Source organism: Apus apus, chromosome Z, assembly GCF_020740795.1.
Source record: "Apus apus isolate bApuApu2 chromosome Z, bApuApu2.pri.cur, whole genome shotgun sequence".
In the NCBI taxonomy this organism is placed as follows: Eukaryota; Metazoa; Chordata; class Aves; order Apodiformes; family Apodidae; genus Apus; species Apus apus.
In genome coordinates, this window is record NC_067312.1 from 53,971,570 (window position 1) to 54,043,017 (window position 71,448).

The following is a 71,448-nucleotide window of genomic DNA, read 5'->3' on the forward strand; positions in this document are numbered from 1 at the left end:
CCCGTGGGAGGCTGAGTTAGACAGACAGCAAAATTGGCCAAAGATATTCCATTCCATATATCTACGTAAGCTCAGAGGAAGGACAGAGATCTTAGAAGACAGCTTCCTCCTTCTTCTCGCCTGCTCTCTTCCGTCCATGGCCGGCGTCCGGGGAGGACTCTGGCTCATCCATCACCGCCGACCCTTAGGCTCGAGCTCTCCTGACCCTCATAACTCTCCGCTTTCTCCAGCAGCGGCTCCGGGATTTCTCGGGACTCTTGCCAGTTCAGGGGAGTGCTGTGGGAGTTGCTGGGGGTGGGGGGAGGCGAGAGGCTTTTGCCCATATCTGAATATATCTGTATATAATTGTATATATTTTCTTGTGTGATTCATTAGTGTTTTAATTAAAGCTGTGTAGTTTAGTTTTCAATCCAGCCAAGTCTCTCTCCTTTTCTCTCTCTCCTTCCCTGACTGGGTGGGGGGGGGAGGGGATCGAGAGCATTGTTGTCGGACCTGAGTCAAACGGTGACAACAATATTAATTGGTAGCAGAGGATGGTTTCGATCCATCGACCTCTGGGTTATGGGCCCAGCACGCTTCCGCTGCCCGGCTAGCTCAGTCGGTAGAGCATGGGACTCTTAATCCCAGGGTCGTGGGTTCGGGCCCCACGTTGGGCGCCAATTAATATTGTTGTCACCGTTTGACTCAGGTCCGACAACAATACTCTCGATCCCCTCCCCCCCCCCACCCAGTCAGGGAAGGAGAGAGAGAAAAGGAGAGAGACTTGGCTGGATTGAAAACTAAACTACACAGCTTTAATTAAAACACTAATGAATCACACAAGAAAATATATACAATTATATACAGATATATTCAGATATGGGCAAAAGCCTCTCGCCTCCCCCCCACCCCCACAGCACTCCCCTGAACTGGCAAGAGTCCCGAGAAATCCCGGAGCCGCTGCTGGAGAAAGCGGAGAGTTATGAGGGTCAGGAGAGCTCGAGCCTAAGGGTCGGCGGTGATGGATGAGCAGAGTCCTCCCCGGACGCCGGCCATGGACGGAAGAGAGCAGGCGAGAAGAAGGAGGAAGCTGTCTTCTAAGATCTCTGTCCTTCCTCTGAGCTTACGTAGATATATGGAATGGAATATCTTTGGCCAATTTTGCTGTCTAACTCAGCCTCCCACGGGGGGGGGGGTCAGAGATCTCCCCATAGTGTCTGAGCCGGCAGAGTGAAGGTGTAACCTTGAAGCCTCAGTAGTTAGAAAAACATTCCACTGTCTTATCAGCCTAGCAGAACACACAGTTGCTAGCTAAAAGAAAGCTTACTGAAGGAAGAAAAAGTCAGTGAAAAGAAAAATTGGCTTAATCCTGGCTCAAACCAGGACATCCCTCTTTAAAAAGAGCCATCCTCCCAGAGCCAAGCAGTAACAACCATTTGATCTAAGCTCATGAGGCTGTGGATTAGGTGGGTCTACACTGCAAAGACTAAACAATTGATACTTAACCAAGCAAGCTTGAAATGAGCTTCTTTGGAGGCCATTAGCAAGCAGGTGAGGAGACACTGCAGGTTGCAGATGGCTCTCAGCTTCTGGGGAGGTGTGGGGGGTTTCTGCCCATCCTGAACCCTGTACTGCTGTGTGAGATGCAGGACAGACAGGACAAGCAGTGCTCTCATCCTCTTGCACCATGAGCTGAGTCTAGCCTGAAGGAGTGATGCTGTTTGTACAGCAGGGAAAAAGCATCTGGCCCGTCGCAGAAGGGTTGAGTTGTTGCTGCAGCAGCCCTGGGGTGAAGGAGGTTTTGGAACCCTAAAGGGGTGCTTCTGGCATAGCCAAAGGGGTGTTTATTATGCAAAGACAGTTGGAGAGGAAAGTTAAGGCATGCAAGAAGTGTAGGGAGGAACTTGGGAAGAGCACTGAGATGAACTGAAGACGGAGACTGGTGTGCTGAGGAAGCTGTGGCTCAAGCTTTCCTTCATGGTCTAGGTGGGAGTCACTGTCAGCATTTGAAAAATGACACAACAGTCCTGTGTCTTTCCTAAGGGGAACCAGATCCTCTCAGTGCTTTGTTGCACTAGAAAACAGGTGGGAGATCAGGCACTCTGCCAACTGAGTTTCTGAGAGTTGCGCTTGCTTGTGGAATTCCATGGCAAGGGTTCTCCTAGGTAAAATTAAAGTAGGTGTCTGAGACAATCACTTTAATCCTCACATCCCTTAGCTCTCAGATTGTCTGTACTTCCTCCGTAGCAATTGACACTTAAGCCACAAGTGCAAATTGCCACAGCATGTTTTCTTAGGTTTGATGGAATGAGGAAAGAGTTCAAATCACATTGATACCTCATCATTTTGCACTGCTAGTTAGCGGGAACCAACAAAATCAGGTACAGCCTTTCTATAGTAGATGTACAAGCAATCCATGAGATCAAAACCACTGACTTGATTTGTGTCAGGTTTTCATGATTAAGGCCATGTTTCTAGGACAAAAGGTGAACGCAGTCAAGCATCTTGGATGGCCCTCTGTTCTCTCCAGGCATTGCTGCAGTGTGAGATCTCTGACTGGTCCTGAAGGGAGTGGAGCTTGCTGGTTTGGAAAGGGTTGTGGTGTGTGGCGCTACCTTGGTGAGCTCCTTGTATTAGGCCACCGTTTCTCTGCAGATACAGTGCTGACAGAGGCAAAGTCCTGAAGAGTACGTGTGACCCTGAGGTAGGAGGTCTCCCTGCTCCAACTGCCCCGCTGCACAGTGGGCCTTAGGACACTGGATTTCACCCTTAGCCCTGTGTGTAGAGCAGGTGAGTATTCCTAGTGGAAGTTTTCTGGTTTACTGGGGCAGAGATTCCTTTCCACACTGCCAGGAGAGGGCTTAAAAGCACTCTTGAGTTCCCTGTTCAACATGTGTGAACAGTCATAACTTCTCTTTAAAATGCATAAAATGGAGCCTTAAATAAATCCTCATTCTATCCTGTGTGTTGCTAGGTGTAAACAAGCAGAACTCTCTCCCTAGGTATTGTGTGCCTCTAAAAAAGGGTGAAATAACCTGGAACACCTAGTTTAGGCTCTGTAGGACTCTGTCACTCAATGAGCTCTTTGCTGCAGAGCTCAGAAAAAATCTTCTAAAATTACATTAAAATAGCAGATGTTAAAAATATGCAGTCCAGGAGAAAGAAAGGTCCCCTGCCCCTTCCCAAAAGCACAGAATCATAGATAACATGAGTATATGACACCTGAGTCTGTGCCTTTGTGCAGTTGAACCTTTTATGTCACCTGGACTTAGTGGTGATAAAGAAACTAAACTGAATGTGGCTTGGAAGGTTTTGTCTGTATCTGCTTTCATTTTCAGTCTGAGGGAAGAAGAGCAGTGAGTGCTATAACAAAAGCACCAGGCACTACAGGTTGGATTTAGCCCTCATGTAACCTAGCAGGGATCCTCTAAAGTCAGAGGAGTTGCATGGTTGCATGCCTGCTGAAAGCATGTCCCATGTCTCTGGTATATGTAAATTAACAGCTAATCATGTTAATTGCATTCCCAGTTGAAGTACAGGATTGGATGATGCTGGTTGTAACTTGTTGAATATCAGCCAATTGAGACAGAGGAAATGTGCAGTATCTGTGAGACACGTGCAGAGATTCTTAGAGGATACTGTTAGATTGCTACTACTGGAAGCATCATGTTCTTTGCCTTGCAGAATTCCTTGCATGAGGAATGAGCTAATGCAGAGCTTACTGCAGGCTTGATGGCCAGGAACAGTAGGCATCAAGATACTAGCAGAGCTGCTGTGGTTTTTTATATATGTATGTAAATAATTCCTGTAACATGTGGTGCTTCACCAGGAAGTTGGGGTGACCTTGTAGCCTGTCTTGAAGCATAGTCATTAATCCACAAGAATTGAGCAGCCACAATTTCTCCTCTGTTTATACAAAACAGAAGAGGAGGACAAGGCAATCTCTTGGAAAGTACTATATAGAAGCTTGGCTTGGGTGAGAAGTGTGCCCTTGCCACCAAGAGGTATGGAACCCTGGGGTGCATTAGGAAGAATGTGGACAGTAGATTGAGAGAGGTCATTCTCCCCCTCTACTCTGCACTAATGAGGCCAGATCTGGAGAACTGGGTCCAGTTCTGGGCTCCCCAGTTCAAGAGAGACCCGGAACTACTAGAGAGAGTCCAGCAGAGGGCAATAAAGATGACTGGGGGATTGGAGCATCTCCCTTACAAGGAAAGGCTGAGAAAGCTGGAACTCTAACCTGCAGAAGAGAAGGCTGAGATGCACCATAAAGAACCAAGGGCTGAATTCTTCCTTCATCTACACTGGCACGACTGTACTGGCTCCAGTTGGACTGGACTGGCACCGCAAAAGCAATTTGTTCTTCCCTGTAGAATTTCCCTCAACAAAACAGCAATCAAGCTTCCTGTCAGAGTAGCTAACCTCAAAAAACCTTGCGTTTGTCTGGAGACATCAACATATATTTGTGGAGAAAACCTGAAGAGTGTTCAGGTTCCTCAGCACTACATGCTTCAAGCAATTCAACAGTGGGAAAAAAACCACATTTCTAAGTGAGTATTTTATAAGCATTATTTTCTGCAGCCATCTGTATCTTTTTTCCCTGCTGTAACCACACATACATGACTCATGCCTAAGACAGGAGCTTGGAATTCCCATGTCCCAAGCTACAACCTAAAACAGCATGTTATCCAGTTGCCACAGTCTCCCCTCCTGTTTTCAGTCCAGCATTTCACAGAATCAGGGAATTGTCAGAGCTGGAAGGGACCTCCAGAGATCATCCAGTCCAACTCCACCCCTAAAGCAGGATCCCCTAGAGCACATTACTCAGGGCTGCATCCAGGTGGGTATTGAATATTTCCAGAGAAGGAGACTCCACAACCTCTCTGGGCAGCCTGTCCCAGGGCCCTGTCACCCACCTAGTAAAGAAGTATTTCTTCATATTTAAATGGAACTTCCCATGTTCCAGCGGGTGCCTGTTGCCCCTCCTCCTGTCGCTGGGAACTACTGAACAGAGTCTGTCTCCATGCCTCTTGCACCCACCCTTCAGATACTAAACAGCTTTGACTATCGCAGCGTCTATGTGTGTAACATGCAGCAGATGAACACCGAGGATACCCACAACTCCAGTTTGTAAGGCCACATGTAGCAAGAGTTAACTATGGAAAAGTAATCTAAACACAGCAGGAAGTTCCAATCTGCTGTTACCAATAAATGTTTGATTCTTCTGTTTTATTGTGCATTTGATGGAATGAGAAGGGCACAGGTAACAGATGTTAGGTACGCCAGGTTTCCAGATACAATAAGATGGCTAAAGTAAAAGTTGTTGCACTCAGGTCTTATCAAAATATCTTCTAATTAGTACTGTGTGCAGGCTAAATTTCTGATGTTTTATTGCCAGTTCTTTATGCAGTAAGTAGGGCAAAAAGGTCTTAGGAAACTGTCACCACATCTGTTCTCTCTGTAGGCTTGCAGTCTTGTCTCTTTGCATTTTTCTTCCTTGCTCCTAGAAACTGGGGACATTTCAAGGCAGTCAGCACAAACTTTAGCAAGTGAACCCAGACTCCTCTAAGGAAAATTCCCACCCAGAGTTAGTCCAGCTGCACTTGCTTTAGAAACCCGTCAGGACACTTTTTCTTAGAAAGGCAGGACAGCATTGCCAAGGATACTTTCAATCCTTAAAAAAAAAGATTTACTGTGGCTTCAGTTTTTAAAACTGCTTTTAAAGAGATGAGGAAATTATAATTTAATTGGATGACTCGCAGAGCTGAAAAACTGGGTGCAGACCTGTATCCTTCTGGATTGCACTGCTAAACTGGGGATTTCTTTCCAGTGACTTCATTGCTAATTTACATCATTTCATTTGACAAACGTGTCAAGTGTGGTAGCTCCACATAGGCTGTAGCTGGTCTCGCATTATCTTGGAGCTGGAGGGGTCCGCTTGGGTGTCAATTCCTGACCTGATTCCTGAGGCTGCAAACATCATGCTTGCAAGCAGCAGTTGTAAAGGTGTTGGTGGCACAGACAACTTCTCATGAAGAGCTGAACTCAGATCACTGCCTTATTTCCCAAAGGTGTCAAAGAGTCATCACAAGACAAGTTCAAAGGTGATTTGAGAAGAGAATTAGAGCCCTATTGGGTGTTGGAACTTCCCATTTCATCCCAATCAAAGACTTGTTAGAATGAGACTCAAATCAGGGGGAGCAACTGTCAGTGCCCCCTTTCTCAGTAAGTAATAACTAAATATTCTGCTTTCCGTTTATTGTGGACAGTGTCTCAGCTTCAGTGAATGTCCAGAGAGTTGAGTACCTGATTGCACAACTGCAGAATTGCTTATTTTGGTTCTTATCTAAGCACCTAATGAAATGCCTGTAATGAGAACAAAGTGAGCTTTATGTAGGTTTATTGCAATAATTTTCTGTGTGGCTTTTGCCTGTTGCTTCGTCGGCAGAGGTGTTTATTTGGGGTTTCCTCTTTCTTTAAGATCTCTTGCCATTCTTCAGTAATGAAGCATATGCAAAGTAGAAAAGGCAAAACAACAACAAAAACCAAACCAAAAGAAAAAACAAACCACACAAATGCTCAGAGGCCCTAAGCATGACTCTTTAGGTTTGTAGTTGCCTGTAACCTGTGCTTGGTGGGCCTGGGTCATATTTGGTCATTGACACTGAGATACGAAAATCCAATTTTTAAGGTAGAGCTGGATTTTGATTTCTCACCCAGTGCCTTAGGATGAATCTTCATTCTTAACGGAGGAACTCGGTGTCTGCAGATGGTAATCCAATGGGAGATCAAATCAGGTCTGTCAACTTGCTGATATCTGAAAACTGAGTGGATGATGAAAACTTGAAGCTGTTTTTAGAGCAGATGAGCAGCACAGAAGCCCGAGTCATCTCTGTCATGTCAGGATGTTCTAGGGAAATTTCATAAAAACAGGCTTGGAGAGAAAACTGTTACCATAACAAATGGATGGTGACCAGTGATAGATTTGGTATCAATTGTACAAAGAGGATTGAGCAGGCAGGTTGCATGTAGATTCTTTAGCAGTGCATGATCCTAGTGTGTGAAGAAGTCACATGTCACAAAGTTTTGCCAGTTTTCTTTCTTGCTTTTTTCTGAGATGGTTACCTGCCCCACTGTCCTTGTGCTGAGGATATTTCTAACCATTTGTTCATGACCTGCTTATTCAGTCTGTACTGATGGTTCGTTTTCTCTTCAAATCATCACTTTCCTTACCCATCAACAAGTTGTTCTCCCTGTTCATATTTTGAGAGCTATTTTGGACATCGATTGAGAGACATTTTGAGCTGTGAATTGCCCTGAACTCATTATGCAACAGCCTCTACCACAAGGAGGCATTGTCCCCATCCAGTATCTAACCCATGCCCCCTTAGTTCCAGTTGCTAACTTTGAGCCATGTAATGGGGAGGGTAAGGAGACAGGTTCATTAAGGTATCGGAGCAGCTAAGTGTGGGTAAATTCCTATGAGGGATTTGCACAATGTCACAAAGGGGACTGTTTGTCAGTGAGGAAACCTTAGCTCCTTTGGGTGGCTTTTGAGCACTGACCCCGAGAAGCAGACAGTAAGAAGCCACAATAAATCTAACTAAAGCTGTGTTAGCAGAGGAGTGTGCTAAGCCTGCGTTTAGATAAGGAAGCTGGTGCTTAGCTAAAAAAGTAGCATTTTGACAAAGGCAGCCAAAGAGCAGCTGTGCTTGGATCACGACTGGCGCGTTAGCAGGTTAAGGGAACTAATGAAACAGGAGCAGGATTCGCGTGGACAGTGAAAATGTGTATAAAAGGCAGCCTGTGTATAAAATAAACGACATTTTGCTTGCATCAAGCTGCGTCCCGTCTCTCAATTGCCGCACTTTTGTAAAATCGATTTGGCATTTGCATGTACATTTAGGTGTCTGAAATACCCTTGCAATCCAGGCTTGATCCCTCTGGTTCCTAGACGTGTAAGTTTGATTTGCAGATCCAGGGACATTCTGTTCAGTCTTTGCATGTAGCCTATATGTATATACCCACGTGTATACGTGTGGATTCCAGACCTCGGTTATTTTGTCTCTATCTGTAGCATCTGTATCTATACCTCTACACACACGTACCCATACAGAAAGTCTTACCTTCTGATGACATCTGTGGCAAGGCAAACTTACCAGGGCTTGGGGTAAGAAGGAGATTCTGAAAATGGTATTGACAGCATGTAAACATGGCGTCCCTGGTTTCTGTGAAATACAGACGAGTGGCTTTCCCTGTTGGTTGTCCCATGATTCCTACGTGCACGGAGCATCTGCAGGTACCTCGCCTGGTGTCTGGCTTCTGTATTAGCCATTCATTGCCGCAGCTGCAGCCTGAGCAGTCATCAGTGTTGCTTGTTTGTCTGTAATTCTAGAGCTTTTGTGAATTTCAGAAATGCAAGGATTGGGTGCTATTTGTGTCTGACTCTCCAGGCTGACTTGTTAGGGATGCTCTCCTGTTGGCTTTCCTTTTGGTGGTGAGGCTTGCACTCGAGGCTGCGTATGCAGCCCAGAACTGTCTGCTCTCCAGGTGTTAAGTGCCTGCTTGAAGTACTTAAAGCACGCTGCCACTCCTTCTGAGTAGGTGGTGGAAGGGATGGAATGAGATGCCCTGTCCTCACAAGTGATCCTGCCAGAGCTGCGCTGCTTTTCAGCTGGGTTGTATCCATGTTGTAGAGAGGATTCTCGTGCTGGGAGATCGCAATCTGGCACTCAGTACACCTCTGCTGTGCTCAGCCTGAGGAGCTGACCCTTGCTTTTTCCACCTGCCAAACTGCTAGAGCGTAGCTGGGAGCTGTTACAGGTGAACCCCACTCTCACTTTTTTCTTTGGTTGCTAAATTTTATGTATGTTAGTCCTACAGGAACAGTGATGAGACTGAGGTCATGGCACATCAGCATCTGTTACCTTTTAAGTATCTTGTCTGCCAAAGATCAGATTCATTTGTTGTCTCCCCCGTGCCCCCGAATTGTGCAACATAAAGCTGGTTTGTGCTCTCAGCAGCTAATTAATGGTGTCTTTCACTGAGACTAGCAGCAGCCCATCTGGGTTGCAGGCCATGTAACCCTGCAGCTGAAGGACTGAAAACTTCACAGCTAGCTTTACAAAGCTACTTCTTGCTTTTTGTTAAAGAAGTGGGTAGTATTAGGGCTGCCAGGAAGAGGTTCCATTGCAAGGCGTTTAAACTTCACGAGGTAGCAAAGTAAGAGTTTTGAGTGATCAGTAGCAGTCCCTGCCCCTTCATAACTGCTCCTACAGGTGGTACTTGGGGAAGGTGAAGTTTGTAGATGTATGCCCTAATGTGTCCATCTACCAAAGTCAGTTTGTTTCACCAGAGGTTGGTGAGCAGCTTTTGCCGTCCAGGCTGTTGGCACCAAGCTCCTGAAGTCCGCACAAAAGTGGCTGTGAATCCCTGTTCCATGCTGGCATGCATGCAAAACTCAGGTCTCTGAAACTCAGCTGGTGAGCCATGCCTTTGCTGCTTGTTCAGATGGGAAGTCCTCAGTGTCACTGAGTACAACTCTCCAGCTGTAGTGGCCACATCACATGTGCTCCCAAACGAGTTCTAAAACCAGCTTCTTCAAAAGGGCCGTGTTGCCAAGAGCTTAGAGGAGGTGAACCACGCAGGCTTTTACCAAGCTCCTGGATGAGCTGCACCCAAGTGTTTGGGGCAAGTGCTTGGGCTGCATTACTACTGCCAGCCACATCCAGTCAAGTTACTCAATCTACCTTGGTCGTTTTGTGAGTGGAGCTCAGCAGCAGGCATAAGGGACTTAGACACTAAATCCCAGAGCCCTTCTATTTCCCTGTGTTCTCCGGCATGTGCTATAACTGGGCTGACTCTCCGTTGGGTGTTGGGTTGGATGGGCTGACCGACTTTCCGACTGACAGAGACTATCTTGCAGACTCTGACTGCCTTGGTTTTGCCTGGCCTGACATGTAACTGGCTCTGACAGACCATCTAACATTCTGAAGAGCTGTGACTGATTTTGCCTGACCGACCCTGAGTTTGACAGATCGAGACTGGCTGACTCTGACTGACCTTGGCTTTGACACAATCCCTAACAGAGTGACTTTCTAACGGATTGACTGTCTGATGGACTCTGGCTGACCTTTAAGTGTGATGACTGACTCTCTGACACACTGGCACTGTCTGTACTCTGACTGACAGAAGGACAATGAAGCTGATGAAAGGTTTGGAGCACACATCTTACGAGGAGAGGCTGAGGGAGCTGGGCTCATTCAACCTGGAGAAAAGGAGGCTGAGGGGAGACCTTATTGCTCTGTACAACTCCGCAAAAAGAGGTTGTACAGAGGTGGGCATTGTTCTGTTCAATGAAGTTGCTAGTGATAGGGCAAGAGGTCATGGCCTCAAGTTCTGCCGGGGCAGGTTTAGATTGGATTTTAGGGAGAGTTTCTTCACTGAAAGGGTTGCCAGGCATTGGAACAGGCTGGCCAGGGCAATGGTGGAGTCAGCATCCCTGGATGGATGGAAGAGTTGTTGATATATTTACAGAGGGGTTTCCTGTCATCTTCAATAACTGCAGCCAGGTTGATTTCAAGTTGAGCTTTGGCCCTCCTGGTTTTGTCCCTGCACAGCCTCACAACATCCTTAGAGTCATCCTGAGTGGCCAGCCCCTTTTTCCAAAGGCCATACACTCTCCTTTTTTTCCCTGAGCAGCAGCCAGATCTCTTCATTCAGCCAGGCTGGCCATCTTCCCCACCAGCTCATCTTTGGCACCGGGGGATGGCCTGTTTCTGTGCCCCTAAGACTTCCCTCCTGAAGAATGCCCAGCCTTCCTGGACTCCTTTGCCTTTCAGGACTGCCTCCCAAGCGACTCCGTCAACCAGTCCCCAAAACAGGTCAAAGTTTGCCCGCCGGACGTCCGAGGTGGCAGTTCTGCTGTGGGAAAACAGAACCTGGATTGCAGTTTAACTTCCTCAGAAGGAGCTGTGCAGAGGAGTGTGAGATGAGCAGTGCTTTACTGGGTATTTGGCCTTGCACCTGACAAGCAGGCAAACTTCGGTCCGGTAAGCCCAACTCGCTGGCGGGAAGGAATGCATCGCTGTCCTTGTCTGCACACCTTCAAACCCCTGATGGCTCCCTGGCTGGACTGGGCACCACTTGTGGAGCACAGCGAAGGCTCCACCGTCAGAGGTCGTGCAACAAAGGCTGGATCTAAGCCTGTGTGGCTTCATCTGGTGACTGGCATGCCAAGTGAGCCCTGGTCATAAAGGAATCTGGAATTTACATGCAAAGCAGGCACTGGGAATCTCCCTTACGTTTTTCCTGTTTAATAAACATTATTGGTTTGCTGAGAGCCAATCAACACACTAGTTATGGCCCAAGTCCCACCAGGTCAAAAGGTAATAAATTAGTTCTTGAACCCCTTGTTCAGCACAAGAAGAGCACCCCCCCTGGGACAGGTCAACGGGCCTGACCCTCTCTTCTTCCCCACAGGTAGAGACATGACTTCCACCTTCGGGATCGGGGTGAAAGCATCCCCAGGTGTCTTGTGTCTTGCAGATCTCTATTATTCTTGCTGCAATACTGACACCTACTAACAGCGCTGCTGTAGGCAGAGCATTTACCAACGGCCATCTCAAACTTGTTACACGTGTCGCCATCACAAATCACCTTACATTTCTATCTAACAGCTGCTTTGTGTTTGCCACTTTGCTGAGTCCATTCTCACAGCAGTCCTCACTTGAGGACAGTGGGACAGGCTGTAGAGTCCCTACACGAACATTTGTCTCAAAACAGCTGCCCTGACAAAACGGACACTGTGCTCGGCTGGGAGCCTCATTCAATAACCACCTGGACCCTGTTCTCACAAGGAAAGACCCTCCTTTGGTATCCACCCCGACAAACTGGGCCCTGGTCTCGCAAGAAGAGCCCCTCCTTCGGTGGTCATCCCGATAAGCTGGACACTGTCCTTGCAAAGGGAGCCCCTCCTCTGGTGGCCACCCTGATAAGCAGGACACTGGTCTTATTTAAGAAGGAGCAGCGGGATGCTAGCGGCACCCTGTGGAGGCAGAGTGCCGTATTGTGCAAGCCCAAACAGAGAGCGCATGCAGAACTAAGGATCGTTGCTTGGTCAACCCAGCCGGGAGGCCTAAGCAACCACCTGGTTCCCCATGTCCCACAGACTCATTTCTAGAACACTCTGAAATTCCACACTGGGTCTGCGCAAGATACGTCAAGCCCCCAAAAAAAGGTTGGCCCAGGTAGCATAAAAGACGCTTGGGGCGTGCCTGCCATCCAAGGACCACAGCCTCCTACCAAGATCAGCACTGGAACCAAGTGAGTGATATCTTTTCTATCCCTCTTTATCTCTCTCTCCTGGTTCTTTCCTTCTCTCTCTCTCTGTTTCTAACCTCATCTTGGCACGTAAGGGTAACATAGTCTCCAAGTTTGTTGAAGTTTTATAGCCCCTTGCTTTGACAAGTTTTGCTAATTGTAACCTGTTGCCTTGGTAACTTTGTTAAGCTTTGTTAGTTGTAGCCTGTTGTTTTACAATTTCCTTAAGTTTTGCTAAGTTCAAATCCATTGCTTTGAAAGTACCTTTTTGCTAAGTTCTTCTATTTGCAACCCATTGCTTTTGAGAGTATGGTGTGGTGTGTTTTTGACAAGCTGTATAATCTTACTCTTACAGGCAGCTGCCAGCACACAGCTTTCCAACTAGCATCACAGAACCCTCCCCACCTGCCCAGAAGAAACACCCCCATCAATTTCACATGCCAGCCAACAAGTGTTTTTAATTCCAGCTCTGGCTTTTCTGCCTGTTGGCCAGGGGACGGGCAGGCAGTTGGCAGCATCCCCTTCTCCTTGGCATGACCCCCATCATCCCCATCAATGCTTTGGCTTCTTTCTCTCAGGTGCTGAATTCCTCCTCCTCCTTTTCCAAGCAGAGTCTGTGAAATCCACAGATGTGCTGTGGAGATCACGGCCCAGGCCCCGATGCTGGGAGCTGCTCCGCACCCTTTTCTTTGCCTGGGTTTGCTCCTGAGCAGCGCGGGCTGGCGGAGCCCTCCGGGAGCTGCTGTTGGAGGGCCCTGCAGCTGCCTCATCCCTGGGAGCAGCGTCAGGAAGAGGATGATCATGCCTCGTATTCCTCCCTGCTGAGCTGTTGTGGTCCACGGGGTTCACTAACCTGCTGTGGCGATCACTGCCCCGCTGTGGGGATCTGCTCCGGGCCTGCTCCCTGACACTGCTCCTCTGCCACTGGAAAGAAGGGCCAAATCCGTGCCACCCCTTGCTGCTGTCTCTGGGCCTGTGGTGCCACCCATGGTGAGGCGGGTAGATGTGGACCAGGCAGACACGTTCCCTTATGCACCAAGAGCAGTCCGTCCTGCTCCACCAGAAAGGGGAGGAAGGGACAAGGTGACTGCCCTGCTGGGATTGCTGGACAGTACTGGCTGGTACAATGTAAGTGACATGCTGGATTTGCCGGCCAGTAGCCGCTGGTGCCAGGGGTGTGCCATGCTGGGATTGCTGGGCAGGGATGGCTCGTGCAAAAGTGGAGTGGGCACGTGGTGGTCCCAGGGAGACAGAAACCATTTGTTCAGGTTGCAGACTGGAGCGCATGGATATCTGGCCAGTGCTGCCTGGTCCAAAGAAGCTGCCCTGCTGGGATTGCTGGACAGTACTGGCTGGTACAATGTAAGTGTCATGCTGGATTTGCCGGCCAGTAGCGGCTGGTGCCAGGGGTGTGCCATGCTGGGATTGCTGGCCAGGGATGGCTGGTAAAATGTAAGTGTCGTGCTGGATTTGCTGGCCAGTAGCGGCTGGTGCCAGGGGTGTGCCATGCTGGGATTGCTGGCCAGGGATGGCTTGTGCAATGTAAGTGCCATGCTGGATTTGCTGGCCAGTAGCAGCTGGTGCCAGGGGTGTGCCATGCTGGGATTGCTGGCCAGTAGCCGCTGGTGCCAGAGGTGTGCCATGCTGGGATTGCTGGGCAGGGATGGCTCGTGCAAAAGTGGAGTGCGCACGTGGTGGTCCCAGGGAGAGAGAAACCATTTGTTCAGGTTGCAGACTGGAGCGCATGGATATCTGGCCAGTGCTGCCTGGTCCAAAGTCAATGCCATGCAGGAATTGCTGTCCAGTGCTGGCTGCTGGAAATGGTGTGCCATGCTGGGATTGCTGGCCAGTACTGGGTGGAGCAAAGACACTGTCAGAAAGGGATTGCAGGCCAGTAGTGGCTGGTGAGAAAGTGCACTGGGAACAAGGTGGTCCCGCAGAGAAAGACGATGATTGTAAAGGTTTCAGATACTGAGAGAGCCCAAGTCCCTGGCCAGTGCTGCCTGGTCCAATGCCACTGCCAGGAAGGGATTGCTGGGCAATAGTGGCTGGTGGAAACGGTGTGCCCTGCTGGGATTGCTGGCCAGTACTGGGTGGAGCAAAGACACTGTCAGAAAGGGATTGCAGGCCAGTAGTGGCTGGTGAGAAAGTGCACTGGGAAGAAGATGGTCCCGCAGAGAAAGACGATGATTGTAAAGGTTTCAGATACTGAGAGAGCCCAAGTCCCTGGCCAGTGCTGCCTGGTCCAATGCCACTGCCAGGAAGGGATTGCTGGGCAATAGTGGCTGGTGGAAACGGTGTGCCCTGCTGGGATTGCTGGCCAGTACTGGGTGGAGCAAAGACACTGTCAGAAAGGGATTGCAGGCCAGTAGTGGCTGGTGAGAAAGTGCACTGGGAAGAAGATGGTCCCGCAGAGAAAGACGATGATTGTAGAAGTTTCAGATACTGAGAGAGCCCAAGTCCCTGGATAGTGTTGCCTGGTCCAATGCCACTGCCAGGAAGGGATTGCTGGGCAATAGTGGCTGGTGGAAACGGTGTGCCCTGCTGGGATTGCTGGCCAGTACTGGGTGGAGCAAAGACACTGTCAGAAAGGGATTGCAGGCCAGTAGTGGCTGGTGAGAAAGTGCACTGGGAAGAAGATGGTCCCGCAGAGAAAGACGATGATTGTAAAAGTTTCAGATACTGAGAGAGCCCAAGTCCCTGGATAGTGTTGCCTGGTCCAATGCCACTGCCAGGAAGGGATTGCTGGGCAATAGTGGCTGGTGGAAACGGTGTGCCAGGAAGGGATTGCTGGCCAGTACTGGCTGCTGCAGAAGTGCAGTGGGCACAAGATGGTCCCAGGGAAAAAGAAGATGTTTGTAAAGGTTGCAGATAATAAGAGAGCCCGAGACCCTGGCCAGTGCTGCCTGGTCCAATGTCACTGCCAGGAAGGGATTGCTGGCCAGTGCTGACTGGCACCAAGGGTGTGCCATGCTGGGGTTCCTGGGCAATAATGGCTGGTGCCAAGGGTGTGACATGCTGGGGTTGCTGGGCAATAGTGGCTGGTGCCAAGGCTGTGCCATGCTGGGGTTGCTGGGCAATAATGGCTGGTGCCAAGGGTGTGCCATGCTGGGGCTGCTGGGCAATAATGGCTGGTGCCAAGGCTGTGCCATGCTGGGGTTGCTGGGCAATAATGGCTGGTGCCAAGGGTGTGCCATGCTGGGGTTCCTGGGCAATAGTGGCTGGTGCCAAGGCTGTGCCATGCTGGGGTTCCTGGGCAATAATGGCTGGTGCTAAGGGTGTGCCATGCTGGGCTTGCTGGGCAATAGTGGCTGGTGCCAAGGCTGTGCCATGCTGGGGTTGCTGGGCAATAATGGCTGGTGCCAAGGGTGTGCCATGCTGGGGCTGCTGGGCAATAATGGCTGGTGCCAAGGCTGTGCCATGCTGGGGTTGCTGGGCAATAATGGCTGGTGCCAAGGGTGTGCCATGCTGGGGTTCCTGGGCAATAGTGGCTGGTGCCAAGGCTGTGCCATGCTGGGGTTCCTGGGCAATAATGGCTGGTGCTAAGGGTGTGCCATGCTGGGCTTGCTGGGCAATAGTGGCTGGTGCCAAGGCTGTGCCATGCTGGGGTTGCTGGGTAATAATGGCTGGTGCCAAGGCTGTGCCATGCTGGGGCTGCTGGGCAATAATGGCTGGTGCCAAGGCTGTGCCATGCTGGGGTTCCTGGGCAATAATGGCTGGTGCCAAGGCTGTGCCATGCTGGGGTTGCTGGGCCATAATGGCTGGTGCCAAGGCTGTGCCATGCTGGGGTTCCTGGGCAATAATGGCTGGTGCAGAAGTGCAGTGGGCACAAGATGGTCCCAGGGAAAAAGAAGATGTTTGTAAAGGTAGCAGATCATAAGAGAGCCCGAGTCCCTGGCCAGTTCTGACTGGTCCAAAGTCACGGCCAGGAAGGAATTGCTGGGCAATAGTGCCTAATGGAAATGGTGTGCCTTGCTGGGGTTGCTGGCCAGTACTGGCTCGTGCAAAAGTGGAGTGGGCACATGGTGGTCCCAGGGAGAAAGAAGACCTTTCTAGAGAGTGCAGACCAGAGTACTGGGACAGCTGGCCTGTGCTGGCGGATTTTAAAGAGCTGCCATCTTGGAAATTTTGGCCAGTGGTGGCTGGTGCAAAGTCGCTGCCAGGCTGGATTTGCTGCCCAGTAATGGCTGGTGCCAAGGCTGTGCCCTGCTGGTATTGTTGGGCAATACTGGCTGGTGCCAAGGGTGTGCCCTGCTGGTATTGTTGGGCAATACTGGCTGGTGCCAAGGCTGTGCCCTGCTGGTATTGTTGGGCAACACTGGCTGGTGCCAATCGTGTGCCCTGCTGGTACTGCTGGCCAGTAGTGGCTGGTGCCAAGGGTGTTCCCTGCTGGTATTGCTGGCCGGTAGTGGCTGGTGCCAAGAGGGTGCCACGCTGGGATTGTTGGGCAACACTGGCTGGTGCCAATCGTGTGCCCTGCTGGTATTGCTGGCCAGTAGTGGCTGGTGCCAAGGGCGTTCCCTGCTGGTACCGCTGGCCAGTACTGGCTGGTGCCAAGGGTGTGCCATGCTGGGATCGCTGGCCAGTGCTGGTTCGTGCAAAATTGGTTTGGTCAGATGGTGGTCCCAGGGGGGTAAAATCCTTTGATAGGGCTTGCTTATCAGTGTACCTGGAGAGAAAGAGAGCAATCCTGTGTAGGGCTGTTCTTGCAGCCCCCTCAGGGCTTCAGTCACTTCCTTGGAGCGGTATCAATGACAGAGAAAAGATAGAAGCAAGGCTACAAATAGCATATTCCATTGGGGTCTTCCCACCAGGTCTGTCCCTGTTGGTGGAGCACGACCTCCTCTTGATACCCTTTGTAGCCTCCTAAGTAGAAGTTGGCAGCCGGGCAGCAGCCTAAAGCCCAGCCAGGAAAGATAAGGACTGACGTGGAGCAGTTGGGGTTTGACAGCGCTGAATAACATGGACAGGAATTGCCTCCTCTGACAGAAAGAGGAACGTGCACTGGGGTGGGAAGAAAGAGAGCAGAACTGGGAAGAGGAAACGTATTCTGAACACATCTTAACACTGGTTATTACCTGAGATAAAACAGTAAATAGGCTTCCTGGTTGAGAACTGTGTTGAGGTCAGAATGCGTCACAGACGAGTCGTCCATCTTATACCACCTAAAATTTCGGGCCTGCAAAAGAGGCATCGATACGGGGAGGTGAACAGCGTGGCTTCTCCACAAAAACACAGGTAGAAAACTACAGAACCAAGAGCACGCCAAGACAAATGCAATCCAGCCCCAGGTCCAGAGACCTTCTCCCCCAAAGCCTTGGCTGCCAGGAACAGTGTCAGGAAAGCTTGTCTTCCCCAGGGCACACTGTTCCCTTGTCAGGAAGGAAGCTGCTCTTTACCCTGATGTAGCAGTAGTAGTGTCCCGAGTGACAGGTGTCACCGCTGTGCACCAGGACGGCATACAAGTTGTAACTGAGTGGTTCTTCTGTTGCCTGGGACATGTATGGCCCAAGATCCAAGAACTCAGGATACTGCACGACCTATGGAGAGACCAAGAGGGCTCACAACCTATCCTTGGAATGCCTCATAACACAGCCTTCCAAGGGCAGGGCCCAGACGTGTAGAAAAACATCTCTGGGGCAGATGAACACTTGCTTTTCCCTAAAGCTCCATCCATGCCAGGGTTTGGGTGGCAGGAAACTGCTCTCAGCCAAAGCAGCTCTGTCGGAGCAGAGTCAGTGCTTGTCCTCCCACGGGAAATCTCTCCTCAGAAGGGAACAGGAAGCACTCACCGGGAGCAAGCCGCGAGAAAGCGTCCTGCTTTGGGAAACCTCCTGCTCCCGGCAGGGAAGGCTGCACTCCAGCTGCCTACGTACCTTGGTGATCTTCATGCCGGTGGAATCTTCAAACCTCTTCAGACACAGCGTGAGAACCTCCGGTGCCCAATGGATGGTTGAAGTCTTGGTGGCGGCAGCCATCTGGCCACAGCTGGAAACCAAGTACAGAGCCAAGTGCTGAGATCAGCCCTTGAAATGCCCCCTTCTCTTGCCCCAAGAAGGCCAGACAAACTTTCACCTCCCCCCCGTCTTTATGCTACTTTCAGACTCATCAGCTGCCAGAAGGCTGCACAAAAGTGAAGCTGTGCCTCATCACTGGGCTCTTGCCCTCCGTGAAAGGCCAACTGATGCTCTCAAACATGCAAAACCTTACGGCAGGATCTAGTATCTAAGACATGCTTAGGAATCATCTTACAGGCGACATCTGAAGCCGCTTCCGGCATCTAGCTGCTCAGGCTTCACAAAGTTCTCTAGCGCTTCAGTGACAGATGCGGCTGCCTGGAGAAGGGAGAAAGCAGAGCACAGAGCTGAGGGAAGTGCTCTCACCCAACCACTTCCCAGGAGCTGACAAGAAGACCCAGGTGGCTGAGGCTGAGGAGACCCCACTGTCAACCCACAAGCAGTGCCCAGCAAGAGGCAGAAAGAGCGCATTCTGCTGCACACTTCCCTCCTTTCCCAGGGATTCCCGAGGCTGTCAAGAGCTCCCTCCCTGTGGCACCGCCCAGTTCAGCTCCCGGTGGTGTGCAGGGTCACCAATAATGAAGACAACCCAACTCATCAGCCTGGGAGCCAGACGGGTGTGGAGGGGGGCAAAGGGAAGAAGGAGGAGAGTATGTCAAGGGTGCAGAGGGGACAATGCGTGTTTGTCCAGCTTAAAGCCAGCACCTGCAGGGAGATCACTGCCATGGGCTCTGCCGCAGGACGCAGGCCATGCCACTTCCCACCCACCAGCAAGCTCTCTTGTGTTCCCAGGGTACGTTTTTCAGCCAGCTGCCTTGATGCTGGAAAGCTACAGGGGCCTCGGGACATGTGGAAACGCAAGTAGAAACCCTCTTACCTTTATGTCCAGAAAGACATCCAGGAAGGGCTCAAAGCGCTCAGAAGCCCTTCTGCAGCTCAGGCACATGACTGGAAAGCAAATGGGGAAGCTCAGTGACAGGGGAAGTCGAGCGACTGCGCCGGCCCCGCTCCTCACGCCTCTGATGCCCGTCACCCAACCAGCTGTTTCTCACAGGCAGACCGAAGGGCACAGACAGTTCCAAGGAGAGCAAGAGTTGTGGAAAAGTACCTCTGGATCGCAGAAAGCTCCCAAATATCTGGTGGATGATGTTTGGTTGAAAAGAGATGTCCAAGCTGGAAATAAATGGGAAGGCAGAGAGTTACCTCCTCCAGGAGTTCTGCTTTCTCTGAAAACCCTGGGCCCAGGTTTTCCTTTTTGGGGAGAGCCCACTGAGAGTCCAAAGGGCTGGGGCACATGGGAGAGAGGTCATTTGCTTGTGCTTACTTGCCGGTCTCAGGCAGACAAGCCATCTGCATGGCTTCAAGAATGCACCGTAAGAACTCGTGGGCATCTTCCTGATGGCCAACCTTAAAACGCTCCTGTCCTATGACTAAGAGAGAAGAAGTGAGTAGTTCTCTCCTACAAGAGGGGAAGAAAACATGTCAAAGCACCTGCAACAACTTACAGTCGAGAACGCTGAGGATGTCCAAAGGCATGATGGAAGTGGCTCCAGGACGCAGCACACTGTCAACGTGCTTTTGCATTTGGCACATCACGCAGGAGGATGGCAGAAGACCTGAAGAGGGAGGAAGGGAGGCTTCCCAGGTTAGCAAAACAGCCACAGCGATGGGAAGCCTAGTGGAGATCTGGAAGTTGTAACAACAGACTCCACTCCTCTTCTCCCAGGGGGCCAATGTCCCAACAAGCCCAGCACTCTAGTGCACAGAAAACTTTCTCCAGAGGGGTGCTGAACTGACAGCAGTTTTCTCTGCAATGAGCAAAGAGGGCTGAACTTGCAGGAATGGAGACCCAGGCGCCGGGCTAGAAAGAGGTAGGTGCCTTTCTGGAGATGAGCTACGCTCAGATGCGCCAAGCAGCTTCTAGGCTTGAGTGTTCAAAGAACACCAGCCTGGGCCATGGGCTGACAAAGAAGGGCTGCTCTTCTCCTACGTCCCGTTGCACATGCTGGGAATCCCTGGGAAGCGCCCAACAGGTTTGCAAGCAGATGTTCATACAGGTACTCACAGGATTGGCTGTGCTCCCGAGAGAGCAGGTAGATGGTGAGAGGGGCTGTGTAGGTCAGGCACTGCAGCACTGCGTTGAGGAAGCAGGTGTTGCCTAAGTTCTGGAGTCCTGCTCCAACGTCTGGTCTTTCCTGCCAGCCCGTGCTTCCTTGTGGAGCCATTCCTGCGGCAATGACTGCAGGGAAATGACATTGGGAAAGAGAGGAGACCATATGCTTGCCTAAAAGCATCTTTTAAAAGCCCAGTTCTTCCTCTGCAGGAGCATCCAGGGCAACCGGCTTGAACCTCCAAGCCAGAAATGCCAGGGGAAGCCTGACACTGCCACTGGAATGGACTGGTCCTGAAGCACTTTTGGAAACTAGGCCGCTTGTTCCCCTGCTTGCTTTGCCCCAAGTCCAACAAACCCACACTCAGACTTGTGTGCCTCTGGCTAGCTTCCTTTTCCCCTAGGGCCTGGAACTGGCTTATCAGGCCAAGCCTTCCCGTTTCCTGGTGGTCACCGGAGGAAAACAAGCCAGCACCGAGCACAGAAGGTAGCCCTACTGACGGCAGATCTTCCTACGAGCAATGCCATCTTTCAAAGTCTCGTCCATAGTGGCAGAGAAGTGACACAGCCCATTTTCCTGCATCTCATCCAAGCCCCCTGGGTAAGTCTGACTGCTGTCAGGCATGCCCCTGGATTCCCTCTGGGTTGTCAGCACATCAACACCTGGGGCTGCAGCCCCAGCCCTTGCCTCTGGCACTCACTAAGCCCAGACCTGCTGAGGAAGCCGCTGCTCACAGGAGTCGTTCCGCACTGTGGCTGTTGCTGCTCTCAGGAAAAGAGGGGAAATCTCTGGATGACCAAGATGACCAAGGCTGTCAGGACGTGCTCCAGAAAGAGAAGGTCAGCGCCAATCCCGTTGCCTGATTGCACAGGAAGGATTGTAGCTCAATGAAATGATAAGAAAATGCCCCAGCCAAAAGGCACAGGTTCAGCATTTGCCACCAGGAGTGTCCCTGTGGGGCTGGCACCTGCTGCAGAGCTGCAGGCCTGAGGGCACACAAGTAGCCAGGGAAGGAGCCGACGTATCCCAAAGGTGAGCTCAGCCCAAGTGGTTGTCAGTGGGGCCCACACTGGGGCCACTGGGGCTCTTATACCCCGGCCACGTGACATCACAGGTGCCACGCCTGTGCCACATCACTGCCCCTTTGTGACGTCACAGGGTTGCGTGGCAACATGTCCCCTCACTGTAAAGTCAGGGGGTTCCGTGGCAACTGTCTCCTCACAGCCTGGTCACCTCCTGCCCCCACTGGGCTTCCCCAGGTGCTGCTGATGAGGGGCTGTTCATCCCCTGGCAGAGCTCCCACCTCTTCCAGGAGCTGCACAGCCGGACAAATGAAAACCTGCCCAGGGCTCTGGATTTGGGCTGAAAACAGTGTTGATAATCCAGAGTAGTGTCAGATTCCAACAGAGCAGCACTGCAAAACCTGCAGACGAGAAGCCGCCACGGGGACTCGCAGGGTCTGCATGTGGGAGGTGATGGACAGCCCAGCTTGCCTTTTCCTCCTGTGGTGAGCTAGTTTCTTGGCTTGAGCCTGCTAGCACACGATCTTGCACGGGATTGTAATGAACTTGGTAGCTTGTCTCCGCGTGTATGGATTGGACTTTGCACGCCCGGTGTTTTTTGGGACAACATTGCTGAAAAGATCCAGACAGTTTGGGCTTGCAGCAGGGACTGGTTGATTGAGCACACAGCTCACCAAATCAAAAGATTCCAAACTGTGGTGCGTTAAGGCACAGACTCCAGGGTGAGAAGCAATGGAATTGTTTATTTTGGGAAAATGCTCCCTCATAAACTTTTACAGGGGGAACTGAGAACAAGCAAGCGGAGTGCAGAGTGTAAACAGCACTCACACCTGCCCCTTGGCACATACACGGTCCTTGGGTTCCCAGGATGCAGCCAATCACACACCGAGCACATGACAAGCGGTGTCCTGATTTATGTCAACACTCACAGCGCTGCTCACAGCAAGCCATGGCCCTTAGCTGCTCTCATATTGGTTTTATCTACTTCTTTACAGAGAGAGGAGGCCCCTTTTCTTTTCCCATGGCTCTTCTCCACACCAAACAGCGGGATTTTGGACACTTCTCTGATGCTAGAACTAGTGCAGCAGGGTGCAGGAATGCTGCTCACCTAGGGCTGCTCTGCTCACCTGTGTAGGGAGAAAAACCATAGAATCCAGTCCAGAGGTTTCACTGGCAATTATTTGAGGCCCTTTTATTGACTCCTGCTCATTTTTGTCAAAACATGCCTCCCAAAGGTGGGAAGATCCAATAGAGGGGGATAACCTCATGGGTCGAGAGCAAGGCAGTGAGGCAAAGCTGTGTGCACAAGCAAAGCCGAACAAGGAGCTTATTCTCCACTTCTGGCAAGCAGATGTCCAGGCACCCCCTGGGACCTGGCTCCATCACACACAGTGGTGCTCCACCCCCAAGAGATTCGCTGCTCCCTGCAGAGCCAGCCTCACACCTCCCCACGCTCCTACGCAGCCCCCCTGGCCCCACAGGCTCTCCCCACAGCCTTGGGGCCAGCAGCTTGGCCTCCCACCATGTCCTCCACCCATGGCTTCTCCCCACGCCTGGGCAGAGACCCCCCTGAGCCAACCCCACCTGGCCTGGGTGGGTGGGAAGAAAGCTGCGCGTGTCCCCCTGTACCAGGTGTGCAAAGCCCAGCAGCTGCAGGCGGGCTGAGCGAGGGGCGTCTGGCTGCCCTGCTGGGCTCCTGCATGGCCACCTCCCTGGGCAGGGCAGGGCAGGTCCGTGTGGGGACTCTTCCCCGAGGCTGCAAGGGACTCCAGGGACACGAAAGCAGCGTCAGCTTTGCTGCTGGTCGCGGGAAGCCCCTCCGGGCAAGCTGAGCCCCGCTGGGCGCTGAGCAGAGCTGCCCATCCCGGGATGCTTTCATAGCTCGCTACTTTGTACTCTAAAACCTGCGATTGGTGCTGCGCCCTCTGCTTGGAGCCATCCTCCAACCAGAGCCCCAGAGCTCGCTGCAGTCTGAGGGCGGAACAGCGACCATGTTGCGGTTTTCCCGCCACAGGGTTCCCGGCTGGAGTCCTGCTCCCCGTTGCGGAAGGCAAGTTGTTTAGTCCCTGGGGAGGGGGAAGGCAGGGAGCACGAGGAGCAGGCATTTTGAGCAGCTTAGGGCAGTGCTCCGCGAGGCATCACTTGCTCCAGAGCGGGGACCCTCACAAGGGGTGGCAGCCCCTGAGCTGGGGGCTGCGTCTGCAGGGCTGGAGCAGCAGGAGCTGGCAAGGGCCTGAGGCCGAGGAGCCCGAGCTGTGGGCAGGAGAGCAGGGAAAGGCAGCAGAGACAGTGGAGCTGCAGGGGAGGCTGTTCCTGCCTGGGACAGCTGGGCTTTCCCCGTCCTGCTGCTCTGCTCTCCCCTTGCCACGGCCGCCACGCTGGGCATGGGGCTGCTGAGAGATGTCCCTGCACGGGGCAGAGCAGCTGGCAGCACGCAGGGCACACAGCCCCACACCCTCTGGTCCCTGGGGGTGCAGGGGGGCAGGTCCTGCCAGAGCTGAGCCTGCAGCAGTGCCCGGCCCTGCACCAGCTCTGGCCTGAGGGGTTCGGCCCCATCTGCCTCCCTGGGGCCCTGCTGCTGGTGCTGCCGCCCTCCCTCTCTCCCTCAGGTCTGCAGCTGAGCACCCTGAGCTACATCCAGGACGATTTACTGTTGGGAAAGCCAAGGTGACTCTTCCTTCCTCATCACCTTTTCCTTTGTATGTCCAGAAATACGTCTCCAGAGACCTCCTCCTGTGACTCCCCAGGGACTGAGGTGAGGCTGGCCAGCCCGCGGCTCCCCGTGGCATTCCTTCTGCCTTTCCTGCAGGTGGACCAAGGTGAGTTGGCTGACCTGTAGTTTCTGGGTTGTCTGTCCGACATTTTGGTGCAATATTTGTCTGTTCCTGGCTGTTGGGACCTCATCTCCACGACCTTTGAGGATGGAAGCGAGCAGCCTTGCAAGGGAATCTGTCTGTTCCCTCCGCACTCTTGGGTGCAAACTGACTAGTCTCAGCACTCACCTAGAAGGAGTCCTTGCCTGGCCTGAGTTCTCACCGTCATCCCTGACCCAGCTCTCAGGAATTTCACTGTGGTTGCTCAAAGAGCGGGGGGCTTGTTGTTAGTAGGAGTCCCTCTAGGCCGAGGGTGTGAATTTCAGTATGCTGAATGACTCTTTAATATATTAGTGGCTCCTTAACATATTAATGACGTGATTTCAGTTACTCAATGTGTTTTGCCCGAGTGCTCAAGGCTGTAAGCAAGACAAGCTGTGAGCAGTGCTCCTTTCCATCACTTCCATCTGTCGTGCAGGTGTCCTGCAGGCCTGTCTCACGGCTGGGCTGGTGGGGAGTGTTTCTGATTGGAGTCTGATTTTTTCTAATTCTTACTGTTTCACTGTTACCTTGTTTTTATTCTGAGTGTCCGTTATCTTCTGTGTAACCTTTTTCCCAGATGTGATTCTTCCCCCGAATTTTACTTACTTAAATTAATAACTGACAACAATTCCCCCCTTCAAGACTTAAAAATATATATATGTAAGCTTTTAATCATCTAAGTCCCACTCTTATTTTCCTTCTTGGGCATATTTTCGCAGTAGTATTTTAGCAGGTTCTGTTCATGCAAAGGTTGCTCCAGGAGATGCTGGAAGGAACAGAGGCATCATTGAAAGTTCCTGTTCTGCAGCTGGCACCAATCAGTGTGTCATCAGTCTCCCTTTTATATGTTGGTGAGAAAGGGCCTTTGTACATGAGAAAAGAGATGGTCAGTGCACTCTTGAAAGGTGTAAGAATGATCCAGGAGTCTATTTTCAGTGGCTTAAATCTGGTTTCCCCATCGCAGCCAGCCTTGAATGGGTATTCCTTCACTGTGCTTACTCTTACCTAAATGCTGCTCTGTACAAGATGTCTGGCTGCTTGCATTTTCCCCTCTCTTGGTGACAAACCATTTGCTGAGTAGCTTCTGTTATCACACGTTCATGAGCCCTGTCAGCCTGCCCCTGCAGAGTCACAGGCAGCTAGCTAAAAGTTCTCATGCTATTCTAACTTTTTCCAGATAAAATTTTCTGAGTACATAAGCAAGTTGATGAGTGCATAATGTGTCATTGAGAGAGAACTGATTGTATCGGACAGCTTGGAAAAGTCTCTTAGCAAAACAAAATGAAGAGAGGAGATGCATTTTGGGTTGGAATTTGCAACATTCCAAGTTGAAACTTGGATCAACCTTTTGCTTTTAGCTAGTATCTTTTTTGAGTCATGATCTTTATGTCATTTTAAATCCAAGCTGTCCTCCCACATTAGCTGGTAACACAGAAATCACAAAAGGTCAGTTTCACGCTATAAACATGTCCTTTTCTTAAACACAAGCCATGCAGACTCATAGCTGGAGGATCAGATTGTTTCATAGAATACTGCAAAAACGACTGATCATGCTGATTCATTGTAAATAACTCCAATGGTAAAGGTTCTACACACAAAACATAGCATACTTCATAGAAAATATCATCTACCAAAAGGAGCATTGGGGCAAATTTTCAAAGGCTCATTAGCTAAGGCAACTCTCCTGTTTGTTTCCACTTTGTGCCTTTGAAAATATCCCCAAGGTGCAGGTATTTTTCCTTCTCCAGCAGAGCTGTATTAGGTTAATAATTGCCTTGCAAGAGGCAAGTTAAGGTGGGCATTGATGCAAATCAGCTGTCTGTAAATGCTCTTTAAAAACATTATGTACTTTGACTAGTATAGTTAGGTTATTCTCCATGCATCACACACCTAGAAATACTACACAGGGAAGAATTTTGAGCTCAGATTATTCTTTGCTGGCACAAGCACTGTATAAAGCCTGATTAATAGTGGCTCTATACAGTCTTATGCTTCTTGCCTCTAGTGCTGGTATCAGCATGTAAATTTGGCAGGGAGGGACATCAGATGGATTTGTAATGGTCTCTGAAGGGTCTTTGGCTCCATCAGCCAGTGAATGGATTTCACACAGCATATGCAGCATTTCCATTTCTTACGGCTATAATGGAATAACAGTTTAATTTAACAACCAACCCAAGTATGATTCAACACAAGGACATACTACATTTCATTTTAGTGAAGCATGCCACAGCTCAAGGGGCGTGTCAGAGCTAACAAAAATAAAATCTCACTCTACCTTTTACTCCACAGAGAAGCTTGCCAAGTATCAAAATCCTTCCATGGAAATTCTGGTTGTGAGTATATACTCGGGCCTATCACCTATCTTACTGATGACTTGTAAGGCTTTGTTTTGGCTAAATGTTTTATTTTTAAAACTCATAGTTTAAAGGGCGAGATTCTTGCATGCTGACTTCACACAGTGCTGCTACGCTCAGTCAGGAGAGCTGAGGCTAATACATTCCTTGGTGGAAGTGTACAGACCCCATAAAAAAACCCCTCAGCTTTGGGACAAGGTCCTCCAGGTGAGCTGGAACTGCTGCCTTGGAGCCCAGAGGTCTTGAGACCTTGTAGTGTCTCGAGACATTCTCCTCTCGGGTGCATCCTTAAAATTTGGAAAATATTTGTGAACATTCTCATGACAAAAGAGAAAATTATACTGTATTATAATTGTTGGCCACTAAATGGAACTTTGAATTATTATATTTCAATTCATGATGCTTTGTAGTAGTATGGATAAGTGGGATGAGGTGCTATATGTGGATGCTTTTTGATTTTGTATGGAAGGCCAGAGATTCAAAAGAAGTGTGGTGTTAAGGAGGATTATATTTTGTATGCAGGATCAAGAACTAGTAAGAAAGGTTGTTGTGAAGTTCGTGAAAGGGGATGAAGATGTAGATGTGCAGTTGTTGGTGCCCTCAGCTACCCCTGAAAATGCAGCACCTGCATACAAGGGGAGTGAAGGGGGGACAAGGGGGTGATTGGAGGAGGCGGATTGTGGCCCGGCTGTCAGGAGAATGAGGGGACAGCGTCCTGCTGTTAAGGCCCCCTTGAGACAAGCCGTCCGAGCTAATCTGGAGCGGATGTACAGGCTACTCAAAACAATCATGATGACACGTGGGGGGATATCCAAGCACTTTTAGAGACCCTCCTCACTAGTGAGGAAAACTGAAATATCCACAAGATTACATGGATTAGCTTATGCCCAGGGAGAATGTGGACTGGGATCCTAACTCCAGGAGGGACCTGGACAGGCTTGAATGGTGTCAGACCTTAGTCTCACGTGGGGTTCAGCATGGAACTTGTAAACAGAAAAACCTGTCAAAATTGAATGGGGTTGGATAGGGGTCTGGTGAGGAACCCTCGATCTTTTATGAGAGGCTGTGCAAGACTGCTAGAAAGTGAACTGATTGGGATCCAGAGGAGGAAACAGGACGATTTTCAACATGCTGTTTGTAGGACAGTCAGCTTCAGATATCAGAAAGATACTGCAGAAAGTGGATGGGGTGGGAGGAAAGGTGATCAGGCCCAGTCTGCATGGGCAGTTTACAAAAGGCAGGTCCTGCCTGACTAACCTGATCTCCTTCTACAACAAGGTGATCCACCAGGTAGATGAGGGAAGAGCTGTGGACATTGTCTATCTGGACTTGAGTAAAACCTTTGACACTGTCTCCCACAGCATTCTCCTTCAGAAACTTGCGGTGATGAGCTTGGATAAACAGACTTTGCACTGGATAGAAAACTGGCTGGATGGCCAGGCCCAAAAAGTGGTAGTTAACGGAGCCAAATCTGGTTGGTGTCTGGTCACAAGGGGTGTTCCCCGTAGATCAGTATGGGGGCCTGTTCTCTTTAATGTCTTCTTTATCAATGATCTGGATGAGGGGATTGAGTGCACCCTCAGTAAGTTTGCAGATGACACCAAGCTAGGTGGGTGTGTTGATCTGCTAGAGGGTAGGGAAGCTCTACAGCAGGACCTAGCCAGATTAGATCAGTGGGCCAAGGTTAACTGTATGGGGTTCAACAAGGCAAGTGCTGGGTCCTACACTTGGGTCATAGCAACCCCATGGTAAACTACAGACTTGGCAATGTGTGGTTGAAAAGCTGCAGGGTGGAAAAGGACCTGGGGGTATTGATCAATAATCAACTAGATATGAGCCAGCAGTGGGCACAGGTGGCTGAGAAGGCCAATGGCATCCTGGCTTGTATCAGGAAGGCTGTGGCCAGAGGAATAGGGAGCTGATCATCCCTCTGTACTTGGCACTGGTGAGGCCACACTTGGAGTATCGTGTTCAGTTCTGGGCCCCTCACTATAAGGACAGAGAAGTGCTGGAGCATGTTCAAAAAAGGGCAGCGAGGCTTGTGAAGGGCCTAGAGCACAAGTTCTATGAGGAGCGGCTGAGGGCGCTGGGGCTGTTCAGTCTGCAGAAGAGGAGGCTGTGGAGAGACCTCACTGCTCTTTACAACTACCGGAAAGGAGGCTGGAGCGATGAAGGGAACAGCCTCTTCTCCCTGCTGATGTGTGATAGGACCCAAGGGTCCCTGGTGCAAGCTGCACCAGGGGAGGTTTAGGATAGATATTAGGAAGCATTTCTTCACTGAAAGGGTTGTCAAGCATTAGAATAGTTTCCCCAGGGCAGTGGTGGAGTCACCATCTCTGGAGGCATTTAAATGGCACATGGACCTGGTGCTTAGGGACATGGTTTAGTGGCGAGCTCGTGGTGTTAGGTCTAAGGTTGGACTAGATGATCTTGGGCCTCTTCCAGCCACAGACATTCTGTGATTCTGTGTGAATGCTGATCTTGCACTTGATGGAACTAGTGTATAAGGTGTGCAGTAGCTGAGATGAGAAAGAGAAAAAAAGAAAAACTAACCCAAATGATATTGCAGGCACTGCTATTACCTGCCACTAGAACTGAAAGTAATTGTGAGAGGCGGGGGGGAGCAGAGGTCAGGGCAGCGTGAGACATGTAAGATCATTGTCTATGGGGGATCACAGAAATTGAGCCCTGTTAGGGCTAAATCAGTGTGCAGCTTGCCGGGAGGAGGGGCACTGGAAAAATGAGTGCCCAAAACAGGAGCAAGAAAGATAGGGAATGGGAAAATTTGGAATCATAGAATCATAGAATCATAGAATCATAGGGGTTGGAAGGGACTTCGAAAGATCATCTAGTCCAACCCCCCTGCCAGAGCAGGGTCACCTAAAGTACATCACACAGGAAGGCGTCCAGGCGGGTTTTGAATGTCTCCAGTGAAGGAGACTCCACAACCTCTCTGGGCAGCCTGTTCCAGTCCTCTGTCACTCTCACAGTAAAAAAAAAAAAATTCTGATATCCACTTTAAACCTCCTATGCTCCAGTCTGTATCCATTACTCCTTGTCCTATCACTGGTCATCACTGAACAAAGCTTAACTCCATCTTCTTGACACTCACCCTTTACGTATTTGTAAATGTTGATGAGGTCACCCCTCAGTCTCCTTTTCTCCAAACTAAAGAGACCCAGCTCTCTCAGCCTTTCCTCATAAGGGAGACGTTCCACTCCCTTAATCATCTTTGTGGCTCTGCACTGGACTCTTTCCAGCAGTTCCCTGTCCTTCTTGAACTGAGGGGCCCAGAACTGGACACAATACTCCAGATGCGGCCTCACCAATGCAGAATAGAGGGGGAGGAGAACCTCTCTTGACCTACTAACCACACCCTTTCTAATGCACCCCAGGATGCCATTGGCCTTCTTAGCCACAAGGGCACATTGCTGGCTCATGGTCATCCTCCTGTCTACCAGGACCCCCAGATCCCTTTCTCCTACACTGCTCTCCAGCAGGTCAGCCCCCAACCTGTACTGGTACATTATGTTTTTCTTTCCCAAATGCAAAACTCTACACTTGCCCTTGTTGAACTTCATCAGGTTTTTCGCCGCCCAAGTCTCCAGCCTGTCTAGGTCTCTCTGAATGGCAGCACAGCCTTCTGGTGTGTCAGCCACTCCTCCCAGCTTGGTGTCATCAGCAAACTTGCTGAGGGTACATTCTGTACCCTCATCCAGGTCGTTGATGAAGATGTTGAACACCGGTCCCAGTACTGACCCCTGAGGGACTCCACTAGTCACAGGCTTCCAACTAGATTCTGCCCCATTGACTACAACTCTCTGACTTCTTCCTTTCAACCACCTCACTGCCTGATCATCAAACCCATACTTGATCAACTTATCTACAAGGATGCTGTGGGAGACGGTGTCAAATGCTTTACTGAAATCAAGATAGACCACATCCACCGCTCTACCATCATCTATCCACCTAGTCATTTCCTCATAGAAGGCTATGAGGTTAGTCAAACATGACTTACCCTTGGTAAAACCATGTTGACTGCTCTTGATGACCCCCATGTCCTTGATATGTCTAGAGATAGTGCCAAGGACAAGTTGTTCCATCACCTTTCCAGGTATGGAGGTGAGGCTGACCGGTCTATACTTACCCGGGTCCTCCTTCTTGCCCTTCTTGTAGACTGGAGTGACATTTGCCATCCTCCAGTCCTCAGGCACCTCTCCTGTTACCCATGACTTACCGAAGATGATGGAGAGTGGCCTAGCAATGACCTCCGCCAGCTCCCGCAGCACCCTTGGATGCATTTCATCCGGACCCATCGATTTATGGATGTCCAGATTACTCAACTGATCCCTAACCCAATCCTCATCTACCTGGGCAAACTCCTCCTTTATCTTGACTTCTACTGGGGCTATATGAAACTGGGGCTCATGGGGAAAGCCTGCAGGAGTAAAGACAGAGGCAAAGAAGGCATTCAGCACCTCTGCCTTCTTTAAATCCTCTGTCACCAGGGCACCCACCTCATTCAGCAGTGGGCCTATATTGCCTCTGGTATTAGTTTTGTTGGCTATGTATTTGAAAAAGCCCTTTCTATTGTCCTTAACCCGACTTGCAAGGTTAAGTTCCAAGGAGGCCTTAGCTTTCCTAGTTGCCTCCCTTCATTCTCTGACAACAGTCCTATATTCCTCCCAAGTGACCAGCCCCTCCTTCCACGATCTATAGATTTTCCTTTTCCACTTGAGTTTGCCCAGCAGTTCCTTTTTTAACCATGCTGTTCTCCTAGCTCCCTTACTTGATTTTCTACCCATTGGGACACACTGATCCTGTGCTTGCAAGAAGTGGTCCTTGAATGTTGACCAGCTATCTTGAGCCCCTTTACCTTCTAGCACTCTGTCCCATGGGACCTCCCTTAACAATTGATTGAGGAGGCCGAAGTTTGCTCTGTGGAAGTCCAGGGTTCTGGTCCTGCTGGGTATTCTGTTCCTCCCACACAGGATCCTGAACTCCACCATCTCGTGGTCACTGCAGCCAAGGCTGCCATTGACCACCACTGCTTCAACAAGGCCCTTCTTGTTGGTGAGCACAAGACCCAGCAGCGCTCCTCTTCTAGTTGGCTTGTCCACCATTTGCATTAAGAAGTTGTCATCAATGCACTGGAGGAACCTCCTAGACTGTGAAAGGCTGGCTGTATAAGTCTTCCAGCAGATATTGGGGTAGTTAAAATCTCCCATGAGGACCAAGGACTGTAATTGTGAGGCTGCTTTCAGCTGCCTGTAGAAAGCCTCATCAACTTCCTCATCTTGATCAGGAGGTCTGTAGTAGACCCTCACAACTGTATCACCCATACCGCCCTGCCCTTTAATTCTTACCCACAGACTTTCAACTTGCCCCTCATCAGCCCCTGCACAAAACTCGATACATTCTAGCTGCTCTCTCACATGAAGAGCAACTCCACCACCTCGCTTCACCAACCGATCTTTCCTTAAAAGCACACAGCCATCCATGGCCACATTCCAGTCGTGTGAGCTGTCCCACCATGTCTTAGTTATTGCTACCAGATCATAACCCTTAGACCGCACACAGACCTCTAACTCTTCCTGTTTATTCCCCATGCTGCGTGCATTGGTGTACAGGCATTTCAGGAAGCAAGCAGAGCACACTGGTGGGACCAAATCCTCCTTAGACCACCTTCCTTCAGGCCCTGGTATGTTCCTCTTGGGCTTGTCCCTAACAGACCCAGTTTTCTCCCCTTCCCCCTTCACATCTAGTTTAAAGCTCTCTCAATAAGCCCTGCTAAGTCCTGCCCCAAAAGCCTTTTCCCCCTCTGTGACACGTGCATCCCACCTGCCACCATCAGGCCAGGTGTCTCATATAGCAGCCCATGATCAAAAAAACCAAAGCCCTGCCTTTGGCACCAGTCTCGTAGCCATTCACTGATCAGTAAACTCTTCCTGTTTATCTCTCCACCCATTCTTGCAGGAGGGATGGAGGCAAACACTACTTGCGCTCCAGACCCCCTAACTAGCCGTCCCAGGGCCCTGAAGTCTCTCTTCATTGCCCTTACATTTCTTGTAATAATTTCGTCACTGCCAACCTGAAAAATCAGCAGTGGGTAGTAATCAGAGGGATTTACCATACTAGAGAGTTTCCTTTTAACATCTCTAATGTGAGCCCCAGGGAGGCAGCAGACCTCCCTGTGGGATGGGTCTGCTCGACAGATGGGCCCTTCTGTTCCCCTCAGAAGGGAGTCACCCACCACAATTACCCTCCTTTCCTTCTTAGTTGAAGAAGTCCTAAGGCGTGGAGCTGAGCAACAAGTCCTAGGTGGTTCACTAGACAAGTCTGTCACTCCAACTTCATTTTCCTGTCCCTGAAGTTCCAAGGCCTCATACGTATTCTTCAAGGGCAATTCGGAGGGTGGAGGGAGTTGGGAGGGTTTTTGCTTGCCTCTCCGAGGACGGACCTCCCTCCATTCCTCCATGTCCCTAAAGTTCTCTCCTTCTGTCTGAGGACAGGAGGGGAGGGGATCCGTCACTTCTTCTAGCACCTCTTCCTTCTGCCCTTGCCTCAGGGTTTGGCTCCACCAATCTATTTTGCTCTCACATTCTCTGATGATTCTTAGTCTTTCAACCTCCTCCGTCAGTTTAACCACCTGCCTGAGGAGATCATTGATTTGCTCACACCGCACACACGCGGTGCCACCGGCTCCCTCTGGTACCAGTGCCAGGCTCAGACACTCGCTGCAGCCAGAGACCTGCACAGCTGCGTGCGTGCTCGGAACCTCTGTCTGAGTTCCCACATCCTTTTCAAGTACGGTTTTAGGGCGTGTTGTCACCATGCTTGAGAGAGCTACCGGTGTCTTCTTCTCCCTGCCTCCACTCGCGCCGCTCTCCGCGTGCCCTCGCGCTCCCCGCCCTCGCGCCACTCCCTGCTCCTGCCGCTGCCGCTCTCTGCTCTGCGCTGCCGCGTGCTCTGAGGGAGCTGCCGAGATGGCCGCTGTTAAACCTTGCCGCCATTCTCAGCCACGCCCCCCACCACGTCAGCCTTCCTGTTCCTCTCAGGATTCCCGCTCAGACTCGGGTCTCCTCGCTCTGCTCCGGCTTCGCCATCTCCAGGAAGCCCGTCCCCTTCTCTAATCCTCAGTAATTAAAGGAGCGGCTCTCACCGCTGACGGTGGCGCCGCCGCTCTCCGCTCTGCGCTGCCGCGTGCTGCTGCGAATTTGATGGTGGTGGAAGAATGTGACTCAGACTGAAGGGGGACCACAGGAAATTACTAATATTCTCTCAGCTGATCCTCTAGTTCCAATTAAGCCAGGGGGTGAAGCTATAGATTTTTTATTAGATGCTGGAGCCACACATTCAGTAGCTACCTTTCAGGGTTGTAAGGGACCTCTAAGTCCAATTACAATATCCACTGCTGAGGCAACTGGAAAGCAAGTTTTAAGGCCGTTCCTGAAACCAATGGAGTGCACAATTGGAAATAAGAAATTAACTCATGAATTTCTCTGTATGCCAGAATGTCCCCTGCCTCTATTAGGACATAATTTGTTGTGCAAATTGAATGCTCAATGAACCTCTTCTGAGAACTCTGTGCAGTTACACATTCCGCAGGAGATGGCATGAAAGGCACAGATTTGCCTGCTACCAGAGGCAATCTCCAACTGAGGAACCTGAACATGACATTCCAGACACAGTGATAAATGAAGTGATTCCTCTGACATGTGTTTCCAAAGAACCAGTTTTGGATTGATGGAGACTTTCTTCTGCATCCCTGTGGATGAGGCAAGGTGAACCATTGTAGCATTTGAATGGGAAAATCTGACAACCTGGAAGAAAACACAGCTGTGTTGGATGGTGTTTCCAGAAGGATTCAAGAGCAGCCCCACCCTGTTTGGTAAGGTACTAGCAAAGGAACTGGAGCAGGCAAGGCAATAACCAACACATCACGCTCTTGCAGTACACTGATGACACACTGATTGGTGCCAGTTGCAGAACAGGAACTTTCACAAGGTGGCTGTTTGACTACTAACAAACAAGTCTGTGCCAGCAGACCTGATTTAAAAAATGAACCACTGAGTAATTCAAACACAGACTTATTAAAAGATAACAGCCACAGGACAATTAAATGTAAAACCACCCCCGTACACAGAAAAGGAGAATCAATGGGTGGAGCCAGGAAAATACTCCAAGGATTCTTAAGAAGGCAGGTGGGTTAGCCCAAACCAGCAAGTTATTCCCACCTGCAAAACTATGGAAACCCATGGTAAGAGATTACCTGAGGAAACCCACATGGGCACAGATGCATTGGGAAACAATGTTAAAAGATCTGCCGTTGGGCCAAAAATGCAGATTAGAGTGAACGTCATAGTGAAAAGATGCGAAATTCCAAACAACCCTGAGATACAAAGAAAACCCCCAGGAGGAAATGTAAAAAGAGGAATCACTCCAGGGGAATACTGCCAAATGGATTCTTCTGAGTTACCAAAATGTAACTGGTACAAGTATTTGCTTGTTTTGGTAGACACCTTCACAGGATGGCCAGTGGCTTTTCGTTGCTGCACCAGTCAGGCCCGGGAAGTTACTGAAATCTTTTTGAAAGAGGTTAATTCCTAGGTTTGGAATTCCTGAGGGCCTGTCTTCTGATAATGGACCCCACTTTGTTGCAGAAGTGGTCCAAGGAGTGTCCAAGTCGCTACAGTTCAAATGGAACTTGTACACTCCATGGAATCCACAGTCTAGTTGGAAGGTAGAGAATGAATCAGATCATTCAACGACAAATTGCTAAATTATGCCGGGAAACTCACCTGAAATGGACTGATGTTTTACCTATGGCCTTACTGAGAATTAGAATCACTCCAAGAACCAAGGAAGGAGTGAGCCCATTTCAGATTCTCTATGGTAAACCTTATCCAGTGAACAGCACTGTAACAAGTGAACAGCTGCATATGAAAGGGGAGGGATTGTTGAACGATTATTTACTGCCTTTGTCTTGGGTTTTGTCATCCCTTCGCAGGTACCTGAACCAGAGAACTCCTCTGCATTTGCACTCATCTGTGCGTCGCTGCCAACTGGGAGACACAGCCTACATCTGGACCTCGAAGGATGAGCCACTGAAGGAGAAGTGGAAGGGGCCCTGTGCTGCTCTGCTGACCACATACACTGTAGTGAAGCTGGGTGGGATCAATTCCTGGATCCATCACACCCGAGGGAATGATGCCCCTCCCAAGGGGCAGGGGACATGGACACCTACAAGAGGACTTGTGTTAAAATTCTCTAGAAATCAATTTTAATTAATGACTTATGCTTGGGAATTGGGGAATACTTATTTAGAGCTCAGTTGCCCTCAGGGACTATCAGTATTATTCTGTGTGGTAACTGTATTACCCCTAGTAGTTTTACCTTGCTTGCATTTAAAAAAATTAAAAACAGAGGTCATGCTCATCTGGAAGAGTATGGGTATGTTGAACTTAACAATATTAACATAATACTAATGACTGATTTGGGAACATATGCTGTGGACACATCTCACATACCTTGTGACAAGGGCATTCACAGGAGCTTGGCCCAGGAGACAACTAGAAGAAATAACAAATCCAGCTGCTGGATTTGCATTAACTTCCCTGAACATTCAGAGAAAGGGGCACCTATGATTGATGGCTCTGTTCCTTCCAGCATCTCCTGGAGCAACCTTTGCATGAACAGAACCTGCTAAAATACTACTGCGAAAATATGCCCAAGAAGGAAAATAAGAGTGGGACTTAGATGATTAAAAGCTTACATATATATATTTTTAAGTCTTGAAGGGGGGAATTGTTGTCAGTTATTAATTTAAGTAAGTAAAATTCGGGGGAAGAATCACATCTGGGAAAAAGGTTACACAGAAGATAACGGACACTCAGAATAAAAACAAGGTAACAGTGAAACAGTAAGAATTAGAAAAAATCAGACTCCAATCAGAAACACTCCCCACCAGCCCAGCCGTGAGACAGGCCTGCAGGACACCTGCACGACAGATGGAAGTGATGGAAAGGAGCACTGCTCACAGCTTGTCTTGCTTACAGCCTTGAGCACTCGGGCAAAACACATTGAGTAACTGAAATCACGTCATTAATATGTTAAGGAGCCACTAATATATTAAAGAGTCATTCAGCATACTGAAATTCACACCCTCGGCCTAGAGGGACTCCTACTAACAACAAGCCCCCCGCTCTTTGAGCAACCACAGTGAAATTCCTGAGAGCTGGGTCAGGGATGACGGTGAGAACTCAGGCCAGGCAAGGACTCCTTCTAGGTGAGTGCTGAGACTAGTCAGTTTGCACCCAAGAGTGCGGAGGGAACAGACAGATTCCCTTGCAAGGCTGCTCGCTTCCATCCTCAAAGGTCGTGGAGATGAGGTCCCAACAGCCAGGAACAGACAAATATTGCACCAAAATGTCGGACAGACAACCCAGAAACTACAGGTCAGCCAACTCACCTTGGTCCACCTGCAGGAAAGGCAGAAGGAATGCCACGGGGAGCCGCGGGCTGGCCAGCCTCACCTCAGTCCCTGGGGAGTCACAGGAGGAGGTCTCTGGAGACGTATTTCTGGACATACAAAGGAAAAGGTGATGAGGAAGGAAGAGTCACCTTGGCTTTCCCAACAGTAAATCGTCCTGGATGTAGCTCAGGGTGCTCAGCTGCAGACCTGAGGGAGAGAGGGAGGGCGGCAGCACCAGCAGCAGGGCCCCAGGGAGGCAGATGGGGCCGAACCCCTCAGGCCAGAGCTGGTGCAGGGCCGGGCACTGCTGCAGGCTCAGCTCTGGCAGGACCTGCCCCCCTGCACCCCCAGGGACCAGAGGGTGTGGGGCTGTGTGCCCTGCGTGCTGCCAGCTGCTCTGCCCCGTGCAGGGACATCTCTCAGCAGCCCCATGCCCAGCGTGGCGGCCGTGGCAAGGGGAGAGCAGAGCAGCAGGACGGGGAAAGCCCAGCTGTCCCAGGCAGGAACAGCCTCCCCTGCAGCTCCACTGTCTCTGCTGCCTTTCCCTGCTCTCCTGCCCACAGCTCGGGCTCCTCGGCCTCAGGCCCTTGCCAGCTCCTGCTGCTCCAGCCCTGCAGACGCAGCCCCCAGCTCAGGGGCTGCCACCCCTTGTGAGGGTCCCCGCTCTGGAGCAAGTGATGCCTCGCGGAGCACTGCCCTAAGCTGCTCAAAATGCCTGCTCCTCGTGCTCCCTGCCTTCCCCCTCCCCAGGGACTAAACAACTTGCCTTCCGCAACGGGGAGCAGGACTCCAGCCGGGAACCCTGTGGCGGGAAAACCGCAACATGGTCGCTGTTCCGCCCTCAGACTGCAGCGAGCTCTGGGGCTCTGGTTGGAGGATGGCTCCAAGCAGAGGGCGCAGCACCAATCGCAGGTTTTAGAGTACAAAGTAGCGAGCTATGAAAGCATCCCGGGATGGGCAGCTCTGCTCAGCGCCCAGCGGGGCTCAGCTTGCCCGGAGGGGCTTCCCGCGACCAGCAGCAAAGCTGACGCTGCTTTCGTGTCCCTGGAGTCCCTTGCAGCCTCGGGGAAGAGTCCCCACACGGACCTGCCCTGCCCTGCCCAGGGAGGTGGCCATGCAGGAGCCCAGCAGGGCAGCCAGACGCCCCTCGCTCAGCCCGCCTGCAGCTGCTGGGCTTTGCACACCTGGTACAGGGGGACACGCGCAGCTTTCTTCCCACCCACCCAGGCCAGGTGGGGTTGGCTCAGGGGGGTCTCTGCCCAGGCGTGGGGAGAAGCCATGGGTGGAGGACATGGTGGGAGGCCAAGCTGCTGGCCCCAAGGCTGTGGGGAGAGCCTGTGGGGCCAGGGGGGCTGCGTAGGAGCGTGGGGAGGTGTGAGGCTGGCTCTGCAGGGAGCAGCGAATCTCTTGGGGGTGGAGCACCACTGTGTGTGATGGAGCCAGGTCCCAGGGGGTGCCTGGACATCTGCTTGCCAGAAGTGGAGAATAAGCTCCTTGTTCGGCTTTGCTTGTGCACACAGCTTTGCCTCACTGCCTTGCTCTCGACCCATGAGGTTATCCCCCTCTATTGGATCTTCCCACCTTTGGGAGGCATGTTTTGACAAAAATGAGCAGGAGTCAATAAAAGGGCCTCAAATAATTGCCAGTGAAACCTCTGGACTGGATTCTATGGTTTTTCTCCCTACACAGGTGAGCAGAGCAGCCCTAGGTGAGCAGCATTCCTGCACCCTGCTGCACTAGTTCTAGCATCAGAGAAGTGTCCAAAATCCCGCTGTTTGGTGTGGAGAAGAGCCATGGGAAAAGAAAAGGGGCCTCCTCTCTCTGTAAAGAAGTAGATAAAACCAATATGAGAGCAGCTAAGGGCCATGGCTTGCTGTGAGCAGCGCTGTGAGTGTTGACATAAATCAGGACACCGCTTGTCATGTGCTCGGTGTGTGATTGGCTGCATCCTGGGAACCCAAGGACCGTGTATGTGCCAAGGGGCAGGTGTGAGTGCTGTTTACACTCTGCACTCCGCTTGCTTGTTCTCAGTTCCCCCTGTAAAAGTTTATGAGGGAGCATTTTCCCAAAATAAACAATTCCATTGCTTCTCACCCTGGAGTCTGTGCCTTAACGCACCACAGTTTGGAATCTTTTGATTTGGTGAGCTGTGTGCTCAATCAACCAGTCCCTGCTGCAAGCCCAAACTGTCTGGATCTTTTCAGCAATGTTGTCCCAAAAAACACCGGGCGTGCAAAGTCCAATCCATACACGCGGAGACAAGCTACCAAGTTCATTACAATCCCGTGCAAGATCGTGTGCTAGCAGGCTCAAGCCAAGAAACTAGCTCACCACAGGAGGAAAAGGCAAGCTGGGCTGTCCATCACCTCCCACATGCAGACCCTGCGAGTCCCCGTGGCGGCTTCTCGTCTGCAGGTTTTGCAGTGCTGCTCTGTTGGAATCTGACACTACTCTGGATTATCAACACTGTTTTCAGCCCAAATCCAGAGCCCTGGGCAGGTTTTCATTTGTCCGGCTGTGCAGCTCCTGGAAGAGGTGGGAGCTCTGCCAGGGGATGAACAGCCCCTCATCAGCAGCACCTGGGGAAGCCCAGTGGGGGCAGGAGGTGACCAGGCTGTGAGGAGACAGTTGCCACGGAACCCCCTGACTTTACAGTGAGGGGACATGTTGCCACGCAACCCTGTGACGTCACAAAGGGGCAGTGATGTGGCACAGGCGTGGCACCTGTGATGTCACGTGGCCGGGGTATAAGAGCCCCAGTGGCCCCAGTGTGGGCCCCACTGACAACCACTTGGGCTGAGCTCACCTTTGGGATACGTCGGCTCCTTCCCTGGCTACTTGTGTGCCCTCAGGCCTGCAGCTCTGCAGCAGGTGCCAGCCCCACAGGGACACTCCTGGTGGCAGATGCTGAACCTGTGCCTTTTGGCTGGGGCATTTTCTTATCATTTCATTGAGCTACAATCCTTCCTGTGCAATCAGGCAACGGGATTGGCGCTGACCTTCTCTTTCTGGAGCACGTCCTGACAGCCTTGGTCATCTTGGTCATCCAGAGATTTCCCCTCTTTTCCTGAGAGCAGCAACAGCCACAGTGCGGAACGACTCCTGTGAGCAGCGGCTTCCTCAGCAGGTCTGGGCTTAGTGAGTGCCAGAGGCAAGGGCTGGGGCTGCAGCCCCAGGTGTTGATGTGCTGACAACCCAGAGGGAATCCAGGGGCATGCCTGACAGCAGTCAGACTTACCCAGGGGGCTTGGATGAGATGCAGGAAAATGGGCTGTGTCACTTCTCTGCCACTATGGACGAGACTTTGAAAGATGGCATTGCTCGTAGGAAGATCTGCCGTCAGTAGGGCTACCTTCTGTGCTCGGTGCTGGCTTGTTTTCCTCCGGTGACCACCAGGAAACGGGAAGGCTTGGCCTGATAAGCCAGTTCCAGGCCCTAGGGGAAAAGGAAGCTAGCCAGAGGCACACAAGTCTGAGTGTGGGTTTGTTGGACTTGGGGCAAAGCAAGCAGGGGAACAAGCGGCCTAGTTTCCAAAAGTGCTTCAGGACCAGTCCATTCCAGTGGCAGTGTCAGGCTTCCCCTGGCATTTCTGGCTTGGAGGTTCAAGCCGGTTGCCCTGGATGCTCCTGCAGAGGAAGAACTGGGCTTTTAAAAGATGCTTTTAGGCAAGCATATGGTCTCCTCTCTTTCCCAATGTCATTTCCCTGCAGTCATTGCCGCAGGAATGGCTCCACAAGGAAGCACGGGCTGGCAGGAAAGACCAGACGTTGGAGCAGGACTCCAGAACTTAGGCAACACCTGCTTCCTCAACGCAGTGCTGCAGTGCCTGACCTACACAGCCCCTCTCACCATCTACCTGCTCTCTCGGGAGCACAGCCAATCCTGTGAGTACCTGTATGAACATCTGCTTGCAAACCTGTTGGGCGCTTCCCAGGGATTCCCAGCATGTGCAACGGGACGTAGGAGAAGAGCAGCCCTTCTTTGTCAGCCCATGGCCCAGGCTGGTGTTCTTTGAACACTCAAGCCTAGAAGCTGCTTGGCGCATCTGAGCGTAGCTCATCTCCAGAAAGGCACCTACCTCTTTCTAGCCCGGCGCCTGGGTCTCCATTCCTGCAAGTTCAGCCCTCTTTGCTCATTGCAGAGAAAACTGCTGTCAGTTCAGCACCCCTCTGGAGAAAGTTTTCTGTGCACTAGAGTGCTGGGCTTGTTGGGACATTGGCCCCCTGGGAGAAGAGGAGTGGAGTCTGTTGTTACAACTTCCAGATCTCCACTAGGCTTCCCATCGCTGTGGCTGTTTTGCTAACCTGGGAAGCCTCCCTTCCTCCCTCTTCAGGTCTTCTGCCATCCTCCTGCGTGATGTGCCAAATGCAAAAGCACGTTGACAGTGTGCTGCGTCCTGGAGCCACTTCCATCATGCCTTTGGACATCCTCAGCGTTCTCGACTGTAAGTTGTTGCAGGTGCTTTGACATGTTTTCTTCCCCTCTTGTAGGAGAGAACTACTCACTTCTTCTCTCTTAGTCATAGGACAGGAGCGTTTTAAGGTTGGCCATCAGGAAGATGCCCACGAGTTCTTACGGTGCATTCTTGAAGCCATGCAGATGGCTTGTCTGCCTGAGACCGGCAAGTAAGCACAAGCAAATGACCTCTCTCCCATGTGCCCCAGCCCTTTGGACTCTCAGTGGGCTCTCCCCAAAAAGGAAAACCTGGGCCCAGGGTTTTCAGAGAAAGCAGAACTCCTGGAGGAGGTAACTCTCTGCCTTCCCATTTATTTCCAGCTTGGACATCTCTTTTCAACCAAACATCATCCACCAGATATTTGGGAGCTTTCTGCGATCCAGAGGTACTTTTCCACAACTCTTGCTCTCCTTGGAACTGTCTGTGCCCTTCGGTCTGCCTGTGAGAAACAGCTGGTTGGGTGACGGGCATCAGAGGCGTGAGGAGCGGGGCCGGCGCAGTCGCTCGACTTCCCCTGTCACTGAGCTTCCCCATTTGCTTTCCAGTCATGTGCCTGAGCTGCAGAAGGGCTTCTGAGCGCTTTGAGCCCTTCCTGGATGTCTTTCTGGACATAAAGGTAAGAGGGTTTCTACTTGCGTTTCCACATGTCCCGAGGCCCCTGTAGCTTTCCAGCATCAAGGCAGCTGGCTGAAAAACGTACCCTGGGAACACAAGAGAGCTTGCTGGTGGGTGGGAAGTGGCATGGCCTGCGTCCTGCGGCAGAGCCCATGGCAGTGATCTCCCTGCAGGTGCTGGCTTTAAGCTGGACAAACACGCATTGTCCCCTCTGCACCCTTGACATACTCTCCTCCTTCTTCCCTTTGCCCCCCTCCACACCCGTCTGGCTCCCAGGCTGATGAGTTGGGTTGTCTTCATTATTGGTGACCCTGCACACCACCGGGAGCTGAACTGGGCGGTGCCACAGGGAGGGAGCTCTTGACAGCCTCGGGAATCCCTGGGAAAGGAGGGAAGTGTGCAGCAGAATGCGCTCTTTCTGCCTCTTGCTGGGCACTGCTTGTGGGTTGACAGTGGGGTCTCCTCAGCCTCAGCCACCTGGGTCTTCTTGTCAGCTCCTGGGAAGTGGTTGGGTGAGAGCACTTCCCTCAGCTCTGTGCTCTGCTTTCTCCCTTCTCCAGGCAGCCGCATCTGTCACTGAAGCGCTAGAGAACTTTGTGAAGCCTGAGCAGCTAGATGCCGGAAGCGGCTTCAGATGTCGCCTGTAAGATGATTCCTAAGCATGTCTTAGATACTAGATCCTGCCGTAAGGTTTTGCATGTTTGAGAGCATCAGTTGGCCTTTCACGGAGGGCAAGAGCCCAGTGATGAGGCACAGCTTCACTTTTGTGCAGCCTTCTGGCAGCTGATGAGTCTGAAAGTAGCATAAAGACGGGGGGGAGGTGAAAGTTTGTCTGGCCTTCTTGGGGCAAGAGAAGGGGGCATTTCAAGGGCTGATCTCAGCACTTGGCTCTGTACTTGGTTTCCAGCTGTGGCCAGATGGCTGCCGCCACCAAGACTTCAACCATCCATTGGGCACCGGAGGTTCTCACGCTGTGTCTGAAGAGGTTTGAAGATTCCACCGGCATGAAGATCACCAAGGTACGTAGGCAGCTGGAGTGCAGCCTTCCCTGCCGGGAGCAGGAGGTTTCCCAAAGCAGGACGCTTTCTCGCGGCTTGCTCCCGGTGAGTGCTTCCTGTTCCCTTCTGAGGAGAGATTTCCCGTGGGAGGACAAGCACTGACTCTGCTCCGACAGAGCTGCTTTGGCTGAGAGCAGTTTCCTGCCACCCAAACCCTGGCATGGATGGAGCTTTAGGGAAAAGCAAGTGTTCATCTGCCCCAGAGATGTTTTTCTACACGTCTGGGCCCTGCCCTTGGAAGGCTGTGTTATGAGGCATTCCAAGGATAGGTTGTGAGCCCTCTTGGTCTCTCCATAGGTCGTGCAGTATCCTGAGTTCTTGGATCTTGGGCCATACATGTCCCAGGCAACAGAAGAACCACTCAGTTACAACTTGTATGCCGTCCTGGTGCACAGCGGTGACACCTGTCACTCGGGACACTACTACTGCTACATCAGGGTAAAGAGCAGCTTCCTTCCTGACAAGGGAACAGTGTGCCCTGGGGAAGACAAGCTTTCCTGACACTGTTCCTGGCAGCCAAGGCTTTGGGGGAGAAGGTCTCTGGACCTGGGGCTGGATTGCATTTGTCTTGGCGTGCTCTTGGTTCTGTAGTTTTCTACCTGTGTTTTTGTGGAGAAGCCACGCTGTTCACCTCCCCGTATCGATGCCTCTTTTGCAGGCCCGAAATTTTAGGTGGTATAAGATGGACGACTCGTCTGTGACGCATTCTGACCTCAACACAGTTCTCAACCAGGAAGCCTATTTACTGTTTTATCTCAGGTAATAACCAGTGTTAAGATGTGTTCAGAATACGTTTCCTCTTCCCAGTTCTGCTCTCTTTCTTCCCACCCCAGTGCACGTTCCTCTTTCTGTCAGAGGAGGCAATTCCTGTCCATGTTATTCAGCGCTGTCAAACCCCAACTGCTCCACGTCAGTCCTTATCTTTCCTGGCTGGGCTTTAGGCTGCTGCCCGGCTGCCAACTTCTACTTAGGAGGCTACAAAGGGTATCAAGAGGAGGTCGTGCTCCACCAACAGGGACAGACCTGGTGGGAAGACCCCAATGGAATATGCTATTTGTAGCCTTGCTTCTATCTTTTCTCTGTCATTGATACCGCTCCAAGGAAGTGACTGAAGCCCTGAGGGGGCTGCAAGAACAGCCCTACACAGGATTGCTCTCTTTCTCTCCAGGTACACTGATAAGCAAGCCCTATCAAAGGATTTTACCCCCCTGGGACCACCATCTGACCAAACCAATTTTGCACGAACCAGCACTGGCCAGCGATCCCAGCATGGCACACCCTTGGCACCAGCCAGTACTGGCCAGCGGTACCAGCAGGGAACGCCCTTGGCACCAGCCACTACTGGCCAGCAATACCAGCAGGGCACACGATTGGCACCAGCCAGTGTTGCCCAACAATACCAGCAGGGCACAGCCTTGGCACCAGCCAGTATTGCCCAACAATACCAGCAGGGCACACCCTTGGCACCAGCCAGTATTGCCCAACAATACCAGCAGGGCACAGCCTTGGCACCAGCCATTACTGGGCAGCAAATCCAGCCTGGCAGCGACTTTGCACCAGCCACCACTGGCCAAAATTTCCAAGATGGCAGCTCTTTAAAATCCGCCAGCACAGGCCAGCTGTCCCAGTACTCTGGTCTGCACTCTCTAGAAAGGTCTTCTTTCTCCCTGGGACCACCATGTGCCCACTCCACTTTTGCACGAGCCAGTACTGGCCAGCAACCCCAGCAAGGCACACCATTTCCATTAGGCACTATTGCCCAGCAATTCCTTCCTGGCCGTGACTTTGGACCAGTCAGAACTGGCCAGGGACTCGGGCTCTCTTATGATCTGCTACCTTTACAAACATCTTCTTTTTCCCTGGGACCATCTTGTGCCCACTGCACTTCTGCACCAGCCATTATTGCCCAGGAACCCCAGCATGGCACAGCCTTGGCACCAGCCATTATGGCCCAGCAACCCCAGCATGGCACAGCCTTGGCACCAGCCATTATTGCCCAGGAACCCCAGCATAGCACAGCCTTGGCACCAGCCATTATTGCCCAGCAGCCCCAGCATGGCACACCCTTGGCACCAGCCATTATTACCCAGCAACCCCAGCATGGCACAGCCTTGGCACCAGCCACTATTGCCCAGCAACCCCAGCATGGCACACCCTTAGCACCAGCCATTATTGCCCAGGAACCCCAGCATGGCACAGCCTTGGCACCAGCCACTATTGCCCAGGAACCCCAGCATGGCACACCCTTGGCACCAGCCATTATTGCCCAGCAACCCCAGCATGGCACAGCCTTGGCACCAGCCATTATTGCCCAGCAGCCCCAGCATGGCACACCCTTGGCACCAGCCATTATTGCCCAGCAACCCCAGCATGGCACAGCCTTGGCACCAGCCACTATTGCCCAGCAAGCCCAGCATGGCACACCCTTAGCACCAGCCATTATTGCCCAGGAACCCCAGCATGGCACAGCCTTGGCACCAGCCACTATTGCCCAGGAACCCCAGCATGGCACAGCCTTGGCACCAGCCATTATTGCCCAGCAACCCCAGCATGGCACAGCCTTGGCACCAGCCATTATTGCCCAGCAGCCCCAGCATGGCACACCCTTGGCACCAGCCATTATTGCCCAGCAACCCCAGCATGGCACAGCCTTGGCACCAGCCACTATTGCCCAGCAACCCCAGCATGTCACACCCTTGGCACCAGCCATTATTGCCCAGGAACCCCAGCATGGCACACCCTTGGTGCCAGTCAGCACTGGCCAGCAATCCCTTCCTGGCAGTGACATTGGACCAGGCAGCACTGGCCAGGGTCTCGGGCTCTCTTATTATCTGCAACCTTTACAAACATCTTCTTTTTCCCTGGGACCATCTTGTGCCCACTGCACTTCTGCAGCAGCCAGTACTGGCCAGCAATCCCTTCCTGGCACACCGTTTCCACCAGCCACTATTGCCCAGCAATCCCTTCCTGGCAGTGGCATTGGACCAGGCAACACTATCCAGGGACTTGGGCTCTCTCAGTATCTGAAACTTTTACAATCATCGTCTTTCTCTGCAGGACCATCTTCTTCCCAGTGCACTTTCTCACCAGCCACTACTGGCCTGCAATCCCTTTCTGACAGTGTCTTTGCTCCACCCAGTACTGGCCAGCAATCCCAGCAGGGCACACCGTTTCCACCAGCCACTATTGCCCAGCAATCCCTTCCTGGCAGTGGCATTGGACCAGGCAACACTATCCAGGGACTTGGGCTCTCTCAGTATCTGAAACTTTTACAATCATCGTCTTTCTCTGCGGGACCATCTTCTTCCCAGTGCACTTTCTCACCAGCCACTACTGGCCTGCAATCCCTTTCTGACAGTGTCTTTGCTCCACCCAGTACTGGCCAGCAATCCCAGCAGGGCACACCGTTTCCACCAGCCACTATTGCCCAGCAATCCCTTCCTGGCAGTGGCATTGGACCAGGCAACACTATCCAGGGACTTGGGCTCTCTCAGTATCTGAAACTTCTACAATCATCGTCTTTCTCTGCGGGACCATCTTCTTCCCAGTGCACTTTCTCACCAGCCACTACTGGCCTGCAATCCCTTTCTGACAGTGTCTTTGCTCCACCCAGTACTGGCCAGCAATCCCAGCAGGGCACACCGTTTCCACCAGCCACTATTGCCCAGCAATCCCTTCCTGGCAGTGGCATTGGACCAGGCAGCACTGGCCAGGGACTTGGGCTCTCTCAGTATCTGAAACCTTTACAATCATCGTCTTTCTCTGCGGGACCACCTTGTTCCCAGTGCACTTTCTCACCAGCCACTACTGGCCTGCAATCCCTTTCTGACAGTGTCTTTGCTCCACCCAGTACTGGCCAGCAATCCCAGCATGGCACACCATTTCCAGCAGCCAGCACTGGACAGCAATTCCTGCATGGCATTGACTTTGGACCAGGCAGCACTGGCCAGATATCCATGCGCTCCAGTCTGCAACCTGAACAAATGGTTTCTCTCTCCCTGGGACCACCACGTGCGCACTCCACTTTTGCACGAGCCATCCCTGCCCAGCAATCCCAGCATGGCACACCCCTGGCACCAGCTGCTACTGGCCAGCAAATCCAGCACGGCAATTACATTGTACCAGCCAGTACTGTCCAGCAATCCCAGCAGGGCAGTTTCTTTGGACCAGGCAGCACTGGCCAGATATCCATGCGCTCCAGTCTGCAACCTGAACAAATGGTTTCTCTCTCCCTGGGACCACCACGTGCGCACTCCACTTTTGCACGAGCCATCCCTGCCCAGCAATCCCAGCATGGCACACCTCTGGCACCAGCGGCTACTGGCCAGCAATCCCAGCATGGCACACCCCTGGCACCAGCTGCTACTGGCCAGCAAATCCAGCATGGCACTTACATTGCACAAGCCATCCCTGGCCAGCAATCCCAGCATGGCACACCCCTGGCACCAGCCGCTACTGGCCGGCAAATCCAGCACGACACTTACATTTTACCAGCCATCCCTGGCCAGCAATCCCAGCATGGCACACCCCTGGCACCAGCCGCTACTGGCCGGCAAATCCAGCATGACACTTACATTGTACCAGCCAGTACTGTCCAGCAATCCCAGCAGGGCAGCTTCTTTGGACCAGGCAGCACTGGCCAGATATCCATGCGCTCCAGTCTGCAACCTGAACAAATGGTTTCTGTCTCCCTGGGACCACCACGTGCCCACTCCACTTTTGCACGAGCCATCCCTGCCCAGCAATCCCAGCATGGCACACCCCTGGCACCAGCGGCTACTGGCCGGCAAATCCAGCATGTCACTTACATTGTACCAGCCAGTACTGTCCAGCAATCCCAGCAGGGCAGTCACCTTGTCCCTTCCTCCCCTTTCTGGTGGAGCAGGACGGACTGCTCTTGGTGCATAAGGGAACGTGTCTGCCTGGTCCACATCTACCCGCCTCACCATGGGTGGCACCACAGGCCCAGAGACAGCAGCAAGGGGTGGCACGGATTTGGCCCTTCTTTCCAGTGGCAGAGGAGCAGTGTCAGGGAGCAGGCCCGGAGCAGATCCCCACAGCGGGGCAGTGATCGCCACAGCAGGTTAGTGAACCCCGTGGACCACAACAGCTCAGCAGGGAGGAATACGAGGCATGATCATCCTCTTCCTGACGCTGCTCCCAGGGATGAGGCAGCTGCAGGGCCCTCCAACAGCAGCTCCCGGAGGGCTCCGCCAGCCCGCGCTGCTCAGGAGCAAACCCAGGCAAAGAAAAGGGTGCGGAGCAGCTCCCAGCATCGGGGCCTGGGCCGTGATCTCCACAGCACATCTGTGGATTTCACAGACTCTGCTTGGAAAAGGAGGAGGAGGAATTCAGCACCTGAGAGAAAGAAGCCAAAGCATTGATGGGGATGATGGGGGTCATGCCAAGGAGAAGGGGATGCTGCCAACTGCCTGCCCGTCCCCTGGCCAACAGGCAGAAAAGCCAGAGCTGGAATTAAAAACACTTGTTGGCTGGCATGTGAAATTGATGGGGGTGTTTCTTCTGGGCAGGTGGGGAGGGTTCTGTGATGCTAGTTGGAAAGCTGTGTGCTGGCAGCTGCCTGTAAGAGTAAGATTATACAGCTTGTCAAAAACACACCACACCATACTCTCAAAAGCAATGGGTTGCAAATAGAAGAACTTAGCAAAAAGGTACTTTCAAAGCAATGGATTTGAACTTAGCAAAACTTAAGGAAATTGTAAAACAACAGGCTACAACTAACAAAGCTTAACAAAGTTACCAAGGCAACAGGTTACAATTAGCAAAACTTGTCAAAGCAAGGGGCTATAAAACTTCAACAAACTTGGAGACTATGTTACCCTTACGTGCCAAGATGAGGTTAGAAACAGAGAGAGAGAGAAGGAAAGAACCAGGAGAGAGAGATAAAGAGGGATAGAAAAGATATCACTCACTTGGTTCCAGTGCTGATCTTGGTAGGAGGCTGTGGTCCTTGGATGGCAGGCACGCCCCAAGCGTCTTTTATGCTACCTGGGCCAACCTTTTTTTGGGGGCTTGACGTATCTTGCGCAGACCCAGTGTGGAATTTCAGAGTGTTCTAGAAATGAGTCTGTGGGACATGGGGAACCAGGTGGTTGCTTAGGCCTCCCGGCTGGGTTGACCAAGCAACGATCCTTAGTTCTGCATGCGCTCTCTGTTTGGGCTTGCACAATACGGCACTCTGCCTCCACAGGGTGCCGCTAGCATCCCGCTGCTCCTTCTTAAATAAGACCAGTGTCCTGCTTATCAGGGTGGCCACCAGAGGAGGGGCTCCCTTTGCAAGGACAGTGTCCAGCTTATCGGGATGACCACCGAAGGAGGGGCTCTTCTTGCGAGACCAGGGCCCAGTTTGTCGGGGTGGATACCAAAGGAGGGTCTTTCCTTGTGAGAACAGGGTCCAGGTGGTTATTGAATGAGGCTCCCAGCCGAGCACAGTGTCCGTTTTGTCAGGGCAGCTGTTTTGAGACAAATGTTCGTGTAGGGACTCTACAGCCTGTCCCACTGTCCTCAAGTGAGGACTGCTGTGAGAATGGACTCAGCAAAGTGGCAAACACAAAGCAGCTGTTAGATAGAAATGTAAGGTGATTTGTGATGGCGACACGTGTAACAAGTTTGAGATGGCCGTTGGTAAATGCTCTGCCTACAGCAGCGCTGTTAGTAGGTGTCAGTATTGCAGCAAGAATAATAGAGATCTGCAAGACACAAGACACCTGGGGATGCTTTCACCCCGATCCCGAAGGTGGAAGTCATGTCTCTACCTGTGGGGAAGAAGAGAGGGTCAGGCCCGTTGACCTGTCCCAGGGGGGGTGCTCTTCTTGTGCTGAACAAGGGGTTCAAGAACTAATTTATTACCTTTTGACCTGGTGGGACTTGGGCCATAACTAGTGTGTTGATTGGCTCTCAGCAAACCAATAATGTTTATTAAACAGGAAAAACGTAAGGGAGATTCCCAGTGCCTGCTTTGCATGTAAATTCCAGATTCCTTTATGACCAGGGCTCACTTGGCATGCCAGTCACCAGATGAAGCCACACAGGCTTAGATCCAGCCTTTGTTGCACGACCTCTGACGGTGGAGCCTTCGCTGTGCTCCACAAGTGGTGCCCAGTCCAGCCAGGGAGCCATCAGGGGTTTGAAGGTGTGCAGACAAGGACAGCGATGCATTCCTTCCCGCCAGCGAGTTGGGCTTACCGGACCGAAGTTTGCCTGCTTGTCAGGTGCAAGGCCAAATACCCAGTAAAGCACTGCTCATCTCACACTCCTCTGCACAGCTCCTTCTGAGGAAGTTAAACTGCAATCCAGGTTCTGTTTTCCCACAGCAGAACTGCCACCTCGGACGTCCGGCGGGCAAACTTTGACCTGTTTTGGGGACTGGTTGACGGAGTCGCTTGGGAGGCAGTCCTGAAAGGCAAAGGAGTCCAGGAAGGCTGGGCATTCTTCAGGAGGGAAGTCTTAGGGGCACAGAAACAGGCCATCCCCCGGTGCCAAAGATGAGCTGGTGGGGAAGATGGCCAGCCTGGCTGAATGAAGAGATCTGGCTGCTGCTCAGGGAAAAAAAGGAGAGTGTATGGCCTTTGGAAAAAGGGGCTGGCCACTCAGGATGACTCTAAGGATGTTGTGAGGCTGTGCAGGGACAAAACCAGGAGGGCCAAAGCTCAACTTGAAATCAACCTGGCTGCAGTTATTGAAGATGACAGGAAACCCCTCTGTAAATATATCAACAACTCTTCCATCCATCCAGGGATGCTGACTCCACCATTGCCCTGGCCAGCCTGTTCCAATGCCTGGCAACCCTTTCAGTGAAGAAACTCTCCCTAAAATCCAATCTAAACCTGCCCCGGCAGAACTTGAGGCCATGACCTCTTGCCCTATCACTAGCAACTTCATTGAACAGAACAATGCCCACCTCTGTACAACCTCTTTTTGCGGAGTTGTACAGAGCAATAAGGTCTCCCCTCAGCCTCCTTTTCTCCAGGTTGAATGAGCCCAGCTCCCTCAGCCTCTCCTCGTAAGATGTGTGCTCCAAACCTTTCATCAGCTTCATTGTCCTTCTGTCAGTCAGAGTACAGACAGTGCCAGTGTGTCAGAGAGTCAGTCATCACACTTAAAGGTCAGCCAGAGTCCATCAGACAGTCAATCCGTTAGAAAGTCACTCTGTTAGGGATTGTGTCAAAGCCAAGGTCAGTCAGAGTCAGCCAGTCTCGATCTGTCAAACTCAGGGTCGGTCAGGCAAAATCAGTCACAGCTCTTCAGAATGTTAGATGGTCTGTCAGAGCCAGTTACATGTCAGGCCAGGCAAAACCAAGGCAGTCAGAGTCTGCAAGATAGTCTCTGTCAGTCGGAAAGTCGGTCAGCCCATCCAACCCAACACCCAACGGAGAGTCAGCCCAGTTATAGCACATGCCGGAGAACACAGGGAAATAGAAGGGCTCTGGGATTTAGTGTCTAAGTCCCTTATGCCTGCTGCTGAGCTCCACTCACAAAACGACCAAGGTAGATTGAGTAACTTGACTGGATGTGGCTGGCAGTAGTAATGCAGCCCAAGCACTTGCCCCAAACACTTGGGTGCAGCTCATCCAGGAGCTTGGTAAAAGCCTGCGTGGTTCACCTCCTCTAAGCTCTTGGCAACACGGCCCTTTTGAAGAAGCTGGTTTTAGAACTCGTTTGGGAGCACATGTGATGTGGCCACTACAGCTGGAGAGTTGTACTCAGTGACACTGAGGACTTCCCATCTGAACAAGCAGCAAAGGCATGGCTCACCAGCTGAGTTTCAGAGACCTGAGTTTTGCATGCATGCCAGCATGGAACAGGGATTCACAGCCACTTTTGTGCGGACTTCAGGAGCTTGGTGCCAACAGCCTGGACGGCAAAAGCTGCTCACCAACCTCTGGTGAAACAAACTGACTTTGGTAGATGGACACATTAGGGCATACATCTACAAACTTCACCTTCCCCAAGTACCACCTGTAGGAGCAGTTATGAAGGGGCAGGGACTGCTACTGATCACTCAAAACTCTTACTTTGCTACCTCGTGAAGTTTAAACGCCTTGCAATGGAACCTCTTCCTGGCAGCCCTAATACTACCCACTTCTTTAACAAAAAGCAAGAAGTAGCTTTGTAAAGCTAGCTGTGAAGTTTTCAGTCCTTCAGCTGCAGGGTTACATGGCCTGCAACCCAGATGGGCTGCTGCTAGTCTCAGTGAAAGACACCATTAATTAGCTGCTGAGAGCACAAACCAGCTTTATGTTGCACAATTCGGGGGCACGGGGGAGACAACAAATGAATCTGATCTTTGGCAGACAAGATACTTAAAAGGTAACAGATGCTGATGTGCCATGACCTCAGTCTCATCACTGTTCCTGTAGGACTAACATACATAAAATTTAGCAACCAAAGAAAAAAGTGAGAGTGGGGTTCACCTGTAACAGCTCCCAGCTACGCTCTAGCAGTTTGGCAGGTGGAAAAAGCAAGGGTCAGCTCCTCAGGCTGAGCACAGCAGAGGTGTACTGAGTGCCAGATTGCGATCTCCCAGCACGAGAATCCTCTCTACAACATGGATACAACCCAGCTGAAAAGCAGCGCAGCTCTGGCAGGATCACTTGTGAGGACAGGGCATCTCATTCCATCCCTTCCACCACCTACTCAGAAGGAGTGGCAGCGTGCTTTAAGTACTTCAAGCAGGCACTTAACACCTGGAGAGCAGACAGTTCTGGGCTGCATACGCAGCCTCGAGTGCAAGCCTCACCACCAAAAGGAAAGCCAACAGGAGAGCATCCCTAACAAGTCAGCCTGGAGAGTCAGACACAAATAGCACCCAATCCTTGCATTTCTGAAATTCACAAAAGCTCTAGAATTACAGACAAACAAGCAACACTGATGACTGCTCAGGCTGCAGCTGCGGCAATGAATGGCTAATACAGAAGCCAGACACCAGGCGAGGTACCTGCAGATGCTCCGTGCACGTAGGAATCATGGGACAACCAACAGGGAAAGCCACTCGTCTGTATTTCACAGAAACCAGGGACGCCATGTTTACATGCTGTCAATACCATTTTCAGAATCTCCTTCTTACCCCAAGCCCTGGTAAGTTTGCCTTGCCACAGATGTCATCAGAAGGTAAGACTTTCTGTATGGGTACGTGTGTGTAGAGGTATAGATACAGATGCTACAGATAGAGACAAAATAACCGAGGTCTGGAATCCACACGTATACACGTGGGTATATACATATAGGCTACATGCAAAGACTGAACAGAATGTCCCTGGATCTGCAAATCAAACTTACACGTCTAGGAACCAGAGGGATCAAGCCTGGATTGCAAGGGTATTTCAGACACCTAAATGTACATGCAAATGCCAAATCGATTTTACAAAAGTGCGGCAATTGAGAGACGGGACGCAGCTTGATGCAAGCAAAATGTCGTTTATTTTATACACAGGCTGCCTTTTATACACATTTTCACTGTCCACGCGAATCCTGCTCCTGTTTCATTAGTTCCCTTAACCTGCTAACGCGCCAGTCGTGATCCAAGCACAGCTGCTCTTTGGCTGCCTTTGTCAAAATGCTACTTTTTTAGCTAAGCACCAGCTTCCTTATCTAAACGCAGGCTTAGCACACTCCTCTGCTAACACAGCTTTAGTTAGATTTATTGTGGCTTCTTACTGTCTGCTTCTCGGGGTCAGTGCTCAAAAGCCACCCAAAGGAGCTAAGGTTTCCTCACTGACAAACAGTCCCCTTTGTGACATTGTGCAAATCCCTCATAGGAATTTACCCACACTTAGCTGCTCCGATACCTTAATGAACCTGTCTCCTTACCCTCCCCATTACATGGCTCAAAGTCAGCAACTGGAACTAAGGGGGCATGGGTTAGATACTGGATGGGGACAATGCCTCCTTGTGGTAGAGGCTGTTGCATAATGAGTTCAGGGCAATTCACAGCTCAAAATGTCTCTCAATCGATGTCCAAAATAGCTCTCAAAATATGAACAGGGAGAACAACTTGTTGATGGGTAAGGAAAGTGATGATTTGAAGAGAAAACGAACCATCAGTACAGACTGAATAAGCAGGTCATGAACAAATGGTTAGAAATATCCTCAGCACAAGGACAGTGGGGCAGGTAACCATCTCAGAAAAAAGCAAGAAAGAAAACTGGCAAAACTTTGTGACATGTGACTTCTTCACACACTAGGATCATGCACTGCTAAAGAATCTACATGCAACCTGCCTGCTCAATCCTCTTTGTACAATTGATACCAAATCTATCACTGGTCACCATCCATTTGTTATGGTAACAGTTTTCTCTCCAAGCCTGTTTTTATGAAATTTCCCTAGAACATCCTGACATGACAGAGATGACTCGGGCTTCTGTGCTGCTCATCTGCTCTAAAAACAGCTTCAAGTTTTCATCATCCACTCAGTTTTCAGATATCAGCAAGTTGACAGACCTGATTTGATCTCCCATTGGATTACCATCTGCAGACACCGAGTTCCTCCGTTAAGAATGAAGATTCATCCTAAGGCACTGGGTGAGAAATCAAAATCCAGCTCTACCTTAAAAATTGGATTTTCGTATCTCAGTGTCAATGACCAAATATGACCCAGGCCCACCAAGCACAGGTTACAGGCAACTACAAACCTAAAGAGTCATGCTTAGGGCCTCTGAGCATTTGTGTGGTTTGTTTTTTCTTTTGGTTTGGTTTTTGTTGTTGTTTTGCCTTTTCTACTTTGCATATGCTTCATTACTGAAGAATGGCAAGAGATCTTAAAGAAAGAGGAAACCCCAAATAAACACCTCTGCCGACGAAGCAACAGGCAAAAGCCACACAGAAAATTATTGCAATAAACCTACATAAAGCTCACTTTGTTCTCATTACAGGCATTTCATTAGGTGCTTAGATAAGAACCAAAATAAGCAATTCTGCAGTTGTGCAATCAGGTACTCAACTCTCTGGACATTCACTGAAGCTGAGACACTGTCCACAATAAACGGAAAGCAGAATATTTAGTTATTACTTACTGAGAAAGGGGGCACTGACAGTTGCTCCCCCTGATTTGAGTCTCATTCTAACAAGTCTTTGATTGGGATGAAATGGGAAGTTCCAACACCCAATAGGGCTCTAATTCTCTTCTCAAATCACCTTTGAACTTGTCTTGTGATGACTCTTTGACACCTTTGGGAAATAAGGCAGTGATCTGAGTTCAGCTCTTCATGAGAAGTTGTCTGTGCCACCAACACCTTTACAACTGCTGCTTGCAAGCATGATGTTTGCAGCCTCAGGAATCAGGTCAGGAATTGACACCCAAGCGGACCCCTCCAGCTCCAAGATAATGCGAGACCAGCTACAGCCTATGTGGAGCTACCACACTTGACACGTTTGTCAAATGAAATGATGTAAATTAGCAATGAAGTCACTGGAAAGAAATCCCCAGTTTAGCAGTGCAATCCAGAAGGATACAGGTCTGCACCCAGTTTTTCAGCTCTGCGAGTCATCCAATTAAATTATAATTTCCTCATCTCTTTAAAAGCAGTTTTAAAAACTGAAGCCACAGTAAATCTTTTTTTTTAAGGATTGAAAGTATCCTTGGCAATGCTGTCCTGCCTTTCTAAGAAAAAGTGTCCTGACGGGTTTCTAAAGCAAGTGCAGCTGGACTAACTCTGGGTGGGAATTTTCCTTAGAGGAGTCTGGGTTCACTTGCTAAAGTTTGTGCTGACTGCCTTGAAATGTCCCCAGTTTCTAGGAGCAAGGAAGAAAAATGCAAAGAGACAAGACTGCAAGCCTACAGAGAGAACAGATGTGGTGACAGTTTCCTAAGACCTTTTTGCCCTACTTACTGCATAAAGAACTGGCAATAAAACATCAGAAATTTAGCCTGCACACAGTACTAATTAGAAGATATTTTGATAAGACCTGAGTGCAACAACTTTTACTTTAGCCATCTTATTGTATCTGGAAACCTGGCGTACCTAACATCTGTTACCTGTGCCCTTCTCATTCCATCAAATGCACAATAAAACAGAAGAATCAAACATTTATTGGTAACAGCAGATTGGAACTTCCTGCTGTGTTTAGATTACTTTTCCATAGTTAACTCTTGCTACACGTGGCCTTACAAACTGGAGTTGTGGGTATCCTCGGTGTTCATCTGCTGCATGTTACACACATAGACGCTGCGATAGTCAAAGCTGTTTAGTATCTGAAGGGTGGGTGCAAGAGGCATGGAGACAGACTCTGTTCAGTAGTTCCCAGCGACAGGAGGAGGGGCAACAGGCACCCGCTGGAACATGGGAAGTTCCATTTAAATATGAAGAAATACTTCTTTACTAGGTGGGTGACAGGGCCCTGGGACAGGCTGCCCAGAGAGGTTGTGGAGTCTCCTTCTCTGGAAATATTCAATACCCACCTGGATGCAGCCCTGAGTAATGTGCTCTAGGGGATCCTGCTTTAGGGGTGGAGTTGGACTGGATGATCTCTGGAGGTCCCTTCCAACTCTGACAGTTCTCTGATCTAGGTGCTTTATTCTCACCAACCATGATTAAGTAACTCTCTGGTATTGGAAAATAATGCAACTTTCAGAGATACTTAGCATCAGAAGTATCAAGCCTAACATGTATGTTGCAATCTCCTCCGCTGATTTCAAAGTCTCCTAAAAACATGGAGGAACATGTACTTTATAGCTTTTATCTTCCTCAAAAACTTGCTTAGCAGGAAGATCCATAAAAAGGACTTCAGCCTCTGTCCATTGTAAACTGGACAAATTGTTGTGATTTTGAAACAATTCCTGGCCTGTAATCTGTCCTGGTCACATTGGCTCCACATCAGCTCCATATAATTCACAAAATTTATTCCTATTTCTAGCTAAAGCCCCAGAGACAACTTCCCTCAAGAGGTTAATCCTAAAAGGTCCTTAAGAGATGAGCACTTGAAATCTGGCTCCAATATTGCTGCCTCAGTAGGAAAGGAACATCTAACAACTCAGACCCTTGTTATGCTTTGATGTCCTTGCTCAATTTCAGAGAGCCTTTCTGCAAAACAAGGTTATTTCACTTCCTTCCTCACTCCCACCTTTTCTATAAGCTATCGAAATAATGTTGTTTATTGAGCAGACAGATTCTGTTACAGTCCTAATTACAGCACAGCAGACCTGTCTCGGTGGCAGCCTTAATAACAGAACCTCCCACACAGAGAACTGCCACTATGAAAACCTGAATCTTTTTGTTTTTCGACTTGAGTGCTCCAGAACTGTCATTTTACTGTCACATTCACAAGACTTTTTTTTCATTTAATTCTCTGCATAACTATAGATTTCTACCCTACCAGAAAAGAGCAGCTTCTGTTCTGACATGACACACCATCTTACTTAATACCATTTGTCCTATGGTACTTTGAACTGAAAAAACATATTTAAATGAAGTGTCAGTAATTCTCCATGGTGCAATTTCTATACTCAGACCACAGAGAAGATTCCTGACTGTTCAGCAGACGAACTCGGCACACTTCACAGACCTAATCCTGAAAAACTGCTGGGCCTGGATGCAACAGCTATTTCTGAGGGTACAGATTCAACTCCCTCCTACCTATACACAAGCATTGCTCTGTACGTGGGAAGTCCTTGTGGTCTTCTAGGTGGCTAAGAGACTGGCGTGAGCCTCCCGTGTCTGGAAGAAATTTCCACTAAGGAAAATAAGTGTGGAATCCTAAAGTGGTGATAAACATATTTCTTCAGTGGAGTAAAAATCTAAACTTGTTGTAATACTTGAAGAGTCTTCATTTCAGAGTTCTCCTGCAATCAATGGAGAAATGCTTCCTGCAGGAGCAGCTTCATAAAACATACTCTTGTATTAGAATTACTAGTTCTATGGTTTCATGTTTTAAAATTTGGTTGCCATGCTGTGTACCCAGACGATAAAAGCTAATAGATGTCGACTTTGTCACAGCAGAATTTGCCCTTTGTATGATACTGTCCTGCTTTTAAACAGAAGTCCCTTACAATATTATCAAGAAAAGTAGTGTCAGCAAAACTTCTAGAATACAGCCTCCAAAATATTAGTTTGCAATCAAACATCATGTGGACACAGAGAAATAATCAGAGAATTATAGAAAGGCTAGGGTTGGAAGGGACCTTAAAGAGTGTTGAAGAATGGCTTGAGCAGCAAGGCCATGGGTCCTTGCTATCTCCTTGAGAGGCCTTGAGAGGTTAACACAAATAGCAGCTGTACAAGCAATCTCTTTTTTAGCCTAACACAAGTATAAACAATCTCTCTGCTAGCTTAAACTAACTCAAGGACAAGGTAGAGAAGTAGAATAAGAGAAAACAAGGAAGAACCCTGGAACTCAGTGTGTATGTTACTATCCAGTAAAATCACTGCAAGTAGTTACCATCCAGTGAAATCACTACAAGTAGTTACTATCCAATGAAATCACTACAAGTAGTTACTATCCAATGAATTCACTACAAGTAGGTTTGGAAAAGGGTATAAAAGTAACACTGTGTATTCAATAAATCGAAGCTTGCTTTATCAATCGCATTGATTCTGGACTGCTTGCTTCCCTCGCCGCTGGCAAAAGAGCATCTAGATCCAGCCCCTCTGTGCAGGCAGGGACACCTCCCACTAGGCCAGGTTGCTTAAAGTCCCATCCAACCTGGCCTTGTACACTGCCAGGCATGGGGCTTCCATGACCTCCCTGGGCAACCTGTTCCTGTGTCTCACCACCCTCATAGTAAAGAATTTCCTCCTAGTATCTAATCTCTCTTCAAGTTTTAAACCATATCCCCTGTCCTCTCACTAAATACCTGTGCAAAAAAGTCATGCCCCAGCTTTCTTTTAGACCCCCTACAGGTACTGGAAAGCTGCTATAAGGTCAGCTCGAAGCCTTCTCTTCTCCAGGCTGAACAACTCCTACTTCCTTGGCCTATCTTCATAGGGGAGGTGCTGCAGCCCTCTGATCATTTTTGTCACCCTCCTCTGGATTTGCTCAAGGAGCTCTATGCCCTTCTTATGATGGGGGCTCCAGAACTGGACACAGTACTCCTGGTGGGGTCTCAGAAGAGCTGAGTAGAGGGGGGGAAATCCCTTGACCTGCTGACCACAGTTCCTTTGATGCAGCCAAGGACACAGTTGGCTTTCTGGGCTGCAAGCTCACATTGCCAGCTCATGTTGAGCTTATTGTCCACCATCACCCTCTATTTGTACTTGGGATTGCCTCACCCAGGCTGAAACGGCCCAGATTTAATACCCCAGGAAGGTTAGAACCGGACCCCCTTGCTTTCTATGCTCTTGCTGCAATAGAGGAGCCCAGGTGCAACTGGATCCAGTCCTGTAGGTGTCACAACTCAGACTGGGAAGCCCAGGGAGATTAGGATTAGGGGGGGGGACACGAGAGAAAGAGAGAGATAAAGAGAGAGAGATAAAGAGGAAGGAAAATTGCCAGTCCTGGATCCAGCGTCATTGGTCCAGCCAACAGGGGAGGGTCGATGTCGATGGTCAGTGCTGGTGAAACTCCCAAAGCCCACCACTGCAGCCCCCTATTTTATAGGCCTAGAATCTTGATTTCACAATGAGTACATGTGATTGAGCTGTACATGTGTGAGCAGCTGGAGTGAACTGGGGGAAAAAAAAATAATGTAATTTCACACTAATCAAACACACACAGGACACAGACAACACAAAGAGCAGGGCTTGCATATGTTACCCACCTCTCCCTTCTTCCTGGGCCCAAATCACTTTGTTCCCGGTTTCTCTCCCTCCTTCCCCCCAGCAGCACAGGGGGACAGGGGATGGGGTTTAGAGTCAGTTCACAGGCTGGTGGTTCCTGCGGCTCCTTCCTCCTCAGGAAGAAGGATTCCTTACAGTCCTGCCCTGCTTCCCCAGGGGGTCCCTCCCATGGGAGAGAGTCCTCCACGAACCTCTCCTTCATGAGTCCTTCCCACGAGGTCTGGAGCTGCTCCAGCCTGGGCTTCCCACAGAGTCATGGGAACAGTCACCTCCCCTGGCACCAGGGTCTTCCACAGCTGCGTCATCCAAGTTCACTGGCAGCAAATCCAAGCTCACCCCTCCTGGCACCTTCAGGGAACGTTCCACCACATTCCTCCATGAATGCAGGGGGACAGCTGCCATCTTCCCAAGGGGTGCAGGGACACTTCTGCCTGGGCACCTTCTTCCCCATCTTCACAGGGCTCCGCCCTGCCCCTCCAGCTCAAGTCTTCAGTTTTAACTGCTGGCTCTGCTCAGGTGTTATCTCAGGTGTTTTGTATGTTAAACACTGAGGTGCACATACTGTCCCTCCAATGGCTCCTTGGCTGGTTTTGGAGCAGGTGAAGCTTCTCAGCTTCTTACTGGAGCCACTCCTGGGGCCCTTCCCCCGCTACCAAAACACCTGCCCAACCAAACTAGCACACTGTTCTGTTGGACTGAAGATGAGATTTTAAGGAGTTACACTGTCCTTGAAAATCAATGACTATACCTGGCCTCCTGGTGGCAGGTGGGATGCACCTGTCCCAGAGGGGGAAAAGGCTTTTGGAAGAGGAGTTAGCAGGGCTCATTGACAGGGCTTTAAACTAGATATGAAGGGGGAAGGGGAGATAACTGGGCCTGTTAGGGACAAGCCCAAGAGAAACATGCCAGGGCTTGAAGGATGGTGGACTAGGGAGGATTCTCATTCTGTCATTTCATTTGAGAGAAAGGATCGATGTTTAGAAATCATGGAAGCACCTGAGAAGGGTCTGGTAGGAAATGGGGCCCACAGTGGAAAAAAGGTGCTGGGATCATTAGGTCATCTGAAGTGCATCTATACCAATGCATGTAGTGTGAGCAACAAACAAGGATCTTGAGGCCATGATACACCAGGAAAACGATGACACAGTGGCTGTCACAGAGATGTGGTGGGATGCATCACAGACTGGAGTGCCACATTCAACGGCTACAAGATCTTCAGGAGGGATAGAAAGGGAAGGAGGGGTGGCCCTGTATGTTAGAGAATGCTATGAGAGCTTGGAAATCAGGTATAGTCATGATGAGGTTGAGAGTGTTTGGATTAGGTTAAGGGCCAGTAAAGCTGATATTGCTGTGGGAGTCTGCTACAGACCTCCCAACCAAAGCAGTGAGGTAGATGAAACTTTCTATAAGCAGTTGGGAGAAATCTCCCAGTCACCTTGCCATTGTTCTTGTGGGGGACTTTAACCTCCCAGACATCTGCTGGGAATACAACACAGCAGAGAGAGAACATTCCAAGAGGTTCCTGGAATGTGTGAAGAATATCTCCCTCACACAGTTGATAGGTCAGCCAACCAGGGAAGGTGCCCTCCTGGACCTGCTTCTGGTGAACAAGGAAGATCTTGTGGGTAAGTAAAGGTTGGAGGCTGTCTAGGGCACAGTGATCATGAGATGATAGAGTTTTTGATCCTTGGAGAAACAAGGAGAGGGGTTAGTAAAACTGCCACCTTAGACTTCCAGAGGACAAACTTTGACCTGCTCAGAAGACTAAGAAAGTCCCCTGGGAGGCTGCCTTGAAGGATAGAGTCCAGGAATGCTGGACATACTTCAAGAAAGAAATCTAAAAGGCACAGGAGCAGGCTGTCCCTGTGTGCTGAAAAAACAGTAGTGAGGTAGGAGACCAGCCTGTCTAAACAGGGACCTTTGGCTGGACACTAAGAACAAAAAGAGAGTCTATGACCTTTGGAAGAGGGGACAGGTGACTCATGAAGTCTATAAAGATGAAGTCAACCTATGCAGGGTGAAAATTAGAAGAGCCAAATCACAGTTAGAGCTCAAACTAGCTACAGCTGTTAGGGATAACAAAAAATGCTCCTGTAAGTTCATTAACAACAAAAGGAGGATTAGGGAAAATCTCCATCCTTTATTGGATGCAAAGGGAATCTTAGTAACAAATGATGAGGAAAAGGCTGAGGTGCTCAACATCTGCTTTGCCTCTGTCTTTAGCAGTGGAACTAGCTGTTCCATGGATATACAGCCACATGAGCTAGGAGACAGGGAGGGGATGCAGAATGAGGTCATTACAGTGAAAGAGGAAATAGTCAGAGACCCTCAGACACCACTTAGCCACACACAAGTGTATGGGACCAGATGAGTCACATCCCAGGGTGCTGAAAGAATTGGCAGATGTGATCTCCAGGCCACTTTCCATTATTTACCTGAAGTCCTGGCTAACTGGGGAGGTCCCAATGGACTGGAGCAAATGTAACACCCAGCTAAAACAAAGGCAGAAAGGAGGATCCAAGAAACTATAGACCTGTCAGTCTGACCTCGGTACCAGGGAAGGTCATGGAGCAGATCATCTTGAGTGTCATTAGAAGACATATAGAGGATAACCAGGGGATCAGGCCCAGTGAGCATGGGTTTATGAAAGCCAGGTCCTGCCTGACAAACCTGATCTCCTTCTATGACCTGATGACCTGACTATTGGATGACAGAAAGGCTGTGGATACTGTCTATCTGGACCTCCAAAAAGCATTTGACACAGTTCCCCATAGAACTCTCATAAAAAAGCTGGCTACTCATGGCCTGGATGAGCACACAATCCGTTGGATCAAGCACTGGCTGGACAGTGGTGCCCAAAAAGTGGTGATCAATGGAGTCAAATCCAGCTGGGACAAGTCACAAGTGGTGTTCCTCAGGGCTCAGTGTTGGGACTGTTTAAGGCAATTATTTTTACCACTGACCAGTGCTTTTTGAGAATTACATCATTTGGATGCCAGACTGGAGACACCATGAATGCTTTCATTTTCAAAAGATGCTGAGCATCTGACTGCTGCTATAAGCTCCCTTTATGGTGTCTCAAAATGTGGACAGCCCTAAATTGTGGATTCTTGGGTTAAGTGCTTGCAATTTATAAACAACTGTCGGCTGGGGGTGTAATTGATTTCACGTGTTTGTTTCTTAGAAAAGCCAAGAGCAGGACCTACGGGTGCAGTGTAAATGACCAGGTATTGAAAAATAGCTGTATTTACAATACACCAAACAAGTGGAGAACACTGTGAACCACCAAAAAATATGGTTCACAAGAGAGTCACTTTTGTATGGTACCTCTGGCAGACTTCTGCTTCAAGAGTTCTTGGTCCCCTGAACTCAGCCTCCTTTCTCCCAGCTATGCTTGCTAAGGAGGAAAAGCCACGATGCACGCATCGCTGCCTCTGATGAGGAAAAAGCTCTCTCTCTATCCCCTCTTTGTTGAGAAGACCTGGCAGTGGTGAAAGAGACCATGACCCCCTGCTTTTCAGAACCAGGTTGTATTCAACCCCAAAATGGGACCGCACAGGGTGCAGTCCTCCTCCTCAGGAAGAATTTAATGTTCTTTCTTGGCCCTTTTTGCTCTTCCTTGATGGCAGCTCATCCTCTTCACATCACACCAAAGCTACTACAGGGAGACTTGGCCTCCATCTGCATGGGGGGCTGGTGTGTGTCCAGGTACTTGCAGAGAAGGCAGCATGGGCGGAGGCTCTGCCCTTCCAAGGGCTCATGGTAGGTCTGGCTGCGACACGCTGTGAGCCCTCACCCTGCTTTCTTCCTTCCCACTATCCATTCTGGCAATAAAAGCCTGATCTGGAAGCCTTGGAAAAAATCAATGTCAGCAAACACAAAGTTGCCATGTGGCTGTAAGGTTGCAAAGAAATTAGGAGCAAAAAACTTCAAGAGATCAGAGGAACAGCCACTGCACCCCTGGACAGCAGGGCTATGGGGCTGTCATCTCCCAGGTATCCCACCTTCCACATTTCTTCCTCATCAGAAAGGGAGGAGTAGATAGCATTGCGAGAGCAGGCACCAGGCATCTCAGCCTTGCTCGGGACCTTAAGCATCTCCTTGAGCTTTCTGGTGGAAGAGCTGAAGGTGCTGCTGGTGATGGAGAAACGAGCACAAGCATTCTTGGTGATGTGGTCCAGGCTCTGTTGGATAGCATGGAGGGAGTGGCTAGAAAGTCAGACCCCTCTGTTTTCTCCACAGTTACGTAAACATCCTCCAGGAGTTTATTAAGTGTTCCTGCTGGGATCTGGAAAAAGAGGAAGGGGAAAGATGTGTCAAGGTACTTATGGGAAGGAAACGCATTGCAGGTGGGGAAGACACGGAGGTCTTCCCTGCACTCTGTTTGAAGAAACCTGCAACAACTTCCACACTTTCCCAGAAGTTTATTTGGGAAGAGACTAAGTGTTTATCTAAGTAAAAGAGATGCCATGGAACCCCATGGTGTAAGATCCGTTTCACTGGCTGGCACTTCTGCATCAGCTGCAGAAAGTCAGATTCAGAAGAAAGCAAAATTCATGGCTTTTTTAAAGAGAATGAAGGTTTCAGTCACAATCAGGTGTGAGTGTGTGTGGTGTGACCAGCCACTTGGGTGTGATACTCTGGACTTCTGCAACAACATGGCACATATGGAAACTTCTCAGGGGTGGAAGGGGGAGGAGGAGAAAGAGAAGGCAGATGAGGAGGAGCAGCATGACAGAGAAGCAGCAGCACCTTCCTGTCTTAGCTATGAGATGTCAGCACTGCAGCCAGGCTGCCTGTCCAGCTGCTTTAGCCTGCCTATGACTGACCGCAAGACCCAGTCCTAAAACTCTGAGTAGGGCTTTCTGCACTTTGGCCCTAAGCCACAGTTCTTATTTTTGGTGTGCACACTGACCTTGCTGGGAGTTCATTTTTGGAGAAAAGACCTCCAATGCTCTGAACTGCATTGCCTAGCTCTGGGAGCAAAAATCATGCAAACAGTGTGTCCTTAGGGTAACAGCAGGGAATCTTCTCAGGTGGCAGCAGAAGGCCAAGGCTGTGTACAAGTGTTTTGTACATGGAAATCTTTAGCATTGCCCTGGGCTCCCAAACTAGCGTCCTGGCCATAAAGACAACAGGGTGTGAAGGACATAAAGGACATAAAAAAAGGTGGAATCCCGTATTTTTTTAAACTTTAAGATAACTTGATTTCACTAGGCAGGTTGGCTCCCACCACTGGAAAAACAGTATTTTGCCAACCTGTCTGACCATAGCGCTGTCCGTGTAATCTCTGAGTCCTTTGGTCATGCACCAGTATCTCCGCACATTAAGAGCATAGAGACTAGCCTTGGTGGTGTGGGCCTCACAGCACAGATCCACAGGTACTTGGGAAACATCCTGAGTTTAGCTGAAGACACTAGAAAACAAGTAAAGAAAGGAGACCAAAATAGCCTGTGCCAGTGACATGCCACCACCACTTCTGGCTAAGAGCAACTTTTCCACAACATATGAGGAATTTAAGACAGATGAAACACAGTGCTTCCCTGATGGTTTCCAGTGACTCTGTGGACTGAAAGCTCGGATGCAGGACGAGGGGCATGAAAAAGGAATCACAGGGCTGCCACAAAGCTAAACATCTACTGCCAGAGAGACCCAGTGACAGTGAGGGAGGACCACAGCATCTTTGAGCTCCAGTGGGAATCTTTGAGTGGGAGGAAGACCAATGCAAAGGCTTTTCCTTTCTTGGTCAGTTCAGGAGCAGAGGATAAACCTGTCCTTACCCATAATGACATCTGCTGTTGTGGCAGAGATCAGCAATGCTATTCCACCCTACAGCCAGAAGGAAAACCAGCATCCTGGCCAGCCCTGCAGAGAAGATTCCCGGCTGTTTAACAGACGAACTTGGCACGTTTCACAGACCTAATCTGACAGTGACAGCAAGGGAGGACCATAGCATCTTTGAGCTTGCTGCAGAAACAGTGGGAGGAAGACAAAGGCAAAGGTATCTCCTTGCTTGGCTAGCTCAGGAGCAGGGGAAAATCTTGTCCTCTTGCTAGGCAGCCTGACTCTGTGCTGCCAGTGTGTCGCACCTCCATGGATCTCTTTGTAAGCTGGACAGGCAGTGCTAACCAAGCAGCGTTTTCCACTCACACCCTCTCTTACTCCCTGTGAGGCCAAAGAGAACCAGGCCCTGTTACACCAGTGGACCAAAGACAGATGCCTCCTGATGAATACTGTGCGTTAAATGGAGACACGCAGTGTGCAGTTCATAAAAGGAGAGCCTTAGCCCCACAGGCAAGAATTCAAGGAGAGGCTTGATGGAGAACCTTTTTATAGGCCTTCAGGCACTTAATATCCTTCATGAGAGAGTAATACATTTTTATGATACCACTATAATTTTATGATATCCACTATACTTGAAGTCTGCTTTTTACAGGGCTGAAGCTAATGGATTTTGCAGCCCAATGCACATTAGCTGTGAAAGCTTTGCTCTGAACACTTGTGCATTGAGCAAGTGATCCCCACAGCAACCTCAGATGCAGGAAAAGGGAAGAGGTGGTACACTCCAAAGGAGGGAGAGGCTGGATTTCTCCTTCTTCAGTTCTGCAGGCACAGCGGCGGTTACTGCAGCCTCAGAGGTATAAGTCTGCATGCTAGGAAGAGGTGATTTTAAAAAGAGGTTGTTGCAGCTTTTGTTGTTAATGTAAAAGGTAAAGGAACAGCATAAACCCAACTGAAGAACACACTGCATACAAAACATGCTGCAAAGCTGAACAGACACACTCTGCACAGGCTAACAATGTCAGCACCTTGTCTGAGCCACTGAGCTCCAGACACTCCTATAACAACAGTCCTCATTCTGTAGTCAGCAGACCTCTGACAGCCCAGGGCCTCCTCTGAAGGCTCCAAGAAGATGGCTGAAAAAAAGGACACTCCGCAGGGGGCACATCTGAAAAGCCCATATCACTGTGCCAGCTTGTCCAGGGACACAGTTCTCAAAAACTATAAGGACCTTCTCCTCCTTCTCTCCATGGCAGCTGGTCAGCGGACAAGAACAGGACTTCATTCCATCTGAAAGGCAGAATGTAAGTTTTTCTTCTAAACTGATCTGTGTTTACAAACTACCCATGGCAAATGATCCTCCTCTGTCTGTGCTGGTGACCTATAATCCTGGCAGCCACCTTTCCCCCTCTGCTAGCCCAGGTATGGTGCTGTGAGGGTGTTATGACAAATTTGGGTGGCATGAACTTGGGTGGAAGTTCCTCTGGTCAGTGGCTCTTTCCATCAAGTTACTAGATCATAGAATTATAGAATGTCTATAGACCTGAAAGATCATCTAGATCCACACCCCCTGCATGGGCAGGGACACCTCCCACTAGAGCAGGTTGCTCAGAGCCCTGCTCTTGAACACTTCCAGGGATGGGGCTTCCACAACTTCCTTGGGCAACATGTGCCAGTGCCTTACCACCCTCATAGTGAAGAATTACCTCCTAACATCTAATCTAAATCTCCCCTCTTCAAGTTTTAATCTTTGTTGTTGCCCTACAGATCCTGAATTCCACCATTTCATGGTCACTGCAGCCAAGGCTGCCCTTAAGCTTCATGTTGTCCACCAGGCCATCCTTGGTGAGAACAAGGTCCAGTATAGCACCTTTTCTTGTTGGTTCCTCTACCATTTGGAGGAGGAAGCTGGCATCAATGCATTCCAGGAATGTCCTGGATTGCAGGTGCCTTGCCCTGTTGTCTCTAGCAGGTGTCAGGGTGGTTGAAATCGCCCATGAGGATCATGGCCTGTGAATGGGAAGCTACACCTATCAGCCTTTAGAGGGCCTACTCCACTCAGTCATCCTGGTCAGGTGGCCTGCAGCAGACTCCCACTGTAGTATCACCAGCCCCTGTCTTCCCTTTAACCCTGACCCATAAGCTCTCTGTCAGGTCCTCATTCATCTCCAGATGGAGCTCCATGGACTATAGAACAGTGAAGCAGTTTTGCAGAGGCTTGAGGAGATAGTCTTTGAATGTTGACCAGCCTTCTTGGGCTCCTCTTCCATCCATGATTTTATCCCATGGTATCCTTTCAAGCAGATCCCTGAAGAAGTTGAAATTTGCTCTCCTGAAGTCCAGGGTAGCAAGATTGCCACAGCCCTTGTCCTCTTGCTACAAGCTCCAACTCTGACTTAATATCCCAGCACATGATAAACCCTGCCTTGAGAAGCCAGAAGTAATCTAAGTCTGTTTTCTGTTGTGTTTTGATAAATTGCCCACATGATCTGGTAATTTAGCAAACGCTCACCATGATTTTCAAACCAAGGCCTGTCAGAAGTTAGTTAATTCCTGTGGGATTAATTGTAGAATGAGAACTTCAATGAGGCTGATGGTGTAAAATCTTCCAGGGCAGCTGGCACTCTACAGTCAGGCTCTCGATTCTTTTGGCTGTTTAGCAAGGTACTCTTGGTGCTCTCAGATGCCCTTGGGTCCGAAAGGAGGAGGACAGGACACACAGCCATCCCATAGGCAATCTGGGTTAAATCAGGGTACAAAGGAAAAAGTGGAAGCAACCAAGTTAGCAGAACTTTGCCAGTTTGCTTAGCTGCACCTGCATTAACCATGTTAACCATTAACCATCACCTGCACACTCACTTTGAGACCAAAGGAAGGCATATTAACTTCAACTTCTGTGAAGAGAGCTTATTCCAAGCTATGGAGTTTAACTGAGCAGGTCTGCTGTGCATTTGCAACAGACAGTGAACAAACCTGGTAGCTCCTGGCCATTACCTGTCTGCAGTCCCAAAACAGCTGGTAGAAATTGTGTTCCTCTGTCTCTCATCCATCCACTTATCTCTTACTGTCCTGCACTGGTGTCCTAACACCTACACAAACACATTTTTCTTCCCTAGATGGCAGTTTCCTATGGGATATGGCCTTCTCCTTTTTCTCATGTTCCTTTGGCAGAACCTGTGACACTGTGACCTTCTCCAACACAGCTGGCATTCCATGAACAGCAGCTTAGTGGAATTTCATTTGGGCTCCTAAGGGATTTTTCCACTTGGGGTGTTTCTTGTTCAGAATACAGGGGCTTTGTTAGCTATACTTTTCTTACCCTTTAATTTTAAAATCTCTTCAGCACAGAAGATACAGACCTGACAAACAACTGTCTTAAAAGGTGCATATCCATGGATGCAGATTTAATGTTATTCCAGATTAACATTAAAACACAACTATGTGAAGAGCAGCACTTACTGCTTAAACTCTAAGTGAAAAAGAAATTATTTCAAAGCAAACTGTGCCTTGAAAGTGATGTGACCAGATCAGGTTCAGGAAAATGCCTTTAATCCAAAAAGGATCTCAGGACATGGGCTTTCACCCCTACTGAAATGAGATTAAATGAGCACATGATTCAAGTCAAGTTTGCTTGCAAGTCCATCCCTTAGCAGGGAAGGATTTAAGCCATTGTTCACATGTTTTTCTAAAATACAGCCCCAGAAGTTAAGGAGGGTATGACAGCAATTATTTCTTAGGGACCCTGTTTGCCCTCTGCTAATCAAAATGCATCACAGGTCCATGGGAACTTCCCAGCTCGGCTGGAACTCACACTTGAAAAGCACGAGAGTTGTACTTGTATTACACAATGTGCTTCAAAACTCTTCTCACTTGATTCATGCAAGCAGCCAGATTTGCAGAAAACAGTTTATTAAACACATGAGACTTGGTTGCTACACCTAATTACAGCCAAATTACTGTGAATGAAGCATGCACTTTTCACAGACATCAATTACTATCTCTCATTATCTTTTCAATGGTCCTTAATTCTGTACGTTTAAGGCTGTACCAATATGAATTTTAAAAAACAAAAGTAAAAAGTCACACTACAGTAGTAGCAAACACTGTACAGACAGTGAAATAAATCTCTAACACAGCAGAACCAGTCTTCTTAAAGATTATCATAAGGGAGTAAAAATGGAGTTGAAGTGCAATAAAGGCCAGGATCTCTCTGGAATTTGCAGATCAATAAAAGTGAATGCCATACTCCAGTTAGCACCCAGCTGAATCCATTCTTTTCAAAAGCCTAATTATCTGACAAGTGAGCAAGGGATGAAACTCAGACACTATTAAAAAATAACAAACCACAATCTCTTGGTTTTACTTTCTTCTTACTGCGGGCACTTTCGTACTCAAACACTAAAGAAAGCCCTTTCCAAGGAGACATCCAGGTGAAGTGTGCAGGCAGCAGTACAACATAGGCCTGTGTACTTCATCCAATTAAACAAATGGAGCATTATAGAGTAGGGAAAATGAACCCACAAAAAGCCACCAGTGACAGACATCTTCACTGACCGTATTTGCCTTCACCTTGCAGGACGTTTCTCTATGAAGTTTGTTCTTAGGAACACACTGCAGAAATAGTAATATGGTATCCACATGGGTGAAAACTTATCTGGCTGATGACAAAAAAGATTACCAGCCCTGGAAACCCAGCAGGTAATCTCGGGCTCAAAGTAGGTCATGAAAACTTTCCTCATTTTCAGCAGTGAAGCCTTCTTTGCTTGTTTTTCTCAGGTCACTGTGCAATTCCAAAAGGAAGGTAATTTGAGGACAGTGGGGTTGAACAGGTATCTCTGAAAAATAACTGTAGTTGAGAAGTCTGCTCATGTTTTCAGAAAATGATGCAGTAATCTCACGCTTCCCCTCAGATAACCTATGTTTTCAGGGCTTAATACATTAAAATGCAGAAAATATGACTTCTCCCCAATAAACTGTGGAGTATATAATCTCCCAAATGCAGGGGCAAGAGATCTGAGTAAGAAAGTGTCCCGTGTATGTAAAAGTGCATTTTCAGTGGCAGATATGTATGAAGCACTGCTCATGCTAAGATCTCAGCCTTAAATAGCTGATTACAGCTGGGGCTTGCGAAGGCATCTAAAAAAAGAAAATCTCCACATTCCACTGGGGTTTGGATGGATCATTCCCTCCTGGTTGCTCTCAGCAGCACAGCATACATAAGCTGTAAGAGTTTCTTCTAAAAAAACACCCCAAAAACCAAAAGCTTGTCCTGCAAGATAACACACTTCAGACAAAATCCAATTACAAGAACAACTACAGGGCTTACAACACATACACTGAAGGCACCACAGGGGCTGGAAGCTGGCAGGACCCTGGAGACTTGGATCTAGCTATAAATAGGAGAAATGCAGGACACAAGACTGTGTGTCACTGCCACACAGATCTAAGATCAGAGCCAAACAGGCAGGAGTTCTGCAGAGTCAAAACTCTTCACTCATGTTGGTGGAAGCACACCTTCTTGTGTAAATGGCTTCTAGTCAAACAAAACAATGCAGAAACACATTGAAACTAGTCTCAGCTTGCTTCTGATCTGGCACAAGGAGCCTGAAGAAGCCATCAGTTTTTACAGGAAAAAAGGGCCAAACATTTCTGATGAGAGCCCTGTTCCCTCCAAG

At 49.9% G+C, this 71,448-nt stretch overlaps 1 long non-coding RNA gene and 1 other non-coding gene across 2 annotated transcripts; both read left to right on the forward strand.

The window, feature by feature from the left end:
• Window positions 1–583: 583 nt before the first annotated feature.
• TRNAK-CUU (transfer RNA lysine (anticodon CUU)) lies at window positions 584–656 on the forward strand. The gene has a single exon. It is a non-coding gene; the product is annotated as a tRNA-Lys (tRNA).
• An 11,582-nt stretch (window positions 657–12,238) lies between these two features.
• LOC127395614 (uncharacterized) lies at window positions 12,239–36,197 on the forward strand. Its single transcript, XR_007891830.1, has 3 exons — window positions 12,239–12,303; window positions 24,160–24,269; window positions 35,670–36,197. It is a non-coding gene; the product is annotated as an uncharacterized LOC127395614 (long non-coding RNA).
• Window positions 36,198–71,448: the final 35,251 nt, after the last annotated feature.